This window comes from Oncorhynchus mykiss, chromosome 29, assembly GCF_057628025.1.
Source record: "Oncorhynchus mykiss isolate SJ-2025 chromosome 29, ASM5762802v1, whole genome shotgun sequence".
In the NCBI taxonomy this organism is placed as follows: Eukaryota; Metazoa; Chordata; class Actinopteri; order Salmoniformes; family Salmonidae; genus Oncorhynchus; species Oncorhynchus mykiss.
The window spans coordinates 15122303-15192555 of NC_143050.1; the positions used below are offsets into that span (position 1 = coordinate 15122303).

General features: G+C 43.9%; 4 protein-coding genes and 1 non-coding gene across 25 annotated transcripts; 3 read left to right on the forward strand and 2 right to left on the reverse strand.

Annotated features, from left to right (window-relative positions):
- Positions 1 to 799: 799 nt before the first annotated feature.
- LOC110510107 (dnaJ homolog subfamily C member 18) lies at positions 800 to 17441 on the forward strand. Of its 2 annotated transcripts, none has more exons than XM_021591444.3 (8): positions 800 to 1431; positions 7756 to 7930; positions 8045 to 8190; positions 12166 to 12360; positions 12507 to 12619; positions 13208 to 13317; positions 15640 to 15812; positions 15966 to 17441. In XM_021591444.3, exons 1-8 carry the CDS (start codon positions 1305 to 1307, stop codon positions 16097 to 16099), a joined length of 1173 nt encoding a protein of 390 aa, XP_021447119.1. In that variant the 5' UTR covers positions 800 to 1304; the 3' UTR covers positions 16100 to 17441. The 2 variants fall into 2 exon arrangements, with proteins under 2 accessions (XP_021447119.1, XP_021447118.1); XM_021591443.3 differs by having other exon boundaries at positions 849 to 1431; positions 13205 to 13317.
- A 3537-nt stretch (positions 17442 to 20978) lies between these two features.
- brd8a (bromodomain containing 8a) lies at positions 20979 to 38481 on the reverse strand. Of its 17 annotated transcripts, XM_090226580.1 has the most exons (21): positions 38428 to 38481; positions 38183 to 38250; positions 37432 to 37528; positions 37127 to 37196; positions 35539 to 35588; positions 35215 to 35337; positions 34793 to 34873; positions 34453 to 34517; positions 33910 to 34052; positions 33502 to 33693; positions 33276 to 33363; positions 32787 to 32930; positions 32261 to 32394; positions 28927 to 29386; positions 28741 to 28778; positions 28353 to 28609; positions 28170 to 28262; positions 27988 to 28056; positions 25594 to 25876; positions 22924 to 22968; positions 20979 to 21680 (listed from the first exon to the last, which is right to left on the reverse strand). In XM_090226580.1, exons 2-21 carry the CDS (start codon positions 38199 to 38201, stop codon positions 21621 to 21623), a joined length of 2511 nt encoding a protein of 836 aa, XP_090082706.1. In that variant the 5' UTR covers positions 38202 to 38250; positions 38428 to 38481; the 3' UTR covers positions 20979 to 21620. The 17 variants fall into 17 exon arrangements, 10 of the variants coding, with proteins under 10 accessions (XP_090082706.1, XP_036823733.1, XP_036823736.1 ...); XR_016493219.1 differs by having other exon boundaries at positions 27988 to 28034; positions 38183 to 38460; XM_036967838.2 differs by having other exon boundaries at positions 38183 to 38460.
- trnaa-agc (transfer RNA alanine (anticodon AGC)) lies at positions 38465 to 38537 on the forward strand. The gene has a single exon. It is a non-coding gene; the product is annotated as a tRNA-Ala (tRNA).
- Positions 38538 to 39359: 822 nt separating this feature from the next.
- kif20a (kinesin family member 20A) lies at positions 39360 to 47520 on the forward strand. 3 transcript variants are annotated; one of them, XM_021591440.3, is made up of 17 exons: positions 39360 to 39533; positions 40680 to 40889; positions 42901 to 43026; positions 43134 to 43253; positions 43355 to 43493; positions 43624 to 43799; positions 43888 to 43987; positions 44166 to 44378; positions 44480 to 44666; positions 44820 to 44963; positions 45087 to 45255; positions 45351 to 45497; positions 45580 to 45822; positions 45935 to 46166; positions 46264 to 46355; positions 46468 to 46605; positions 46807 to 47520. In XM_021591440.3, exons 2-17 carry the CDS (start codon positions 40707 to 40709, stop codon positions 47161 to 47163), a joined length of 2766 nt encoding a protein of 921 aa, XP_021447115.3. In that variant the 5' UTR covers positions 39360 to 39533; positions 40680 to 40706; the 3' UTR covers positions 47164 to 47520. The 3 variants fall into 3 exon arrangements, with proteins under 3 accessions (XP_021447115.3, XP_021447114.3, XP_021447116.3); XM_021591439.3 differs by having other exon boundaries at positions 39364 to 39533; positions 40665 to 40889; XM_021591441.3 differs by having other exon boundaries at positions 39364 to 39533; positions 40693 to 40889.
- Positions 47517 to 60161, reverse strand: LOC110509426 (cell division cycle protein 23 homolog). Of its 2 annotated transcripts, none has more exons than XM_036967541.2 (16): positions 59776 to 60161; positions 59450 to 59522; positions 59190 to 59327; positions 58974 to 59016; positions 58768 to 58873; positions 57672 to 57804; positions 57355 to 57532; positions 57163 to 57260; positions 56998 to 57079; positions 56680 to 56833; positions 55310 to 55429; positions 55107 to 55182; positions 54928 to 54989; positions 54764 to 54842; positions 48035 to 48154; positions 47517 to 47910 (listed from the first exon to the last, which is right to left on the reverse strand). In XM_036967541.2, exons 1-16 carry the CDS (start codon positions 59880 to 59882, stop codon positions 47788 to 47790), a joined length of 1692 nt encoding a protein of 563 aa, XP_036823436.2. In that variant the 5' UTR covers positions 59883 to 60161; the 3' UTR covers positions 47517 to 47787. The 2 variants fall into 2 exon arrangements, with proteins under 2 accessions (XP_036823436.2, XP_090082713.1); XM_090226587.1 differs by having other exon boundaries at positions 48035 to 48175; positions 59776 to 60156.
- Between the last annotated feature and the right edge of the window lie 10092 nt (positions 60162 to 70253).

Consider the following 70253-nt stretch of genomic DNA (forward strand, 5'->3'; position numbering starts at 1 on the left):
TCCAATGAGCAGTAATAGATGAAACAGGGAGCAGTTCGGTAGTTGATTACTACACTAGGCAAGTGGAAGACATGGCGTTCAGGAAGCTAGCGGGCCGGCGCCTAGCAGATGGATCATCACCAACATCCACAACCCAGAGGCTGGTTGAGAGCACATTGGCTGAATTATATCAGCAGACCAGTTGTGATGGATCGGCGGAGGGTCTAGGCCTATATATATATATATATACACACTTAAAAACATCCTTGTTCTTGAAAGAAAAGCTAATTGTTTTGTCCATTAAAATAACTGTTGTTCTGATTAAAGAAGCAATAAAACTGGCCTTCTTTAGGACTAGTTGAGTATCTGGAGCATCAGGCTCAAAATGGCTAGAAACAGAACTTTCTTCTGAAACTCGTCAGTCTATTCTTGTTCTGAGAAATGAAGGCTATTCCATGTTTCCGTCCACAATAATAATTTACAACATTAACAATGTCTACACTGTATTTCTGATCAATTTGATGTTATTTTAATGGACTTTTTTTGTTGTTGTTGCATTTCTTTAAAAAAAAGGGCATTTATAAGTGATCCCAAAATGTTGAACGGTAGTGTATATATATTTTTCTACTTTTGTAAATCATTTTTTTATTTGTGAATACAGCTGCCAATAAAACGAAATACAGAATATACTGTTCACAAGACAACATTGTATAACTCTCTCTGAAATTTATATTATAATGCTACAACAATGCAGCAATCAGAAGCTGCAACAATGTCCAAAATAATCTACAAGTAACACTGCTGGACTACAGATGAATCCATAGGTTAAGGGTGGAGGTGTTCCATTGGTCAATTTGGCTTTTAATTCTGCTAGTTTCCGCTTCCTGTTGGCCATGGAGGTTAATATCAAAGAAGCTGTTAATACGGGACTGGTTAATGTCGGTATTACATTTCTTCCCGTATTGCATGGATTTGAACTAGTTCAAGTTTTTCTGTTGGTATTTGGACGACTTGAATAGACGCTTACACCTGTGTTCATGTCTGGCTTCTAAAGTGGGAGGCGTCACCGCTATGATACCTGATAGCTAGGGTGAAATCTCATAGCTAACCTATTGCTAGCTAGCTTGTTATCTGTAAACAAAGCCGGCTAGCTACCGTTAATTTCAGTTGACAGACAACGCCCAGGTACACCTCAACATAAAACAGCTATTAGCTAAATTCTTAAGATTCTAGGCAGTCACCCGCATTTGTGTAGCGAGTGTAGTTTGAGGTTGCAGGCCTCTGTGGGAACAAGCTAACTAGCTAGCCATCGAATAGCTGTCATAATGGATAAACAGGAATCTGATCGATTGATAGAGAAAGCAAAGCTGTGCTTGCGGTCAGGGCGGAGAGAAAAAGCCCTTCAACTGTTGTATGAAGCCCAGAAAATATTCCCCAGCACCCGGGCCAGAGGTAAATGTGCCATAATGGCTGTCTTGTCAATGTTAGCCTTGCTTGCCAACTTGAATGTTAAAATAGAAAGTGCAACGTCTGTATCTTGTGAATTTGATAACGAATGCTCCCATCGAATCAGTGAACATGTTAAGCGTGTGTTATAGCTAAATGTCATCTGAATGATATTTACAATATAGTCGGTTTATAACGCAGGTAATATCTTTCGATAACTTGTGTGCCTGGAAACGAAAAGTGGATTTACTAGCCTGTAAACCACACTCCAATGTATGACGTTACGTTAGTAATGTTTCTTTCATTACCTTATCCGTGTTATTGCTCAACCTGGTGGTGCAGCTGCAACCAGCCAAACTGGTTAGTTAGTATTATTTTGGGGTAACTGTCTTAATAAGTAACTCATCTGAATATAACAAGTGACTAGGTTTGGGAATACATGTTTCAGGTACATAATACTACTTTAATACAGCTGTTCCCAACCTTTTCCCCCAGAGCCCCCATTTTCACATTTGAAAAATGTCATGCAAATTTATATGAAGCCTCAATTTAATTATACATATTCTTGTTTACGTAAAGTTTTGGTCAACAGATTCACACATTACATGAGATTACTTCCAAAGCAAAGTCCAATTTATTTTACACCACAACTTTAGAATTTTGTAGTTAGGCCCAAATGGAATCTGCTGGAATTTGTGTTACTTTCTACAGAGATTTCTGCAGAAAATCAGCAGAATTCTGGATAAAGCTTCTTTTTTTTTAAAACTCTGGTTTATGTTTATACATCATGCAGTTGAATGGGACACTTAAAATTATACAAATAAAGATAATCTGTTACATGTAAAACATTACACCCACTTTAACTTTTTATGTCAGTACAATCAGTGTAAACAGATAAGAATACATATGTACACAGTGTCATGAATCTAATGCTCTTTCTGCTAGAGTGAGTGAGAGAGAAATGTTCTGTGGGAAGTCAGCTCTTTTCTGCCTGGAGGATGTACGTATTTCAAATTAAAAACAATGAATGAATGTGGCTTATACAAACTTGAATTCAGTAACATATGTTTTTGTATGTAGGAACTAAGATTCAAGAATTTCATTGACAAAATAAGTATTACACTGTAATACGCTGAACACTTACATCTGAACTTGAATCACTTGTTTGAAGAATCAATCAGGCCGTCTGATAAACACAACCTAGAGAGGTGTAGATAGAAATGTAACAGGGCCAACATCGTTTCCTAAAGACTGTGACTTCAGAAAGTATTCACATCCCTTTAATTTTTCCACATTTTATGTTACAGCCTGAATAAGAAGAGAGTGAGATCCACTGCTCTCACCTCTCTGGCTTCAGTTTTGTCTATTGACATGCACCTGTGCCACTCCTCTTCAGACACCTCACTCAACGCAGCGATGATGTGCACAATATCCTTCCTCTCTTTCCTGTACCCTTCCACTTCTGCTGTGTGGAATGTATGAATAGAGTTAAGATAGCTAGGCTTGGGTGCCTCTGTCACAGCCTGCAGCTTAATGGCACATTCTCTCATGGCAACTTTGAAGAACTCTGCACACCCATCTCTCTCTTGCTCTGGAAGTTCCTCCAGCTGAGTGGTGGTGTGGTGGTGCCACTCATCTGCCGCTGCCATACTCAGAGGTCCTGTAGCTTGATGCTGATGTTGTGGGCTGATGGCTCTGTTTCTCTAATTTGTTAAGGACCACTAGCTCCAGACTGTGTCCAATGATGAACACAGCCTGGTCCTTCAGCGAGTATTATTGGTTCACCAGCAGCTCCTTCAGATCCTAGACACACTTGGCAGGTGTTTCAAAGGTGTCCAGTAACTCCGAGAGGACATCCATGTACTCTGCCAGCCACGCCACGCCATAGCACTGACCCACGAGCACCACCTGGTCTGTACTGCGTAGATTGGCATCACAGGAGTGAAGTCCTTTGCCAGTATGAATGCTCTGAGCTGCTTGGACACTGTTGTAATGTTAACTTTGTACAAAAACAAGGCCAGAAACTACACTTTTGGTCCACCAATCACTGTGGCAGGTAGATTTCAAAAATCTACCTGACACTCAGATTTTTATTTTTTTTACCAGCAAAAATATTTTTAGGGGCCAAAAAAAAAAAAAGGATGAGCATGCTTTTATAATGGTTCTAAAATAATATGTTACTAAGAAGGAAGGTGATATATTGCTTCATTTTATTTTATTTTTTTGTGACCACATAGCATATTGGGGGTGACAACAACGGAAAGCCCATTCATTTTCAATGAAGGAAAGCGAAGTGGGAGTGGGACCTTTGGGTGACGCGAGCATGGCAAGGGACGTGAACAGGGCGGGACCAAAATTGGGGGAGATGAACTTTAAGCAAATCATTTGTGACATCGTGTCATTATTGACCAGTTAAAGCTCCGTCCAGTTTAGTTTCCAGCCCCTACTCGATTGGACTATTGATACCTAGCCAGCTTGCTAGCACCAACGTGAGGGCGAAGCAAGCGTGGCTATCTGAATTTACGCGTTAAAAGTATCTCTGCTTTGAGATTGAGCGAGCCTGACTAGTATAGGCATAGTCTTCTCTTTAACAGTTGAAACTCAAACATTTAAACAACCTAACTTATGAACAAAACAATGTAAATATCCAAGAAACAAAAGGACAAAGTCTCACTTCAGTAGACTTTCAAGTCAGTTAGACCAACTTTTATGCCTGTGCCAGCTCTTCTAAAAATGAATCTTTCACTCAGCAGTGTTGCTGCGAGAGGTGGGATAGGTAATAGGATTTGAAGTTCTTTGACTTTATGCGATTAATTTACCAGCTATGAAACAAAACAGCTGAAATGCTTTGTAAACAGCTACTGCAGCATTTATTTAGCTAAAAATGTGATCCTACAGTGAGTATTCATACCTCTTGACTTATTCCAAATGTTTTTGTTACAGCCTGAATAAAAAAATTATTAAAAAAACAATTCCCACCCATTTACACACAATACTCCATAATGACAGTAAAAACATGTTTTTAGATTTTTTTTTTGAAAATGAAATACAGAAATATCTCATTTACAGTATTTTAAGTATTATCATTGTATGTATTCATTTAAGTATTCACACCTGAGTCAATGCATGTTAGAATCAGCTTTGGGTAGCAAGTACAGATGTGAATATTTCTGGTTATGTCCCTATAAGAGCTTTGCACACCTGGATTGTACAATATTTGCATGTTATTTTTGTTTTAATCTTCAAGCTCTTGTGAAATTGGTGGTTGATCTTTGCTAGGCAGCCATTTTCAAGACTTGCCAATGATTTTTCAAGCTTATTTAAGTCAACTGTAACTAGGCCACCCAGGAACATTCAATGTTGTGTCTTGGTAAGCAACTACAGTGTATATTTGGCCTTGTGTTTTAGGTTATTAACCTGCTGAAAGGTAAATTTGTCTGAACAGACTGAACCAGGTTTTCCTCTAGGATTATTTTTGCCTGTGCTTAGCTCTATTTCGTTTATCTGAAAGTCCTTGTTGATGACAAGCATACCCATAACATGATGCAGCCACCACCATGCTTGAAAATATGAAGAGTGGTACTCGTTGACGTGTTGGATTTGCCCCAAACATAATGCTTTGTATTCAGGACGTAACTTTATTTCTTTGCCACATTTTTTGCAGTTTTACTTTAGTACCGTATTGCAAACTGGATACATGTTTGGGAATATTATTTTATTTTGTACAGGCTTCCTTTTAACTCTGTAGGTTAGTGTTGTGGAATAACTACAATGTTGTTGATTTATCCTAAATTTTCTCCTGTCACAGCCATTAAACTCTCTAATTGATTTAAAATCACCTTTGGCCTCATGGTGAAATCCCTGAGTGGTTTCCTTCCTCTTCGGCAACTGAGTTAGGAAGGACGACTATCTTTGTAGTGACTGGGTGTATTGATATACCATCCAAAGTGTAATGAATCATTTCACCATGCTCAAAGGAACATTGTCTGGTTTTTGTTTTGTGTTTGTTTTTTTACCCATCTACCAATAGGTGCCCGTCTTTGCAAGTCATTGGAAAATCTCTGCTCTTTGGTTGAATCTGTGTTTGAAATTCACTGCTTGACTGAGGGACCTTACAATTAGCTGTATGTATGGGGTACAGAGAGAGATGAGGTAGTCATTCAAAAATCATGTTAAACACTATTGCACACTGAGTGCATGCAATATTTTTTTTTGAACTAATTTGTAAACATTTACAAAAACATAATCCTCTAATGGGGTTTTGTCTTACCTCCTGAATTTAAAATTTATTCAATTGATATTGTGTCACTGGCCTAAACACAACTAAATGTGGAAGAAGTCGATGTGTAAATCACTTCTAAAGGCACTTGGTACTTGACTATTTTTATTCACAAATGCTACCACTGTGAATCCTTGACCACCCGCCAACGTGGCTGGTGAAATAGACGTCTTACCCGACAATGCTAAAATCTACCCGCATTTGGCAAGTTCATTTTAAGGCATGTCCAGAAAGGTAAAGTCTGCCATTATGGGTCTCTCACCCACTGGCTGAAGTAGAATGTTTAGGGCACACCTCCCACAGGTGTTGGTGGTCTCTTCCAAGATCACGTAGCTATCCTTGCCCTTAACGCAATCGTTGATGTAGTGCAGGTAAAGCTCAGGTAGGTATACTGGATTTTGTTATGTTACAGCCTTATTCTAAAATGTATTAAATGTTTTTTCCCTCAATCTACACATAATGACAAAGCGAAAACAGGTTTTTAGACATTTCTGCAAATGTATGACAAAAATCAGATACCCTATTTACATAAGTTTTCAGAACCTTTGCTATGAGACTCGAAATTGAGCTCATTGCAAAATTGAGCTCTTTCCAAAAGCAATATACATTTAACACACACACACAAATGGCGAGATCCCAACAGCCCCACACACCACACAAAAGGACACTCCATCATTTATTTGCTTTTTTCCCATATTGTTCTGGTCATTATTTCCTCCATGCTAACCCTGAACCTATTTAGGTCAGTGATTTAAATACTGGCTAGGAAAGCTAGCAATATTCACCACTGTTGCCTTTGATCAATGTGCCACAAATCTGTACATCGCACACACTCTCCCTCACACACGCGGACAGAACCCAACACACTCACACACCACAGCTAGACATCTTTTACAAAGATCTATCTAACGTAGCTCGCTAGCCTGCAAAGTTTTCCTCAGTTTGCAACCGTTGAAGATAGCTTATGCAACATAATGAGTTGGCTACTCTGTTACCCTACCATCAAAATAAGTAAGTTAAGTTATTTACATCAAAATACTTGTTAGCTCGCCTTTCGAGTCTGGTGTTGATTGGATCTCAGGTGCGCCACCGTCGTTTTGCTTTTTTATGTGGTTGATAGTTTTGGCACGCTTTACAAAGTAAGCTTCCCTTGTCCTCGTAAACACAATTTGTGAACTCTCTTAATTAAGCCTTGTTCACATTGGCAGTTTTGAATTTATTGAAATCAATTTTTTTTGCATATCTGATTTAGAATTTGTTTTCCTGAAGTCTCAACAGCCAAAAAACACATAGAAGCAGATATTTCAAGTCACCTTCGAAGGTTGGTTTGAAAGCAGATACAAATCTGCAAGTCCCGCCTCTCCCACCTCATTGGTTTTTAGGAGCATATACTCACGTGTCATCTCATTGTTTTTTGGAGCATATACCCACGTGGGTGATTGAAAGATGAACTGAGGTCTACACTCCAGTCGGTAATGGTAATGCACCTTAAGTTTGGTTGCCAACCACCATATAAAGTCCAAAGAAGAAGCCTGAAGTAGGAGAGAAAATGTATAGTAGTCTGTGGATTAATTGTCGGAGTATAGGACCTTGTGCATTTCAGGTAAAATAACAACCCAATGTTTATATCCCAGGACAAATTAACTAGCAACAGCAAGCTAGCTAGCTAAATTGGCATAAATGTGTAATGCTTTTCTACCTGTCCCCAAATGAATATAGTTTGTTCAGAGTTCGTTTTGATATTTCAACCTGCGTGTCCTGATCATGTCTGGTGTAGTAGGATAAAAATCAACATTCGCGTGATGCGATCTGGTCAGCGTGTTAGTCACGTCTTACACTGGCATTTTACTGCTTGTTTCTAGCCTAAAGTATTGTGGATTTATGTGTCATCTTTAGATCGGTATAAACAATCGCAAATTGTTTTGTGTTTTTTACTCTTTAAATCAAGGAAGATTCCGCGCCACACCAAAAGTTAGTCTTAGCCAGCCTCAGCCTTGATTTCTCATCTATTGATATTTACCCACTTGCCTGATCTCTCGGTCTTCCGTCAGTGCTGATTGATGCCATAGTGAGGAATGGGAGCTCGGCTGCTCCAGAGGAGCCCCACATACCCCCACCACGTGGCTTCCGATCAAATGAAGAGGACGGGGATGGAGAGGAGGCACGCAGAGGAGCCAGTGAGGAGAAGCAGACCTACACAGAGGATCAGCGTCAGGGTGTTTTCAGGTACCTGCCCCTTAGTATTAAATCACACTCACACTGTCTTTACCTGAGTTTTTCTATATTTTATTTAGTGATGTCAGATTTCAAAAGATTCTTTGTTTTGTTTGATCCATGCAGGATAAAGAAATGCAAGGACTTCTATGAGATCCTGGGCGTTCCTAAAGACGCTAGTGATGAAGATCTGAAGAAGGCATACAGGAAGCTGGCACTGAAGTTCCACCCTGATAAGAATTGTGCCCCGGGAGCAACAGATGCATTTAAAGGTAAAGGGATGCCTCTTACTGCTGTGTTTCCCTCTCCTGATCCAGGACTTATCGGTATCAGATCTTCCTCCTCCTCTGGTCACATTAGATGATCATGTGAGCATTTCTCATGTGCTCCTAAAATTATAAATAAATAGGGCCACTGTAAGAAGATGGCGCTGCAGTGGATAGCTGCAATCTTACGGGCTCCTGACCAATTCTGCTATTTTGTGTTGTTTTTTTGGTACATAATGTCTCGCCATTTCCTATGACCAAAACGCAGCTTCTGGACATCAGAACAGCGATCACTAACATTGATTTGGATGATTGCGGTATCACAGATTACGAAGGGAAACCCAGCCCCGAGCTGCCCAGCGATGCAAGCTTTCCAGACGATCTAATTACCGTTTTATGCTAGCTTCAAGGCAAACAACACTGAACTATGCATGAGCGCACCAGTTGTTCCGGCGACTGTATGATCTCGCTTTTTGTAGCCGATGTGAGTAAGAACTTTAAACAGGTTAACATTTGCAAGGCCAGATAAAATACCAGGACACTTACTCGGAGTATGTGCTGACCACCTGGCAAGTGTCTTCACTGACATTTTACATTCTTTAAAAAAATGTTCATTTAGGAGACACTCTTATCCAGAGCAATTTACAGGAGCAATTAGGGTTAAGTGCCTCGCTCAAAGGCACATTGACAGATTTGTCACCAGACGGCTTGGATGTTCAAACCAGCAACCTTTCGGTTACTGGCCCATCGCTCTTAATTGCTAGGCTACCTCCTGTCCTTTATTCAACCAATCCTTGACCCGGTCTGTAATACCAACTTGTTTCAAGCAGACAACCATAGTCCCTGTGCCCAAGAATGCCAAAGTTATTTAGGCAGGTTACAATCGCCCTGTAGAACTCACATATAAAGCAATGAAATGCTTTGAAAGGCATCTCATGGCTCACATCAACACCATCATCCCAGACACCCTGGACCCACTCCAATTTGCATAAAGCCCAAACAGATCCACAGATGACTCAATCTCTATTGCACTCCACACTACCCTTTCCCACTTGGACAAAAGGAACACCTACGTGAGAATGCTGTTCACTGACTACAGCTCAGCATTCAACACCATAGTGCCCTCCAAGCTCAACACCAAGCTCAGGACCTTGGGACGGAACACCTCCCTCTGCAACTGGATCCTGGACTTCCTGACGGGCCTACCCCAGGCGGTGAGGGTAGGCAACAATACATCCGCCACGCTGACCATCAACAAGGGGCCCCTTGGGGGGTGTGCTCAATCCCCCTCTTCCTGTTCACCCATGACTGCGTAACCATGCACGACTCCCAACACCAAGTTTACTGACAACACAACGGTGGTAGGACTGATCACAGACAACAATTAGGCAGCCTATAGGGAAGAGGTCGGCGATCTAGCAGTGTGGTGCCAGGACAACAACCTCTCCCTCAACATCATCAAGACAAAGGCGCTGATCATGGACTACAGGAAACGGAGGGGCGAGCACACATCCATCCACATCGATGGGGCTGTAGTGGAGTGGATCGAGAGAGCTTCAAGTTTCTTTGTGTCCACATCACTAAGGAATTAACATGGTCCACACACACCTACACAGTTGTGAAGAGGGTACGACAGCACCTTTTCCCCCTCAGGAGGCTGTAGAGATTTGGCATGGGCCCATGGGTCAGAGGAAGGCCCAAATAAATTGTCAAAGACACCAGCCACCCAAGCCATAGACTGTTCTATCTGCTACCGCATGGAAAGCGGTACCGATGCAACAAGTTTGGAAACATGACCCTGAACAGCTTCTACCCCCAAGCCATAAGAGTGCTAAACAAGACTGAATTAATAGCTAATCAAATGGCTACCCGGACTAAATGCATTGACCCTTTTTAGCACCTACCCACACACACTTACACTGACACCCCAACACACACATACAGTTGAACTCGGGAGTTTACATACTGTACACCTTAGCCAAATACATTCAGTTGTTCACAATTCCTGACATTTAATTCTAGTAAAATTCCCTGTTTTAGGTCAGTTAGGATGACCACTTTATTTTAAGAATGTGAAATGTCAGAATAATAGTAGAATTATTTATTTCAGCTTTTATTTCTTTCATCACATTCCCAGTAGGTCAGAAGTTTACATACTCATTTAGTATTTGGTAGCATTGCCTTTAAATTGTTTAACTTGGGTCAAACGTTTCAGGTAATCTTCCACAAGCTTCCCACATTAAGTTGGGTGAATTTTGGCCCATTCCTCCTGACAGAGCTGGTGTAACTGAGTCAGGTTTGTAGGCCTCCTTGCTTGCACACACTTTTTCAGTTCTGCCCACACATTTTCTATAGGATGGAGGTCAGGGCTTTGATGGCCACTCCAATACCTTGACTTTGTTGTCCTTAAGCCATTTTAACACAACTTTGGAAATATGCTTGGGGTCATTGTTCATTTGGAAGACCCATTTGTGACCAAGCTTTAACTTCCTGATGTCCTGAAGACTGATGTCTTGAGATGTTGCTTCAATTTATCCACATAATTTTCCTGGCATATTTTGTGAAGTGCACCAGTCCCTCCTGCAGCAAATCACCCCCACACCATGATGCTGCCACCCCCATGCTTCACTGTTGGGATGGTGTTCTTCGGAATTGCATGCTTCCCCCTTTTTCCTCCAAACATAACGATGGTCATTATGGCCAAACAGCTCTATTTTTGTTTCATCAGACCAGAGGACATTTCTCCAAAAAGTACAATCTTTGTCCCCATGTGCAGTTGCAAACCGTATTCTGGCTTTTTTATGGTGGTTTTGGAGCAGTGGCTTCTTCCTTGCTGAGCGGCCTTTCAGATTATGTCAATATAGGACTCGTTTTACTGTGGATATAGATACTTTTGTACCTGTTTCCTCCAGCATCTTCACAAGGTCCTTTGTTGCTGTTCTGGGATTGATTTGCACTTTTCGAACCAAAGTTCGTTCTTCTCTAGGAAACAGAACACGTCTCCTTCCTGAGCAGTATGACGGCTGCCTGGTACCATGGTGTTATACTTGCATACTATTGTTTGTACAGATGAACGTGGTACCTTCAGGCATTTGGAAATTGCTCCCAAGGATGAACCAGACTTGTAGAGATCAACAATTTTTTTCTGGGGTTTTGGCTGATTTCTTTAGATTTTTCCCACGATGTCAAACAAAGATGCACTGAGTTTGAAGGTAGGCCTTGAAATACATCCACAGGTACACCTCGAATTAGGCTATCAGAAGCTTCTAAAGCCATGGCATAATTTTATGGAATTTTCCAAGCTGTTTAAAGGCACAGTCATCTTAGTGTATGTAAACTTCTGACCGACTGGACTTGTGATACAGTGAATTAATTATAAGTGAAATAATTTGTCTGTTAACAATTGTTGGAAAATTGACTTGTGTCATGCACAAAGTAGATGTCCTAACCGACTTGCCAAAACTATAGTTTGTTAACAAGAAATTTGTAGAGTGGTTGAAAAACGAGTTTTAATGACGCCAATCTAAGTGTATGTAAACTTCCGACTTCAACTGTATTTGCCGCACGCAAGCATACTGACGCTACACACACACACCTTTTTACACCATATATAGGCTGTTGCTACTGTCTATTTATCATGTTGCCTTGTCACTACCTCTATATGTAAATAGCTATCTCAACTACCTCGTACCTCTACACATCGAGTCGCTACGGGTACTCCCTGTATTTCGCCATGTTATTTTTACACTGTGTATGTGTTCCTCATGTCACTATTTACATTTTGTATTACATTTTTATCTTTAACTCTTCATTGTTGGAAAAGAACCCATAAGAAAGTCTTTCACTGTTAGTCTACACCTGTTGTTTACCAAGCATTCAACAAACAAAATTAGATTTGATTTGTATTTTTGTGGAACTGCCGGTGCAGATAATTAGACTTGCCCCTCCCTTCTCATGTTGTTGTGGCTTTTTTCTTTACAGCCATAGGCAATGCGTATGCGGTGCTCAGCAACGCTGAGAAGCGTCATCAGTATGACCAGTATGGAGAACAGGCTCCGTCTGAGAGCACCGCCCACGCTCGCCACGGACACTACCGCAACTTCAACAGCGACTTTGAGGCCGACATCTCCCCTGAGGAACTCTTCAACATCTTCTTTGGAGGAAGGTTTCCCACAGGTCAGTTTGTGTGTGTGTGTTTCTGAAAGAGAGAGTTGGTGTGTGCGTTTAATCTCTGTTACTTGAATTTTGGATTTGAGTGACTCATTGTCAGTTGTTGCTAAGTAGTTCAGAGCATGTAAATCATGTCTGTTCTGCTCCCGTAGGCAACATCCATGTGTACAGCAACCGAGGAGCCACCTACTCTGACTTCTATCAGCCTCGTCGGCGACGAGCATATGAGAGGCGCGAGGAGGAGGTGGTGGAGAACCGCAGTCAGGTCAGTCAGTGCCCACATGAGATCTCAGAGAAAATCCCACCAGTTCAACTCATAGATGTTCTGTGGCTGTGTGATTAACCAACAGAGCTACAGCTGATTTCCTATGGGTTTACAGTTTAACCAACAGAACTACAGCTGATTTCCTATGGGTGTACAGTTTAAACAACAGAACTATAGCTGATTGCCTATGGGTGTACAGTTTAACCAACAGAACTATAGCTGATGTGTTTATGGGTTTACAATTGATGCTGGACCTTGATTTGAAAGAACTCCACTCCCTGAGGTTGGGTGGGGGTTTTAGATTTGATCCTGTTTGTCATTGGATACCATCTCCCTCTGAGGTGCTGCAATAGGCAGTTAAATGGAGAACCTTATGCTGCTCCAAGAGGATCAGTTACAGTGGGGGTGGAAGGTTGACCAGTGAAACAGACCAGCTGTGAAAATAAGAGTAGAAGCTTTCACCATGCCTAGACCAGATTGTTGCAGTAAGAAAACGAGTCCTTGAAACATTTCTGTACATTGATTAAATGTTTTGCCAGTTATGTGTTTTGTTTAAGAACTGCTTCTGGTTCTGCCTTTCCTCAGCAGAACACCTTCACAGCCTTCCTGCAGCTTCTTCCTGTTCTGGTGCTGATCCTCATATCTGTTGTGACCCAACTGATGGCCACCAACCCTCCTTACGGTCTCTTTTACAAACCGTGAGTCCACTGCAACATCAACCAAGCTTCTTGATGATAAGTTTGTCTCTCAAATAGACTCCTTATGAACCTATTTCAGACTGGTAGCATGGTAACTGTCAAATGCTGGGTGCAGAGTGCATGAGGACCCTGAAGAGGGTGAGGTGTGATGTGTATTGGGTACCCTTTGTAAACATTTAGTGAGACTGACTATGTCAAGGTGGAGTTGCAATTCAACGGCTCAGACACGAGACGTATGTGGCAGGGCCTCATCATATCACCTGCACCTTACCGGCCACCATAGACCCACTTCAGTTTGCATACCACCCCAACAGGTCCACAGACGACGCAATCGCCATCACACTGGAAGTCTCAAGCTATTGCTCGCCTGAGGTACTGTGGTCTACAGCTTATCATGAGATACTCTATCTACCTAGAGAGTTTTCATATGTATTTTTCGTATTGGTTTACATACCACCACAGACTGAGGCTGGCACTAAGACAGCATTGAATGAGCTGTATTAAGCAAACAAGAAAACGCTCACCCAGTGGTGGTGCTCCTAGTAGCCGGGGACTTTAATGCAGGGAAACTTAAATCCGTTTGACCAAATTTCTATCAGCATGTTAAATGTGCAACCAGAGGGGGAAAAATCTCTAGACCACCTTTACTCCACACACAGAGATGCATACAAAGCTCTCCCTCACCCTCTATTTGGCAAATCTGACCATAATTCTATCCTCCTGATTCCTGCTTATGAGCAAAAATGAAAGCAGGAAGCACCAGTGACTAGACCAATAAAAAAGTGGTCAGATGAAGCAGATGCTAAGCTACAGGACTGTTTTTCTAGCACAGACTGGAATATGTTCCGGGATTCCTCCGATGGCAGTGAGGAGTACACCACATCAGTCATTGGCTTCATCAATAAGTGCATCGATGACGTCGTCCCCCACAGTGACCGTACGTACATACCCCAACCAGAAGCAATGGATTACAGGCAACATCTGCACTGAGCTAAAGGCTAGAGCTGCCGCTTTCAAGGAGTGGGACTCTAACCCGGAAGCTTATATGAAATCCCACTATGCCCTCTGATGAACCAAAGCGTCAATACAGGACTAAGATTTAATTGTACTACGCCGGCTCTGACGCTCGTCGGATGTCGCAGGGCTTGCAAACCAATAGACTACGAAGGGAAGCACAGCCGAAAGCTGCCCAGTGACACGAGTATACCAGACTTCTATGCTCGCTTCGAGGCAAACAGCCCCAACGGATCCACAGATGATGCAATCTCTATTGCACTCCACACTGCCCTATCCCATTTGGACAAAAGCAATACCTATGTAAGAATGCTTTTCATTGACTACAGCTGAGCATTCAACACCATAGTACCTACCCTCCAAGCTCATCATCAAGCTAGAGGCCCTGGGTCTGACGGGCCGCTCCCAGTTGGTGAAGGTAGGAAACAACATCTCCACTTCGCTGACCCTCAACACTGGGGCCCCACAAGGGTGCGTGCTCAGCCCCCTCCTGTACTGGTGTAAATGGTCCACCCACACAGATAGTGTGGTCAAGAAGGCTCAAATTTGGCTTGTCACCCAAAACCCTGACAAACATTTACAGATGCACAATCGAGAGCATCCTGTCAGGCTGTATTACAGCCCCGGTACGGCAACTGCACCCCCTTCAACCACAACGCTGTCCAGATGGTGGTGTGGTCTGCACAATGCATCACCGGGGGCAAGCTACCTGCCCTCCATGACACCTACAGCACCCGATGTCACAGGAAGGCCAAAAATATAATCAAAGACAACAACCACCTGAGCCACTGCCTGTTCACACCGCTACCATCCAGAAGGCGAGGTCAGTACAGGTGCATCAAAGCTGGGACTGAGAGACTGAAGAACAGCTTATATCTCAAGGCCATCAGACTGCTAAACAGCAATCATTAACTCAGAGAGGCTGCTGGCTACATTGAGACCCAATCACTGGCCACTTTAATAAATGGATCACTAGTCACTTTATACAATGTACTCTAAATAATGCCACTTTAATAATGTTTACATATCTTACATTACTCATCACGTCTGTGTGTACTGTATTTATACCATCTATTGCATCTTGCCTATGCCACTCTGCCATCGCTCATCCATATACTTTCATGTACATATTATTATTCACCCCTTTAGATTTGTGTGTATTAGGAAGTTGTTGGGGAATTGTTAGATAACTTGTTAGATATTACTGCACTGTTGGAGCTAGAAGCACAAGCATTTCGCTACATTCGCATTAATATCTGCTAAACATATGTATGTGACAAATAACATTTGATTTGATGTTTATTTCAGGGCCATGGGCCTGGTGGTATCCCGGGAGACCCAGAACATGGGTGTTCCCTACTACGTGGACAAGGGCTTCCAGAAGGAGTACCGTGGGGAGTCCCTGGAGGAGCTGGAGAAGACCATAGAGAGTGACTACATCGAACACCTGCAGAGCAGCTGCTGGAAGGAGAAACAACAGAGTAAGTCCAGGTGCATTCAGGTTCTGGCAGCTTGGCTCTGTCCCCATTGACAGCCACCTGAGATGTGTTGACTGAGAGAGCCACACATGGTTTATTCATGTTGTAGAGTATGAATGTATCCATATATGAGCTGATGTTTTTCTCATTCCTCAGAGTCGGACTTGGCGAACCTTGCACAACTGTACCGTGATGACAGACTGAAGGCGAAGGCTGAGTCTCTGAAGCTGGACAACTGTGACAAGCTGTACCGCTTTGTGGGCCGACAGAGAGGAGAAGGAGGGGCTTAGACAGGAGGGAGGCATCTCTTTCCAGCTGGGAATTCTACACTTTACTAATTTAATATGGTTTATTTATTTTATTTATTCAATCGGGTCACTTTTTTGAAGAACATCTCTTCTCTGGATAGAGCACAGTGGTAGCCAAAGCCCTTTGATCTGAAACATTGTGCCTTCTCTCCTCTCGGATGGAAGAAAGTGGAGGTGCATGTACTATGAGTTGCCCACCGTGGCTCTGTGGATAACAACATAAAGCCTAGTCTGGCTGGCTCTGGGATTGTTTTATTGATGTACAGGAGGAGCCTTGTTAATGCTTCCTTACATTAAGGAATATAGGCTTGCATACAACATTTGAGAAAATGGTTGTCTGTTCACACCTACACTTTGTTAGTCACCTGTTTGAAACATGTTTAGCATTGCTGCTGGGTTACTCATTTATTTCCATGTTTGTTTCTGTGGCGTGAGTTTAATTCAGTATATTGTGTAGGTCTTGGAAAGAACATAGCTAGAGCAATGAGTCACTTTTTAATTGTAAAGAACATTTTTAATTGTGAAGAAAGAATGCAAGGACTTGAGAACCACTAACTTCTAGAATAGGTTTTCAGAGACTGAGGCAAACTAGAGCTTCTATTTGAAAAGACAGATCTATATGGTCTTAAACTGTGAAGAAAATGTAGATTTATCATGCCTGTTAGAGAAAGTAAGGCCTGAGCTATATACTATATCTCTACAGCATTAGATTCACTTACACTCTAACTGCAGATTTCTGTTTTATGTGAAATGCATTGATATTTTATTTAACTGTGCTCTAAGACTTTGCCAAACGGCGTTGCCATAGTTGTACTTGTCCATTATTTGGTACTTCTGGTTCATTCTTAAGCACTTCTTGATGTCGTTTTATTTGGAACCTGCTGTCCTAGTCTCTATTCCCCAATGCATGCAGCCCCATGCTCTGCCATCTTTTAAAACTAAATGTATCCATGTCACACATCAGGTGCTCAGTCAATAGCTGCTACAGTACAACCCTTAAAGGACATAGAGAAATCCACTCATCCTGCCCATTCATTTAATCAACTGTTACTTTACTAAGAGCTTTCAAATATTTCTCCAAATGAACATTTGTTCAGTAATCTTTTAATGCTTGACCTTCCTTTAGTCCGATCATAAATCCAGCAGACGAAGGGTTAACAGCCACACCAGTGGCAGACAGACAGGATGCGGTTTGGGGCAGTAATGAATTACAGATTAGACCTGATGCTAACTAGAGACCCAGTTGTCTCTTGGCTGAACTCTGGTGTTGAGTTGTGCTGTCAGAGCAGGTTTTCAGGCTGGTTTATTAAAAAGTTAAACAATCCCTTGGTGTCTATGGGTTGCTTTTGTCTAGTATGTCTAAGGAGTATTGATCCAGATGGCTATACTCTCACCCTACTGGTGTTACACGTCAGCTCAGGCAGAGTTTCAGCCTGATTGCGCTGTCGACAATGCAAATTGTTCGATTGAGCTGACATATGCAGCGTTTACCGTGATTGCGGTCTCCGCGAACATTGTCGACAACGCACAATCATATTACATCCCAGCCTTAATCCTTGTTGGATTTCTTTTGAAGCTATAAACCTTAATTGAAACAATAACAAAGCGGACGCCCTGGCTCTGTTTTGGGTGAAAAACGGAGGGATGGGCCTGGCGAAATGTGACCACTCACATCCATAGACAGAGCTATGGATTAACTAACCAACCATGATACATTTGTTTGAACAGTGTTTTCAGCCTACACAGTTTTTTATTTAACCTTTATTTAACCAGGAAGGGCTCATTGAGATTTAAAATCTCTTTTTCAAGAGCGTCCTGGCCAAGACGGGCAGCACCACATCATTACAAAAATTACAAACAAGAAAAGCTACAAGTAATCTAGTAAAAACCATAGAATTCACAAGAGTATAACAAAATCAAAAACAGCTAATTAAAAACATTGACAGGTCAGAGAATCGGTCTCAAGATCATTCATCAGTGATTTAAAAATACCAATGGGACAAGGTCTTCCGGTTTTAAAGTATTTTGTAAGGTGTTCCAAGACGATGGCGCAGAGTACATAAAAGCCCTTTTACCAAATTCAGTTCGGGATAAAGTCCAGCGAACCGAAGAGAGTACCCACTACATTTCTGAACAATAAAAATGCCCAAATAAAAAGGTAGTAAAGCCCAAATGGCTTTGTAAATAAAAGTATACCAGTGCCCGAGCCTACAAGTGACTAGAGAAGGCCAGCCAACACTGGTATACAAAGTGCAGTGGTGCGTAAGGGTTTTACAGTTTAAATAAATCTCAAAGTGCCATGGTAAAGGGTGTCAATTGATCTCAAACAGTGAGTGGAAGCGTTCATATATAAAATATCCCCATAGTCTAGTAAAGGCAAAAATTTAGCTGATACTAGCCTCCTTCTGGCTTCAAATGAAAAACAGGCCTTATTCCTAAAATAAAATCCCAATTTCAGCTTCAATGGTTTTGTAAGTCGTTGAATAAGCAATTTAAAAGAGAGGCCGTCATCAATTAAAATTCCAAGATATTTATATGAGGTTACAACCTCAATCTCTTTGCCCTGACAGGTGGTAATAGGTGAAAGGTTCAGAGTTTTTTTTTCTTGCTTTAGAAAACACCATTAGTTTAGTTTTGTCAGTATTCAAGCTTCAATTGACACAAGGTATGTTGAACAGTATAAAAAGCAGTTTGCAAGTTCTGGAAAGCTTTTATAAGAGATGAGGCACAACAGTAAATAACAGTATCAGCATGAAAATGAAGGAAATGTTTGTCTAAATCATTTATCTAAATAGTGAATAAGAGAGGACCAAGTACAGAGCCTTGGGGCACACCATTAAAGACAGACAATTTAACATCAAATCCTATCAGACAGATAGTTAGCAAACCATGCAACTGCATGCTCTGAAAGACCTACACGACAATCTCTGCCTTAGTATAGCATGATCAACTGTATCAAAAGCCTTCCAGAGATCAATAGAAAGTGAGACACAGTGCTGTTTTTTGTCAAGGGCTTCAGTGATATCATCTAAAACCTTCATGGCTGCTGTAATTGTGCTATGCTTCCTCCTGAAGCCCGATTGGTACATTGATAAAATAGAGTTAGTAAATAAAAACTCTTTTAGCTGTTGACTCACAAGGGTTTCAAGTAATTTCACCAGGGGTGACAGCTTTGAGATTGGCCTATAATTATTTAAAAGAGTTGGATCTCCCCTTTTAAAAGTGGTAGGACAAATGCTGATTTCCAGATTTGGGGAATTTCTTTACATTCCAGGGTTAGATTGAACAGATATGTAAGTGGTTCAGCTATGAAATCAGCTGCCAGATTTAAAAAGCAGGGATCCAAAAGATCAGGACCTGCAGGCTTTCTCTGATCTAAGGATTTCAGGGCTTTATGTACCACCTGCACTGAGAATGGCAAAAAGCTAAAGGTTTGACCAGCTCTCACTGGTTCATCCACACAGGGTTGTACAGAGACAGAGGACACTGAATCAAGCAGCCTACAAGATGATACAGTGTTTGTTTTCATTTACATTGGAGAACAGCAGGCTTATATTTTGGGTTCTGATGGGGTACAACAGTTAAGCTTAGTTTCTGCAACTGGATCCTGGACTTCCGCCCCCAGGTGGTGAGGGTAGGTAGCAACACATCTGCCACTCTGATCCTCAACACTGGAGCTCCCCAGGGGTGCGTGCTCAGTCCCCTCCTGTACTCCCTGTTCACCCACGACTGCATGGCCAGGCACGACTCCAACACCATTAAGTTTGCTTAAAATTCCTTGGTGTCCACATCAACAACAAACTAGAATGGTCCAAACACACCAAGATAGTTGTGAAGAGTGCACGACAAAGCCTATTCCTCCTCAGGAAACTAAAAAGATTTGGCATGGGTCCTGAGATCTTCAAAAGGTTCTACAACATAGAGAGCATCCTGACCGGTTGCATCACTGCCTGGTACGGCCTGGTACGCAATTGCTCGGCCTCCAACCGCAAGGCACTTCAGAGGGTAGTGCGTACGGCCCAGTACATCACTGGGGCAAAGCTGCCTGCCATCCAGGACCTCTACACCAGGCGGTGCCAGAGGAAGGCCTTGAAAATTGTCAAAGACCCCAGCCACCCCAGTCATAGACTGTTCTCTCTACTACCGCATGGCAAGCGGTACCAGAGTGCCAAGTCTATGACAAAAAGGCTTCTCAACAGTTTTTACCCGCAAGCTATAAGACTCCTGAACAGGTAACCAAATGGCTACGGGACTATTTGCATTATGTGCTCCACCCCCCCCAACCCCAACCCCTCTTTTAAGCTGCTGCTACTGTCTGTTTATCTTATATGCATAGTCACTTTAACTATACATTCATGTACATACTACCTCAATTGGCCCGACCAACCAGTGCTCCCACACATTGGCTAACCGGGATATCTGCATTGTGTCCCACCACCTGCCAACCCCTCTTTATGCTACTGCTACACTCTGTTCATCATATATGCAGTCACTTGAACCATATCTACATGTACATACTACTTCAATAAGCCTGACTAACCGGTGTCTGTATATAGCCTCACTACTTTTATAGCTTCGCTACTCTTATTTTCAAATGTCTTTTTACTGTTGTTTTATTTCTTTACTTACCTACACACACACACACTTTTTTTCTCTCCGCACTATTGGTTAGAGCCTGTGAGTAAGCGTTTCACTGTTGTATTCGGCACACGTGACAAATAACCTTTGATTTGATTTTAGGCATTTAAGTTATTTTTCAAGAATCAATAGATATCATTAATTTAAGTCCAAAAATGGACATGTCAACTAAGGATTATAGCTTCTTTTTATTTATTTTTTAAATCACACACTTTGCTTTGAGTTGGAGAACCACAATCTTGCGACAAATATTTATTGGGTCACCATATGTACACAAGGGACATGCCTGTACAATACTATACAGAGGACTTCAAAACAATTGACATACACAATGCAAGGACTATATGTTTTCTGTTGACACATTCAGAAGTTGGGGAATAAGTGATTCTCAGTGCTGGGTTTGAGTTTAGAGCTGGGAAGATAAACCGGAAATGTTCGACACCGACTGAACCAAACACTTTTTGCTGATGTCTTTCAGTACGATAAGAAGCCTATACTGGAGAAATGTGAAGTTTGAAATTAAATGAGTCTGCTAATATGGGTGATAGTTAAATTGAACAATTGATAGCTACAACATTCAAAGTACTAGTAGTTAAGGTAATAAAGAACTGCTGCACATTAATGTTATAAACGTATTCTATTTATCATGATATGGATTTTTGTCTATCGCCCAGCTCTCGTTGCGTTCTCTAAACTGCAATTCAGGAATGGCTCTCAGCGAGACACGCCATGTCCAATTGAAGTGACAGGACATGGAACGACATTGACCCCGACTGTGGTGTCCTTCGTTAGCGTAATCAAGTGGGACATGACCACGGAGGACACCAATCAGACGTATTCCAGTCTTCAGCTGCTTCCCTGCGGCTTATTTCTTCATCTTCAGGTCGGCTTCTATGGCACAACGGCGCCCCCTGGTGCCCCCATCCTGTATAGATGGGCACAGAGAAGAGATGGGTTAACTCTGGTCCAAAGCAAACAGAAGCTTGAAAAACTAGCCATCACCCTGGAAAACACAGTCGTTCACACCTGTAACCTGGACACCGGATGGACTGGCCATCATACTTTTGTGTTTGTAAATTAAAGGAAACAGGGTTCCTGGGGCAGCAGGTAGCCTAGTGGTTAGAGCGTTGGACTTGTAACTGAAAGGTTGCAAGATCAAATCCCCGAGCTGATGAGATAAAATTCTGTTGTTCTGCCCCTGAAAAAAGGCAGTTAACCCACTGTTCCTAGGCTGACATTGAGAATAGGAATTTGTTCTATATTTAACTAGGCAAGTCAGTTAAGGTAAAATTTTAAAAAAACCATTTAGATTCAATGCAAATTACAAACCAAAATGCTTGTGTGCATGAAAGTGAGCCAATTTTTTTTTGTTTTTGCTATATGCCTGCATGTGTGTGTAGGAGCGAGTGAGAGAGAGAGAGAGAGGGGGGAAGTGTAAGAAATGAAAATACTACCCACTGGGCACAGACGTCTGTTCCACGTTGGCTCAACGTAACTTCATTGAAATGATGTTGAAAAAGTTGATTCAAGCAGTGTGCTTATACACCTGCATTGCTTGCCGTTTGGCGTTTTAGGCTGGGTTTCTGTACAGCACTTTGATATATCAGCTGATGTAAGAAGGGCTATATAAATAAATTTGATTTGAATTTGATTTGTGTGACCTAGGGCCAGGATGTGAATACCTCAGCTGTAGCCTGACAGGTCATAAGCTGCAGAATGTGAATACCCCAGCTGTAGTCTGACAGGTCATAAGCTGCAGAATGTGAATACCTCAGCTGTAGTCTGACAGGTCATAAGCTGCAGAATGTGAATACCTCAGCTGTAGTCTGACAGGTCATAAGCTGCAGAATGTGAATACCTCAGCTGTAGTCTGACAGGTCATAAGCTGCAGAATGTGAATACCTCAGCTGTAGTCTGACAGGTCATAAGCTGCAGAATGAGAATACCTCAGCTGTAGTCTGACAGGTCATAAGCTGCAGAATGTGAATACCCCAGCTGTAGTCTGACAGGTCATAAGCTGCAGAATGTGAATACCCCAGCTGTAGTCTGACAGGTCATAAGCTGCAGAATGTGAATACCTCAGCTGTAGTCTGACAGGTCATAAGCTGCAGAATGTGAATACCCCAGCTGTAGTCTGACAGGTCATAAACTGCAGACCGGGTACTTACAAAGAGAGAGAGAAGGAAGGCAGGAGAGGCCATGGGGACACTGTCCTGTGAGAGGACAAAGGATACAGTCAGAAAGAGGGATCAAAGACACACCCACACAGAAAACAAGGAAAGAAGAGGAGCAGTGGAGCACCCATCCCGACAACAGAGAACTACATACACCCACTTAAAAAGATACAGACCCATCCAAGAGAGGGTATAAAATAAATGCACACCACCACTCATGGACACTATAAATACTGTATACGATATAACCCTGTGGGCAAACATAGAGCAGCAGGTACAAAACAGGTGGGAAACCAATTCCTCACTTGGATTATGAAGAGATTGTTGGAGCAGTTTTTTGTGATTAACCAAATCTAAACATCCCAGTGACAATATGTACCATGTGACCAAATATGACATTTTGTAGCATAGCAAAATTCAAATACTACAATAAAAATTGGATCTGTCCCGCTAAATCGAAAATTGATTGTCTCCCTAAACCATGACCTTTCCTGCTATCTACCAGCCAGAGCTAGAGAAACTGGAGAGGAACACAAGGTTGGAGTGTTGCCATGGCTGTCTTCACATACATTATATAACAAGCTGGAGGTACACACACAAAATACACGCGCACACAAACCCACACAAATACACAAAAAGCCAACAGACACAAAGGATGTGAAAGGATGGACAAGAAAGTGTGTGTGTCAGGTATGCATCAGATTGAGAGTTGTGAGAAATTTAACTGCGTGAACTCACAGTGACCTTTGTCTCACGTTGTTCCTAAACTCAGCAAAAAAAGAAACATCCTCTCACTGTCAACTGTGTTTATTTTCAGCAAACATAACATGTAAATATTTGTATGAACATAAGATTCAACAACTGAGACATAAACTGAACAAGTTTCACAAACATGTGACTAACATAAATGGAATAATGTGTCCCTGAACAAAGGGGGGTTCAAAATCAAAGTAACAGTCAGTATCTGGTGTGGCCACCAGCTGCATTAAGTACTGCAGTGCACCTCCACCTCATGGACTGCACCAGATTTGCCAGTTCTTGCTGTGAGATGTTACCCCACTCTTCCACCAAGGCATCTGCAAGTTCCCGCACATTTCTGGGGGGAATGGCCCTAACCCTCACCCTCCGATCCAACAGGTCCCAGATGTGCTCAATGGGATTGAGATCTGGGCTCTTCGCTGGCCATGGCAGAAATCTGACATTCCTGTTTTGCAGGAAATCACACACAGAACGAGCAGTATGCCTGGTGGCATTGTCATGCTGGAGGGTAATGTCAGGATGAGCCTGCAGGAAGGGTACCACAAGAGGGAGGAGGATGTCTTCCCTGTAACGCAAAGCGTTGAGATTGCATGCAATGACAACAAGCTCAGTCCGATGATGCTGTGACACACCGCCCCAGACCATGACGGACCCTCCACCTCCAAATCGATCCCGCTCCAGAGTACAGGCCTCGGTGTAACGCTCATTCCTTCGATGATAAACGCGTATCAGACCATCACCCCTGGTGATACAAAACGGCAACTCGTCAGTGCCTTACAACAGGCCGACAAGCCCTCAGTCCAGCCTCTCTCAGCCTATTGCGGACAGTCTGAGCACCGATGGAGTGATTGTGCATTCCTGGTGTAACTCGAGCAGTTGTTGTTGCCATCCTGTACCTGTCCCGCAGGTGTGATGTTCGGATGTACCGATCCTGTGCCTGGTGTTGTTACACGTGGTCTGCCACTGCGAGGTCGATCTGCTGTCCGTCCTGTCTCCCTGCAGGGCTGTCTTAGGCGTCTCACAGTACAGACATTGCAATTTATTGCCCTGGCCACATTCCAGTCCTCATGCCTCCTTGCAGAATGCCTAATGCACGTTCACTCAGATGAGCAGGGACCCTGGGCATCTTTCTTTTGGTGTTTTTCAGAGTTAGTAGAAAGGCCTCTTTAGTGTCCTAAGTTTTTATAACTGTGAACTTAATTGCCTACAGCTTACACTGTTAGTGTCTTTAATGACCGTTCCACAGGTGCATGTTCATAAATTGTTTGGTTCATTGAACAAGCATGGGAAACGGGATCTAAACCCTTTACAATGAAGATCTGTGAAGTTATTTGGATTTTTACAAATCATCTTTGAAAGACAGGGTCCTGAAAAAGGGACGTTTCTTTTTTTGCTGAGTTTATATATGCACAGGTATGGGAGAGCAGTGCATGTGTTTCAACTATTTTGTGTCATTGTCTGTGATGCAATTCAACAGTATTACCAGACATACATCTGAGGGAGTCCTATCTACTATCATGAGTTTAACACCATCCAAGCCCATGAAGCCAACCAACCGTATGGTTTCCATCCATGACAACTCACAGTGGAGAATAGTGAAGGATATCAATGGGGAAATGGATAAAATGAACAGTGAAGCACAGATCATGTATTAAGAAAACACTATGGCTGACATACATGTGCCCCATATAAAATCTAGGACACTGTGTTTTGCTGCCTGCCAATGGTAAGAGACTTGTTCCCTTTCCTTTCCTCTGAGGTTAAACTGACCCCTAATCTGGCTCTATTTGCATCCCCAAATCCTCACCTTCCTTTCCTCTCCTGGACTCTCCATTCTCCCCCATTCTCTCCTCTCATTCTTATCTATAGACCCACTACCCCGTGCCGTCCCAATGAGCAGAACACCTTGTCCGAGGGGTCCTGCTTGCGGGTGCTCTCCCGGCCCCTCAGGCTCTTGGCGCTGACGCCAGACTCGGAGGTCTGCATGATGAGCTGTGTGGCCAGGAACTGCTGGATCTGCTCCAGAACGTCCCTCTGCATCTCCAGGGCCATGTGGAACACGTCGTGGTCACAGCTGTTGTACATCACCGCGTTCTGGAACATCAGCATGATGTCCCGCTGGAACTCTGCCGTGGTGCGGATCAGACCGGTCTCAATGCTCTTCTTAATGGTGGACAGGTCCATGGGCCTGGGGTGGAGGAGAGAGAGAGGCGGAGGAGAGAGAGGGTTGGAGGAGAGAGAGGGGTGGAGGAGAGAGAGGGGTGGAGGAGAGAGAGGGGCGGAGGAGAGAGAGGGGCGGAGGAGAGGGAGGGGCAGAGGAGAGGGAGGGGCGGAGGAGAGGGAGGGGCGGAGGAGAGGGGAGCGTGGTCAGGTTGTCCGACAGATAGACTGAATGGGAAGGCTGAGCCAGCAAAGAAAGCACCTGTTCCCTGTGTCAGTGGTCAGTGTTTACCTGTTCCCTGTGTCAGTGGTCAGTGTTTACCTGTTCCCTGTGTCAGTGGTCAGTGTTTACCTGTTCCCTGTGTCAGCGGTCAGTGTTTACCTGTTCCCTGTGTCAGTGGTCAGTGTTTACCTGTTCCCTGTGTCAGCGGTCAGTGTTTACCTGTTCCCTGTGTCAGCGGTCAGTGTTTACCTGTTCCCTGTGTCAGCGGTCAGTGTTTACCTGTTCCCTGTGTCAGCGGTCAGTGTTTACTTGTTCCCTGTGTCAGTGTTTACCTGTTCCCTGTGTCAGTGGTCAGTGTTTACCTGTTCCCTGTGTCAGTGGTCAGTGTTTACCTGTTTCCTGTGTCAGTGGTCAGTGTTTACCTGTTCCCTGTGTCAGTGGTCAGTGTTAACCTGTTTCCCCTGTGTCAGTGGTCAGTGTTGACCTGTTCCCTGTGTCAGTGGTCAGTGTTTACCTGTTCCCTGTGTCAGTGTTTACCTGTTTCCTGTGTCAGCGGTCAGTGTTTACCTGTTCCCTGTGTCAGTGGTCAGTGTTTACCTGTTTCCTGTGTCATCGGTCAGTGTTTACCTGTTTCCTGTGTCAGCGGTCAGTGTTTACTTGTTCCCTGTGTCAGTGGTCAGTGTTTACCTGTTTCCTGTGTCAGCGGTCAGTGTTTACCTGTTCCCTGTGTCAGTGTTTACCTGTTTCCTGTGTCAGTGGTCAGTGTTTACCTGTTCCCTGTGTCAGCGGTCAGTGTTTACCTGTTCCCTGTGTCAGTGGTCAGTGTTTACCTGTTCCCTGTGTCAGTGTTTACCTGTTTCCTGTGCCAGTGGTCAGTGTTTACCTGTTCCCTGTGCCAGTGGTCAGTGTTTACCTGTTCCCTGTGTCAGCGGTCAGTGTTTACCTGTTCCCTGTGTCAGTGGTCAGTGTTTACCTGTTCCCTGTGTCAGCGGTCAGTGTTTACCTGTTCCCTGTGTCAGCGGTCAGTGTTTACCTGTTCCCTGTGTCAGCGGTCAGTGTTTACCTGTTCCCTGTGTCAGCGGTCAGTGTTTACTTGTTCCCTGTGTCAGTGTTTACCTGTTCCCTGTGTCAGTGGTCAGTGTTTACCTGTTCCCTGTGTCAGTGGTCAGTGTTTACCTGTTTCCTGTGTCAGTGGTCAGTGTTTACCTGTTCCCTGTGTCAGTGGTCAGTGTTAACCTGTTTCCCCTGTGTCAGTGGTCAGTGTTGACCTGTTCCCTGTGTCAGTGGTCAGTGTTTACCTGTTCCCTGTGTCAGTGTTTACCTGTTTCCTGTGTCAGCGGTCAGTGTTTACCTGTTCCCTGTGTCAGTGGTCAGTGTTTACCTGTTTCCTGTGTCATCGGTCAGTGTTTACCTGTTTCCTGTGTCAGCGGTCAGTGTTTACTTGTTCCCTGTGTCAGTGGTCAGTGTTTACCTGTTTCCTGTGTCAGCGGTCAGTGTTTACCTGTTCCCTGTGTCAGTGTTTACCTGTTTCCTGTGTCAGTGGTCAGTGTTTACCTGTTCCCTGTGTCAGCGGTCAGTGTTTACCTGTTTCCTGTGTCAGTGGTCAGTGTTTACCTGTTCCCTGTGTCAGTGTTTACCTGTTTCCTGTGCCAGTGGTCAGTGTTTACCTGTTCCCTGTGCCAGTGGTCAGTGTTTACCTGTTCCCTGTGTCAGTGTTTACCTGTTTCCTGTGTCAGTGGTCAGTGTTTACCTGTTCCCTGTGTCAGTGTTTACCTGTTTCCTGTGCCAGTGGTCAGTGTTTACCTGTTCCCTGTGTCAGTGGTCAGTGTTTACCTGTTCCCTGTGTCAGTGGTCAGTGTTTACCTGTTCCCTGTGTCAGTGGTCAGTGTTTACCTGTTCCCTATGTCAGTGCTTACCTGTGAACAATACTGTGGTACCCCGGGGCAATGTCATCAGTCACAGGCTGCAGGAATACATTAGCATACCTGCATCAGGAACACAGCAAATATATGACTTTCAAAAGCTGAAATGAGAGGCCTGGAGCATGGTGCAGGCAGGATCCTGTTATAGCCCGGGGTTCCATGAGTGAGATTCTTACCTATGATTGGCAGCTGCACGCCATACCAGCATGATGGCTTTTTTCCAGATCTTCTGAGCCTGTCTGGCCTCCTGGTCCTCACTGCACATTGAACTGAATAGACAGAGAAAAAGAGAGAGGGAGTTTTGACCAGATATAGACATGCTTGGTGGTGTGTGTGTGTGTGGTGTGTGTGTGACTCACAACTGGGAGGAGGCAGGGCTGCTGGGGATAGAGTCTGCAGTGGTGTGGAGCTGCAGAGAGGAGGAGGCTGTGTGCAGACTGTACCCGTCCTCACTCTCACTGGCTGGGGGTTCCAGCTCGGTCTCCCCCTCTGCCTCCGACAGGTAGGCCTCTGCTCCGTCCCCCTCCTCATCCCCCCCATCCCCATCCAGGCCCTCTTTAGTCTCTGAGGCACTCCCCTCCTCTCCGTCGCTCACCCCCTCTTCCTCCTTCACGTCCTACACAAGTTCAGAGAGAGAGGGCGAGAGAGTGAGTTGGATATATCTACAGTGGATTTCAGGTTCTAACACAAGGACAACAGGTATCAGCAGCACAAGCCTGTTCTCTCCTCAGTGAGGGCGAGGTGTACCTTGGAATGTCTTCTTGTCATGGGGCCATCCTCGGAGTCTGAGGGAGAAAGAGAAAGTGAAAAGAGAAACAGGAAGTGATGATGAGAACAGATGGCAAACGTGTTTACTCAAGAGCTTGTGCCCAAGGCAGGTGTCTGGGCCTCTGTGTATGACTGTCAGTCTGATGTGCCAGGGCTATGAGTGACCTGCATATGGGGTGTCAGCTCCTTGCTGCGTCCACTCTTCACTCTCACACCTGATGGTGGCGTGGGGAGAGACTGGGCTTCCCTCCCCATCGGCCCCGCCCATGGCCCCAGGATGCAGACGAGCCCCAATAGCCTGGCTGTGCTCTAGCATCATAGAAGAGCAGGAGGAGGACGAGGAGGAGGGAGGAAGGCCACTGATGCCCAGGGGGTGTGGGTACCCTGATGGACAGTTGTCCTGGCTGTCACATGCAGAGGTCCCACCCCTTAACTGCATGACCTCCCTCTTCATCTCCAGACTGCCAGCGAGGGAGGAGAGGTGTGAGGCCCCAGAAGGGTCACACTCAGGGGACTTGAAGGGCCCTGGCTCCCAATGGCCAGACAGGGCATGGCCTGTCTCCTCACACAGGGACAGAGCAGCCTCCACTGCAGCCGCATCCAAAGCCTCAGTATTCTCATCACCCTGTAGGATGACAGGTCACAGCTTGTCACTGTAAAGACCTATTAAATGTACTGTCATTAAGCAGAGGAGGCTGATATCACTATGGCTTTATAGGCAGAACAGTTGAGTATCATTCCATAGCTGTGTTCCAATACTCATACTAACCGCACTAACCATACTATTTGTGACGTAAATTGAGTATGCTTATGCTTAGTATGCTTATTGGTCATAATATGGATATAGTTAGAATGCCAAAAGTTCCCGGATGTCATTCTACATTTGCCAAAATACGAAGTATACAAGCAGTGGACACTATTTCACTATTAATGCAATTCTTCCCAAAATGGGCGTGGCTTCACAACGTTTTCAGATTTGAAGACAATGGCAGAAAATATGCAGCCCAAGTCCGATGAGAGCGGATACAAATTCAATGCTTTAACTAATTATGACAAAGTTAACAAAATGTTGAGCAATGTAATAAAGTAATTACTTTTCGGCTAAGTTATGCTACATGTTGTGTTGGCTGACAGTTTGTTGGCTACGCTATCCTTTATGCACCACATAGCATATCATTTCAGGTACCGGTATGCTAGCTAGATACCTAAAGTTAGTTAGCTACTAATACATCGAACTTGCCAGTTTAATAACTATATGATATCTAACTAACTAACTACCCAACATTTATTGACATGATTATTTACGTCATTCCTAGCTAAGTGGTATAGTGCAGAATAATTGATGAATTTACGAACGCTCAACACCCATTGAATATGGCCGGTGTCAGTAAACGTTGGCAAAAAAGCTTAATTAAATTGTTTTCAGCAGCACAGTTACAGTCACCAACGCTCTGGATAACATGAAAACAAACTAACCAGCTCTGCCAGGGCGAGAAAAATGGTCAGAGTGAGGTGTTCTCTCATTTGTGTCTGGAAGTAGCTAGCCAATTAGCTTGTGTGCTTGACTGCCGTTGTGATGGTCAGAACGAATGCTCGGATCAACCCTACTCCTCGGCTAGAACGTCCAGTGTGCACTCTGAACACTCCGAGAGGGAAACGCTCTGAATTTACGAACGGACAAGCTGACAATGCTCGGAATTTACGAGTGCCCAGAATGCACTCTGACACTCCAAATTTAATTTACTAACACACCCGAAGTCGTAAAATGTCTAGCTAGTAATTTGTTATGCTAACAAGCTGTCAAAAGATTGCATAGCAACAGCATCAACTTCCGGTAGACAGACTTAGCGCTAATATGCTCAACTGAAAGGATACCGTTCGTTTACAGTATACTAAAATTAACTAATAGTATATAGTATGTTGTATATACCCATTAAGTATGTACAGTCGTGGTCAAAAGTTTTGAGAATGACACAAATATTAATTTCCAAAAAGTTTGCTGCTTCAGTGTCTTTAGATATTTTGCCAGATGTTACTATGGAATACTGAAGTATAATTACAAGCATTTCATAAGTGTCAAAGGCTTTTATTGACAATTACATGAATTTGATGCAAAGAGTCAATATTCGCAATCTGCCCTGGCATGCTGTCAATTAACTTCTGGGCCACATCCTGACTGATGGCAGCCATTCTTCCATAATCAATGCTTGGAGTTTGTCAGAATCTGTGGGTTTTTGTTTGTCCACCCGCCTCTTGAGGATTGACCACAAGTTCTCAATGGGATTAAGGTCTGGGGAGTTTCCTAGCCACGGACCCAAAATATCAATGTTTTGTTCCCCAAGCCACTTAGTTATCACTTTTGCCTTATGGCAAGGTGCTCCATCATGCTGGAAAAGGCATTGTTCATCACCAAACTGTTCCTGGAGGGTTGGGAGAAGTTGCTCTCGGAGGATGTGTTGGTACCATTCTTTATTCATGGCTGTGTTCTTAGGCAAAATTGTGAGTGAGCCAACTCCCTTGGCTGAGAAGCAACCCCACACATGAATGGTCTCAGGATGCTTTACTGTTGGCATGACACAGGACTGATGGTAGCGCTCACCTTGTCTTCTCCGGACAAGCTTTACCCCAGTCCTCAGCAGTCCAATCTCTGTACTTTTTGCAGAATATCAGTCTGTCCCTGATGTTTTTCCTGGAGAGAAATGGCTTCTTTGCTGCCCTTCTTGACACCAGGCCATCCTCCAAAAGTATTTGCCTCACTGTGTGTGCAGATGCACTCACACCTGCCTGTTGCCATTCCTGAGCAAGCTCTGTACTGGTGGTGCCCCGATCCCGCAGCTGAATCAACTTAAGGAGACGGTCCTGGCGCTTGCTGAACTTTCTTGGGCACCATGAAGCCTTCTTCACAACAATTGAACCGCTCTCCTTGAAGTTCTTGATGATCCGATAAATTGTTGATTTAGGTGCAATCTTACTGGCAGCAATATCCTTGGCTGTGAAGCCCTTTTTGTACAAAGCAATGAAGACGGCACGTGTTTCCTTGCAGGTAACCATGTTTGACAGAGGAAGAACAATGATTCCAAATACCACCCTCCTTTTGAAGCTTCCAGTCTGTTATTCTAACTCAATCAGCATGACAGAGTGATCTCCAGCCTTGTCCTCGTCAACACTCACACCTGTGTTAACGAGAGTATCACTGACATGATGTCAGCTGGTCCTTTTGTGGCAGGGCTGAAATGCAGTGGAAATGTTTTTGGGGGATTCAATTAATTTGCATGGCAAAGAGGTACTTTGCAATTAATTGCAATTCATCTGATCACTCTTCATAACATTATTGAGTATATGCAAATTGCCATGATACAAACTGAGGCAGCAGACTTTGCGAAAATTAATATTTGTGTCATTCTCAAAACTTTTGGCCACGACTTTAGTATATAGTATGTTAGAATGGGTATTCAAACACATCTCATGTTTTTAGGTGTGTGAGGCGTAGAAGGAGCACCTTGTCCTCGATGATGGCGATGATGTCCCCCACTGTCTCCAGGTCCAATTCTTCTGCCATGTAGGACACCGTCACTAGGTCTTCTTCTGTCCCATCCCCTGGGCCAGGCAGGGAGGCTCCCACCTCATTCCCTCCTGTACACACACACACACACACACACACACACACACACACACACATACATACACACACACACACACACACACATTACTAACAGCCTTATATGATTAAAATACAATCTCTGGGTAAAGACAACAGACTGAGGACATAATCATGGGGATGTGCTTCATGTTGGAGGAGATGAGATGGACTGACAAGTCATGTACAGGAGTCTGATGTTCAGGTGACAGACTGATCACACACTTATGGCCACAATCTGATGACAGACACAGAGGAGATGCTTGGTGTTGACGAAAGAATGAAGAGGATGGATGGGCAGTGATTGTATAGAAGTATAGTATAGTATAGTATAGTATAGTACAGTATAGAAGCAGAGAGAGGGAGGCAGGAAGGGAAAGGGAGAGACCTGTGTGTAGTGAGGCGGGGGAGTCCATAGTGGGGGGTGCAGCAGTGAGAAGGACACTGGAGGAGTCTGTGCTGCTGGCCAAGGAGTCCAGTGGAGTTGAGAACTGAGGCCCAGCCTCCAGCAGACGAGAAAGTGTAGGGGCACCTAACGCACACGTACACACACACACACACGGACACACACAGAGCATGCAGAGAGCAGGCAGAGCCTTGATCTAATCAAAATGCAACGCTAAGCAATACTACATTTTAACTATTAGATGGAGAAAACGTTTGTTGACTTGATTGAACTAATTTATGCGATAAAAATGCTGTGATTAGTTAAAATTGCGAGCTCTTTTTTTGTATTGTGGTGATCAGACAGTTTTAAGCAGAAATAGTGTGGTAATTGGTCAAATGTAATATGTGGGGAATTGTTGATATTGCTAAAAAAGTTGTGATCGCAAAATTGCAAAGTCCTGGAGGGACTGATAAGTGTGAGTGTGTGTACCTGTTGCTAGACTGCCAGCTAGAACAGAGCCTGTGAGCTGTAGGTCATGTGCTATTGTCATATTACCAGGCAGGTCACCATCTCCAACCTATAAGACAAACACAGCACTCTGTAGCTGCAAGAGGATTCATCTGACGGTGTGTCTGAGATGTTCAAATGGCTCTGGGTAGTTACATTTTATGAAAGTGAACAATCTCTATGAAATACTATTTCCTCTCAGACATACCAGTCTGGGGCTTGTGGGTAGGAGACTGCCTTTCTTCAGTAGCTCAGAGAGGAGAGGGGATGGTGGCGGCGTGGCTTTCTGGCCCAAGAGCTTCTTTTGTGGGGATTCATCCAGAAGAGTGCCCAGGCCTGACTCTGCACCACCCAGCCCACAGGCCTCAGTCAGGGGCATGAACCCTGCTACTCCTGGTGCCTACAGAGAGGAGGGGAGAAAATGAAGTTGGGAAAAGGGAACAGGGGGAGAATAACATGCAAAGGAGAGGCAGGCAGGCCGAGGAAAAGGCATTCTGTGTAGCACGTTCCACCACATCTAATTGATATCAAATCAAGAATGTTTCTACTGAACTCCAATCATCTCTCTACCTGCCCCTGCCCCTGCCCCGTTCCCCTGTAGCTGACAGGGACTCACAGTCACTGAGGTGCTGGGGTCCTCGGGTGTGCTCTGGGGTGTGTCCCCTTGGCAGAACTCGAGGCTTGGCGAGCCGCACCCCAGGGGAGAGCGCACGGTCACACTGGGCACTCTTTTAGGGGTGTTCTTCACCGCCTGTCTGGCTGGAAGGGGGGTGGGGCGGCGGGGTGAGACTGTTCTTAGTTTGACCAATCACACTACAATTGATCTACTATTCACTTTGACCACCTTTGTGGCTGTGTACACATCTATCTCAGCCTTCGATATACTTTCTGATAGAGCTCCTAATCCAAACCCCTTGGCATGATGTTTTTTATTTCAACATCCCCTGTGGGTTTATTGAATCATTGAAGAAACATAACTACATCTTCATCAACCTGTATACTATCTGGTATATTGTGTTTTACAACGTTTGGAGTGAGACATATACAAAGGGGTGCCCATGGAGCAATAGCAGAAAATACGGTTATATTTACTGAGTAGATTAAGAAAAGCTACAGGCAAAAGCAGCTGGTGGTGTGCATGAAGTGGGTTATCTGTTACCTAGATAGGCTGTGTCTGTGACCTTCCTTTTCACGTCTGCCTCGTCCTGTTCCTGTTTCTTCTTCCTGACAGGCACAGAAAGTCAAGTTTTTCAGAAAAATGCAAATATACATGTAAATCACAGGTGGCTAGTGGCACCTGAATTGAGGAGGACAGGCTCATAGTAATGGCTGGAACGGAACTCATGGAATGGTATCAAACACCTTGTTTCCACGTGGTTGATACCATTCCATCCACTCCATTCCAGACATTATTATGAGCCATCCTTCCCTCAGCAGCCTCATGTAATGTAAATAGATAAAGAAATAGTAACAGAGGCAGACAGATAAAAGGGTCATACTGCACAATCTCTCCCCATAGATCCTCTATCTGGGAGTCCAGGTGCCCGGCTTGGATCAGCTCTGCCTCGGTCTTCAGCTTCCTGTGAATGCAGCAGGTCAACAACTGACATCAGAGTTGGGTCAATCAAGTAGCAGAAAAAAATATACTGAAGGCCATTATGGTCTCTTGAATAGATTGTCCCTCTATCAGAGATTGCACACAGGGAAAGTGGGATACCTAGTCCGTTGTCGAACTGAATGTATTCAACTGACGTGTTTTCCGCTGCCTTAATTCGACATCCACGTCTTTGGTGCCCGGGGAACAGTGGATTAACTGCCTTGCTCAGGGGCAGAATGACAGTTTTTTACCTTGTCAGCTCGGGGATTCGATCCAGCCCAACGCTCTAACCACTAGGCTACCTACCTGCCACAATCTGTGTACCTGTGCTTCTCCTGTGTGTCTTTGATCAGTCTCTTCAGTTCATCAATCCTCTCTGCCGTGAGCCTGCGGACGATGACATCCTCCACCGTCTCCACCACCTCACCTTTCTCACCACGTTTCCGTCTGGGGAGAGATACCGTGCCATAAACATAAGCCATCCAGACAAGATCATGTTATCCATAATCCAATGCCTCCCCCTTCACACTAACATACTACCCATGTTCTCCAACCCCCCTCTGATCATAGGAAATGCAACAGCAGAACCATCACAAATCCAGCCACACACAGAAAAAGACAGAAAATAACAGTGACTGCTGTGCTCACTTTGGGGTCTCTGTTGTCTCCAGGAGCTCTGAGTACTGGGAGGCACAGTGCTAGAAGAAAAAGAGAGAGATAGGAAGAGAGAAGATATGCCAATTATTTCCTTTATTTCAACAGGCTGCATATACAGTGGGGCAAAAAAGTATTTAGTCAGCCACCAATTGTGCAAGTTCTCCTACTTAAAAATACGAGAGAGGCCTGTAATTTTCATCATAGGTACACTTCAACTATGACAGACAAAATGAGAAACAAAATTCCAGAAGATCACAATGTAGGATTTTTTATGAATTTATTTGCAAATTATGGTGGAAAATAAGTATTTGGTCACCTACAAACAAGCAAGATTTCTGTCTCTCACAGACCTGTAACTTCTTCTTTAAGAGGCTCCTCTGTCCTCCACTCGTTACCTGTATTAATGTTGAACTGTTGTTTGAACTTGTTTTCGGTATAAAAGACACCTGTCCACAACCTCAAACAGTCACACTCCAAACTCCACTATGGCCAAGACCAAAGAGCTGTCAAAGGACACCAGAAACAAAATTGTAGACCTGCACCAGGCTGGAAAGACTGAATCTGCAATAGGTAAGCAGCTTGGTTTGAAGAAATCAACTGTGGGAGCAATTATTAGGAAATGGAAGACATACAAGATCACTGATAATCTCCCTCGATCTGGGGCTCCACGCAAGATCTCACCCCGTGGGGTCAAAATGATCACAAGAACGGTGAGCAAAAATCCCAGAACAACACGGGGGGGGCCTAGTGAATGACCTGCAGAGAGCTGGGACCAAAGTAACAAAGCCTATCATCAGCAAGGGCATTGAAGTTGAAACGTGTCTGGGTCTTTCAGCATGACAATGATCCCAAACACACCACCCAGGCAACGAAGGAGTGGCTTCGTAAGAAGCATTTCAAGGTCCTGGAGTGGCCTAGCCAGTCTCCAGATCTCAACCCCATAGAAAATCTTTGGAGGGAGTTGAAAGTCTGTGTTGCCCAGCAACAGCCCCAAAACATCACTGCTCTAGAGGAAATCTGCATGGAGGAATGGGCCAAAATACCAGCAACAGTGTGTGAAAACCTTGTGAAGACTTACAGAAAACTTTTGACCTATGTCATTGCCAACAAAGGGTATATAACAAAGTATTGAGATAAACTTTTGTTATTGACCAAATACTTATTTTCCACCATAATTTACAAATAAATTCATTAGAAATCCTACAATGTGATTTTCTGGATTGTTTTTCTCATTTTGTCTGTCATAGTTGAAGTGTACCTATGATGAAAATTACAGGCATCTCATCTTTTTAAGTCGGAGAACTTGCACAAGTATTTAGGCTGACTAAATACTTTTTTGCCCCACTGTATGTACTCAGTTTATTGACCGGCCAGGGCAGTGGAAGAGAACACTGATGGCAAACAAACAGTGCTAGGGAAAGTAGAGTTAATGCAAAGGACCCATGCCACCTCTCTCACACAATCAACCCCTGTCCATAAGGTTACTGATTCATCATGGGCACCAAATGCAAATCTTTTTCAGATGCTATCATCAGGTTCTTGATTGTTCATGGTGTTCATTTATTGGAGCATATCCTACCTTTTGTGAGAACCAATCAGGGGGTCGTCCTGACTCTGCAAATGGTTTGATGGCTCGACTGACAGACACCCTGTGGGTATGGATAGATATCCTATTATTGCATAATCACAATTCCTATTCAACTGACCAATTCTATTCCAAAATATTTTCTCACATTATCAATTGTGTGACAGATGGACGAATGCATGTTTCCATTACTGGAAGTCTTTACTCAGTGAAAGTTGGTGGCTGGCTAAGATTCGACTGGTCTGTCCAAAAACATAGGAACAGTAACATGATGTAGGCCTAAACGTGTGCTGCTTTACCAGTTCTGGTCCCCGCTCTTCATGACAGAGGTAGCCAAGCACAGCTTCTCCCTCACCGACCATGGCTCCTTTGCACCCATGGAGAGCAACTTGTGTTCTGCAGATAAGGAGTGGAGGGGAAGTACGGGTATGGACAGAGTCAGTACAGGACATGTAATATTCAAAAAATACAATTTCTGGTAATCACATCGTATTTTACAGGTCAGGATGTCCCAGGATCCTGCAAAACAAAACCCATTGTTGTCAACTAGGTACAACTATTATGAAATAAACTTTCAGATAAATAGCTGAGGCGGTTAGGCCACACTGAATACCAAGCAAAGCCATGTATGGAGGAGGGGTGAAAATAAATGTTGCGCTTCCTAAAGCTAGCTACCATCTTGAGAGCTGTTACAAAATGCCCTACGAATGTTTCAAAAGTCACGAAGCACTCATCTCAACACCTTTCTAATCAGACATACGGAAGGATGAACTTCCGCACAAGCACCTACTAGCAATATTTTGCTAGTGACTTAGAATAGCTAGCTAGCGAGCTTCTGCTAACTGGTCAGCTAACGTTGTCTAGCAAAAAAGGAAGAGTGAGCCATTCATTCAAATCTCATGCCAGCATGGGTAGGCTATTAAGAATTCACCGATTTGCAATGCCGTGTAACGTTACATCATCCACAAGACTATAGTGCAAACGACTCATGAACAACTGGTTGCCATGCATTAAAAATCATATAATTTGACAACAGGCTCGTTTACTCACTTCCAACCCCGCTCGCCATCTTCTTGTTATACAGCAGATACTGTACTCACTCCACCCACCCACTATGTCTACAGTAAACCAAGTTAGATCATCCAGATTAAAAAAAGAGAAAATATTTATTTTGTGTAGACTCACTGTGGCTGCCGCTGTGTAGAACTATAATTATATGTACATTGTCTGAGCTATTTCATGTTTTCTTTGCATTATATGTACAGCACTGCAGAGCGACGAGTCAAATAACTTACACGGTTAAATTGTCCCGAGGTCTGACACTGCCATATCGGGGGATTAGCTCAAATGGTAGAGCGCTCGCTTAGCATGCGAGAGGTAGCGGGATCGATGCCCGCATCCTCCAACTGTTTTGTAAATGTACAAAAAATATATATATTGTATTGATGAAACACCATTTGGATTTATTTTAATTGCTCTCTGTATGTTGAAAACCAGTTTGCTGAGAAATGTGATTGTTTTTCATGAGTGTGCTTTATTTTTCTCTATTCATTTTGTATTATTATTGTCAGGTGTATTTCCTGTGTTATTTGTTGTGTAATTGTAAAATGCAGGGCTCCCTTGCAAAATAAACCTGGTCTCAATGGAACGCCCTATTACAAAAAACAAAACAAGTATTCTACCAAGAGGTCGGGAGTCAGGACATTTACGGCAGTGTGCTTATTCTTTGCCAACAGGGATGCTGCCTGCCTGGTTCAAGTTTTCTGCTCAAACCTGAATCGCTACTCTTGTGGCAGAAATGGGATAATCCCATCCCTGTACTCACAGTATGCTTGCTCTGTAATTACAGTCACTGGTTTGTCAGCAGTTCCCCCCATAGATGTATAGGGCTAGTTTCCCGGACCCCGAACAGACTAAACTACAGATAACAGATTAGTTCTATAATTTTTTACTAAACAAAATGTAAACCTCATCCTGGACTGGAACCGGATAATGTTTAATCCAGGGCTAGGGTCCATGCAATGGCATTTTGCTAGATAACAGTAGTAGAACATTTGTAGATATAAAATAACACACACGTAACTAGCTAAAACATTCAAATGATCAAATAAACACTTTCTAAATTCGCATTCATCTAGTAATGTGTCTGTAGCTACGATCTTCCTATTGGTCGATGTCTGTGCGGCGTCTGTGTAACCTTTATCCTGTGATTGGTTGTGCACGTGAAGCGCGATGTTTGAATTGGTTGATTCAGTGGACGCCTTGAGGGAAGTGTCTATGCACAAAACAAGGGGCATCGTCAGGTAGCATTTCATGGCTAGATAGAGCAAGTTGTTTCTGTTTAAAAGGGTCGTTTTTGGGGGGGTTGCATTTACGAAGATAACTCATCGCGACTGACGAGGTAATTTGATTTACTTTAGAATTAGAGCATTCACTTGATGAAACTAACGTTACCTGAAGCGAAATACCTTTGCTAGATAAATGGCGAACGTTAGCCAGTTAAATTATCTTGTTTTTGCTAACGTTAATCAGCGCTTGCTAGGTAACGCTAGTGCATTTGAGATTATTATTGTACAATGAAAAGCGCATTACAAATGTATTTTATTTTGCAAATTACATTCAACACATTTTAAATTCCAAAACTATTTGCTAGGTAACTGTTAGTTACCGGGGCAGTTTAGCGAAACAAAGCAGTCAGGTCTGTTTGCGTGTACCTGCCAATCACCAAGCCAGCCAATGGATTGCTTTATGTTGGTTCAAAAGTTTTGGCCACGTTTTCAACACTGCAGCAGCAGCCCTGTAGCTAATGTATTCAGATGTCTAAAAATATCAGTAATGGCATAATTTTAATTTGGGATTGAGGCATGGAAGTGTCTCAATCTAATACGTGAGGTGGGACTTTTGACTTTAAACCACTTTTAGATCTGAAAACCAAACTGGGCTAGTTAACCCTCTAGAATAAACACCAGTCTTTTGCAGACCAGCAAACTTGACTTTTAGCCCCTCGAGTCATCCAAGGTTCCCTTGCCTACATGTAACAAGATACACGGGACTATGTTTGTAACTCAGTTAGTAGAGCATAACGCGCCAGGGTTGTGGGTTAGATTCCCATGGGGGACTAGTACGAAAAAATGCTTACAATGTATGCAATCATTACTGTAAGTTTTTAAATGACTAAAATGTCAAATACATATGAAAGATGTCAAAAAGGAGGACCAAGGCACTCTTCATATAATGAATTCAAATGCCTTTATTTGTATGGCATGTTCAATGTTTCCATTGAACATGCTAGACCAGTTGAATATTTCCATTGAAAATGCCTTACAAATAAAGGCATTTTAATTACATTAAGTGCCTTGGTCCTCCTTTCTTTTTGATTACCAATTTACCCCTTTTACCAAAGAGCTCCTTCTGTCTACCAAAACCTACTGTGTACCTTAGCAGCGCTTCCCTTCCTCCCTTTTCTACATATGAAAGTTATTTTAGTAAACCTGGAAAACGTGTTGATGTAGATTTCACTCACTCTTGACAGCTCTGTGATCACCAGAATCTCAATTCAGTCACCCAAAAGGTTATGGCGTTGTCTATGGCATCTCCGTGTGGAGTCCTGTCTGACGAGGAGGAGGGGGGCATGGCTGTGTTTGAATCCACGGCAGCTGACATCGGTGGCCTAGTAGGACAACGACTGAACGAAGTGACTCTGCCTGAGATCTCCATAATCTCCCCTGGACTAGAACCTCGGCCATCCATCAGAGAGGTGAGGCCTTAGCTCTGACATAACTCGTAACACTCTGCACTCGAGACACATATTTAAGGTTCCTTTATTACAGGCCTACCAGTACTTGTTTATCAGTGAATGTAATATTAATAGGATAATTATAATTGTTTTTAGTTTACTGCAGAGCCCCTAGTACCACTGTACATGCCTTAGATACCTCCTTTGTCCCACCTCCCACACATGCAGTGACCTCGCCCAGTATAACCAGCGTGTCCAGAGATGCAACCTCTTATCACTCAGTGCCTGGGCTTACCTCCACTGTACCCGCACCCCACCATACCCCTGTCTGCACATTATTCCCTGAATCTATTCTACCACCCCCAGAAATCTGATCCTTTTATTCTCTGTCCCCAACGCACTAGACAACCAGTTTTGCTAGCCTTTAGCCGTACCCTCATCCTACTCCTCCTCTGTATGTCGTGTGATGTGGAGGTAAACCCAGGCCCTGCATGACCCCAGGCACTCTCATTTGTTGACTTCTGTAATCAAAAATGCCTTGGTTTCATGCATGTTATCAGAAGCCTCTTCCCTAAGTTTGTTTTACTCACTGCTTTAGCACACTCCGCCAACCCTGATGTCCTTGCCATGTCTGGATCCTGGCTTAGGAAGGCCACCAAAAATTCAGAGATTTCCATACCCAACTACAACATTTTCCGTCAAGATAAAACTGCCAAAGGGGGAGGAGTTGCAATCTACTGCAGAGGGAGCTTGCAAAGTTGTCATACTTTCCAGGTCTATGCCCAAACAGTTCGAGCTTCTAATTTGAAAAATGTATCTCTCCAGAAATAAATCTCTCACTGTTGCCGCCTGTTATAGACCCCCCCTCAGCTCCCAGCTGTGTCCTAGACACCATATGAATTGCTTGCCACCCATCTATTGTCAAGAGTTTGTTCTGTTAGGTGACTTAAACTGGGATATGCTTAACTCCCCAGCAGTCCTACAATCTAAACTAGATGCCCTCAATCACACACAAATTATCAAGGAACCCACCAGGTACAACCCTAAATCCGTAAACATGGGCACCCTCATAGATATTATCCTGACCAACTTGCCCTCCAAATATACCTCTGCTGTTTTCAATAAGGATCTCAGCGATCACTGCCTCATTGCCTGCATCCGTAATGGGTCCGCGGTCAAACGCTCCCTAAAACACTTCTGCGAGCAGGCCTTTCTAATCGACCTGGCCCGGGGATCCTGGAAGGATATTGACCTCATCCCGTCAGTCGAGGATGCCTGGTCGTTCTTTAAAAGTAATTTCCTCACCATCTTAAATAAGCATGCCCCTTTCTAAAAATGTAGAACTAAGAACAGATATAGCCCTTGGTTCACTCCAGACCTGACTGCCCTTGACCAGCACAAAAACATCCTGTTGCGGACTGCAATGGCATCGAATAGTCCCCACGATATGCAACTGTTCAGGGAAGTCAGGAAAGCAAAGGTTAGCTTTTTCAAACAGAAATGTGCATCCTGTAGCTCTAACTCCAAAAAGTTTTGGGACACTCAAGTCCATGGAGAACAAGAGCACCTCCTCCCAGCTGCCCACTGCACTGAGGCTAGTCACCACCAACAAATCCATGATGATCGAAAATGTCAATATGCATTTCTCTAGGCTGGCTATGCTTTCCTCGTGGCTACCCCAACCCCGGCCAACAGACCTATGTCCATCCTGCCCTGCCTTTCTAAAGTCACAAGTGTTTTTCACAAGTGCTTTATTTCACAAAAACGTGAATGCTTTATTCTGGTCAGATGTTACAAGCTGTTGGCTTAGGGACTACTCCCTCTAACTGACCTATCAATCCTGTATGACATTTTTTGCTTGTCATTTGTTCATTCATAAACATTTTGCGCCAAAACAGATTTCCATTGGAACTTTAAGTGTGTAGCGGATTTACACAGGGGGATCAGTGATAGGCCTATAGTACGAAAATGTTCAACACTGCTGTTCATCACAGAACTGTACTATCACCACTTTCTTTCCTCCAATATTCAGAAAGCATTGGCAAAGCCTGGGGTGATCAGACAAGGCAGCGGTGGTGAGGGGAACACTGACAAAGTGAAGGTGTTTCTGCGTATCCGCCCACTGACTGAGGGAGAGAAGGAAAGGGGAGAGGAACAGGTACAATCTGCACTCTAAATTCCATTATATTATCGTCCCATCCTATTCTCCATGTCAACTTTGAAGTACTTGTGAGACGGGTGTTATTTCCCCTCTTCTCATTTCAGGGCTGTGTGTGTGTGCAAAACAAAGAGAGCCTGATGCTCAAAGCCCCCAAAGACTCCCAGAACATGAAGAGTGCAGAGAGGGGAGTCGCCCAGAGCATGCACAAGTTCAGCTTCTCACAGGTAAACAGTTTCACCTTCACACAAGACCTGAGAGAAGACTACTATGACACGTACATTATAATATACACACATCACAGATGTCTTTTCATATGTACCTCTAGATCTTTGGTCCAGAGACCAAACAGCAGGACTTCTTTGAGAGCACCATGAAGGAGATGGTGAGAGACGTGCTTCGTGGAGAGAGTCGGCTCCTCTACACATATGGTGTCACCAACTCTGGCAAGACCTACACCATTCAGGGTGAGATAGTATTGGTTGTCACCAAGTAACTACAGAAAGCTAGACATTTCCACTATCTTGGTTTAGCTGTTTGTTAAATATACAGTGGAGATAGATACCACAAAGTACTGACGTGACCTTTCCCCTGTAGGAGTGGGTCGTGAGGCAGGCCTCCTGCCCCGGGCCTTGGTGTCTTTGTTCAGGAAGTTGCAGGGCCGCCTCTACGGGGCCATGGACCTCAAGCCTGTCCTCCACCAGGAGGTACGCCAGCTGGATGCCGGTGAGGTCCGGGCTGAGGAGATCCGCAGAGACGCTCTACTCAAAGAGGTGAGGGAAACAGGAGCACAAATCACTCTGGAATCATTTGTCAACTAAGTCACGATGCCACGTTCCTCTCCCCATGTCTCTATCACAGGAGGATGACATGACTTCTCGGATGAGAGGCGGCACTAGTACCTGGGACAGCGGCATCGGTGGACACTCCATAACCAGCCACATCGCCACCCAGCTAGAGGGTGAGGGCATTCAGACTGTAACATGACTCTGCTCTCTGACGCCTGGTGGACCCTGAAGCCAAGTCTAGAGTTATACAGCATTTACACAGCTCCTTTATTATATAGGCATTGGTAGTATGTAGAGTATAATCCTGGAAGTTGCATGGTCACTGCTCAACACGCCCTTGTCTCCCAGCAGACTCTGACAGTGTATGTCTGGAGCCAGACAGCCTGTCTCACAGCGGAGGGGAGGAGCTGGAGGAGGGGGTTCAGTTCTCTGTGTGGGTGTCCTTCTATGAGATCTACAATGAGTTCCTGTACGACCTGCTTGAGGCTCCGCCCTGCCTGCAGCCTAAGAAGAGGGCCATCCTGCGGCTGAGTGATGACAAGCAGGGGAACCCTTACGTCAAGGGTAACAAGCATTCACTAAGAAAACATCTAATATGTAGATAGTCTTAATGTTTTTCATTGTAGTTTATTCACATTACTGACCTTTGTTTTTGTGTTGTGCAGATCTCACCTGGGTGCAGGTCCGCAGTGCAGAGGAGGCTTGGAGAGTGCTCAGGGCTGGCCGGAGGAACCAGAGCTTTGCCAGCACTCACCTCAACCAAAACTCCAGCCGCAGCCACAGCATCTTCTCCACCCGGATCCTGCACGTCCACCCAGAGGCTAACCAGGGCCAGGCCACACGCATCAGCGAGTACGTCCCATCCAGGCTTCTCATTCTCCAACCCACTGTCTTATCCTGAGTGTTCTGATCTGACCTTGTTGTTGGTGGTGGTAGTAGTGATTCTGTCCCACTAGGCTGTCTGTCTGTGACCTGGCATTAGGATAAGTGATTCTGTCCCACTAGGCTGTCTGTCTGTGACCTGGCTGGCTCAGAGCGTTGTAAGGACCAGCGCAACGAGGAGAGGATGAAGGAGGCCAACAATATCAACACCTCCCTCCACACCCTGGGCCGCTGTATCGCTGCTCTGAGGCACAACCAGAACAACAAGTAGGCCACACACACACACACACACACACACACATCTAAACAAGAGGAATTCATCACATGCTGGTAAATGAAATGCATCCCAGCATTGTACTGTCCAGATGACACGTTCTCCTGTCCCTACAGGTCGCGACCCCCTCAGGTGGTGCCGTTCAGAGACAGTAAACTGACACGGGTTCTTCAGGGCTTCTTCTGCGGCCGCGGGCGCTCCAGCATGGTGGTCAACATCAACCCCTGTGCCTCCACCTACGACGAGACACTACAGGCCCTCAAGTTCTCTGCCATCGCCACACAGGTACAAACAGCTCTCACCTTGCAGTTAATAATACAGCCTTGGTTTCAGAGAAATATTCAGTGGTTGTGACCTCTGTTGTCCGTCTCCTCTCTCAGCTGGTCCATGGGCCGTCCACTAAAACCCGAGTGGCCTACATCCTGTCCCTGCTGCGGGAGCCCCGGTCTCACTCCAATGACAGCACTCTGATTGAGGAAGACGAGGACAGCGATGAAGATGGGGACATCACCATGTTTGATTCAGATGTATGTCCTACGTCCCACTGAATGAAATGTCAACTTGTGTGTGTTGGACCTCGGTGACTGACTGGGTCTGTGCTGTGTTCAGGCTCTGCTGCGGGCCATCGAGGTACTGAAGAGGGAGGTGCAGAGGCAGCGGGAAGAGAAGGAGGTGCTGGAGGCCACCGTCAGAGAGCAGGTGTTCTCTGAGATGATGGAGGTCATCTCTGGCATGGAGAAGGACTTCACCCAGACCCTGGAGACAGAGAAGGCTCTGATGGAGGAGAGGTTTGAGGACAAGATCAACAACCTGCAGAAAAGCCTCAAGAGATACTACAACCAGGAAATAGAGGTGAGGGATAGGGCAGTCTGTAGATTAAGTTAGTGTCTTTTTCAGTGGGTTTAGAATAGAGTTTTATATGCTACAGATGGTTGATTCCTTTCCACCTTCCCTCTCATCCTAGGAGCGTGATGAACAGATTGAGGCACTGACTGCAGCCCTGGAGAAAAAGGGAGGTGTGTCCCTAGCAGAGCCAGCCCCACTCCCCCTCTTCCCACCCCTAGCCCTGGGAGGAGAGGCTGAGGGCCCCACGCCCCGTCGCTCCCAGCGCCTGGCCTCCACAACCACAGGAGAGCTGAGCAGAGTGAGGGCTGAGCTGGACCAGTGTCGTGCCGAGCTGCTGGAGAAAACACAAGGTAAGAGGAGAGGGAGGACCAGGACAATCGGGAGTGTGGGAACAAGGTGATTGATTGGTAAATGACATGGGTCTTTATAACTGTAACTCTCTTCCAGAACTGAGGCGTGTCCAGGGGCAGCTCACACCACCGGAGCACTCCGACGCCCTGACCAATGCTGCCGACCGCAAGCTGGAGGAGGGCCAGAGGGTCGGTACTCCAGCTAGTGGGCGTAGTCTCCTCTCACATTACCCCCATACCTTTTTGTATTAAACACTATAACCATTGCTGGGATTTTAACATGTTTGTGCCTCTGCTGCAGAACCTGCGTCAGTTGCGTCTGGACCTGCAGAGGCTGGGTCTGAACCTGCAGTCTGGAGAGAGGGCATGCTGCCGTAACACTGGTGGGGAGAGGCTGCGCCATGCGCTCACCACTGCAGACCACACACTGGCCAAACAGGTACACCTCTATAGAATTCAATAGGACTTCATTCCTAGGCAAGGGAGGGGAACACTTTGTTCTTGGTGATCCTAGGCAGGGCTGCTACTAGTTGGTGTTTCTGTCACGTTGAAAAAGCATGTAGACTTTGTAGGCCCCCTGTCCACCCCTCACCCTGTCCACTTCTCTCCACCCCTCACCCTGTCCACTACTCTCCCTCAGGACCAGACCCTGGTAGAGCTACAGAACGGCCTGCTGCTGGTCAAGGCTGACCTGAGGAGGAAGGCGGAGACCCTGGCCCAGATGGGTCAGATGCCCCCCTGTGGCTCGGCCTCTGCTACTCCTGGCTCCTGTCAGAAGAGGGGCTGTGGGGCAGCAGGCAACGCTGAGAACCAGCCCCCAGAGAAACGACACTTCTTCCGCTCCCTTTTCCCACAACACACCCCGTCACGAAACGGACAACAGGGACGCCCCCGTGAACCTCAAACCACACCCTACTCACGGATCCTTCGCTCCCGCCAACAGTCCCCTCCCCCAAGTCCCGGCCCCTCTGGCAGGTACAGGGTTACCAAGTGCTGACTTTATCCTCTACTGCTATGCAAACCAATTGTAAATCTGTACTATTTTGCAATTGTTTTTTAATTTCAAGTGTTACTACAGTATCTGCACTGCTAAGCTGTCTTCCTTAGGAATGCAAAAGTTGTTTTTGTAGTGGACTCTGGTATACCTGAGTATTAAACACAATGCTACAAGATTCTGGTTGAATGAGGACTGATGCACATATTACCTCCTGCTAAAGTGCTTTAAGAGTTGTTACTATTAGACATTATTTACATTGCATTCTCTAATGTAAAGGTTTTGCTTTCAATGTTTGTCCAGTCTTTCAATATACTTTGGTGCAACAGTAAAATTTATAATAAAATCTTGTACACTTTATTTTTAATGAATTTATTCTAAGTGACATTAGCATGCAGTTTCCATTGATTTAATGACTCAGTGGTTCAGAATTCTTTCATATTCAAAAGCAGGGTGGCAACTGCTGCACCGACATGTAAACATACACAGAAAATATTTACATTATGTATAAGGGTAGACAATCTCCCTCAATATGGCATTAAGTACTAATTCACCATAACTGTATATGGAACCAACAGGATAAGGCAGATTGTCCCAGAGCTTTCAGCTAGCCAGTAGGGTGGTGTGTCAGGGAGAGAAGGAGGACAGATCGAGGGGAGACACCCTCCTAACAGGGGTGGTGTTAGAGGCCTCCATATGGTCTCTGACCTGGGAGATCTGTCTGAGTAGAGCCTTGCCTTCCTCACGAGCCTGTAGAGGGACACCAGAAATACATCTGGTCGGACAACAGTACCGGACAAGCAGTGTATGTAGATATTTTGATAAGATGGACACTTTTTCCCATGAACAACATTCAACTGGAGGACGTGCTTACGTCATTGTAGTCACAGCAGCGTTGGGCACACAGTGAAGCCTCCTCATAAAGTTTGTTCTTGAAGTAGTACTGGCCAAGGTAACGCAGGGCCGTGCTCACCTCTGCATGCTCCAGCTGCTCCTGTAAGCACATATGCACTAACTCCAGGTGCATATTCATTATGGAAACCGTTTACAGTTGAAGAACCAAAATGGAAGCAAACTGAGCAAAACGAGTTTCCATTGAACAAAGTCAGGTAGGTCTCTCAGTTTGAATAAACGTTATGCAACAGAATCAGCGTAATGAATATGCCCCCAGCTGTGCCGGGACTGGTCCTAGAGACTGACTGAATGGTAAAAACATACCTATGCCTATACAATAACCTACATAACAATTTGGCTCAATAATCCAGCATTTTGGATTTGAGATAAAATGACAGTACACAATGTTACCTTTTATTTGAGGGTATTTTCATACAAAGTACTTTAATTTCTAAACAGTAAAATATGTATCTAGTTGCCCTATTTGAAGGCATAAATATTTGGACAAATTCACCTATTGTGAATAAAATTGTCAGAAGTTCAGATTTGGTCCCATATAACTAGCACACAATGACTACATTAAGCTTGTGACGACAAACTTGGATGCATTGTTTTTGATTATGTGCCCAAAAGAAATGAATGGTAAATAATGTGTCATTTTGGAGTAACTTTTATTCTAAATAAGAATAAAATATGTTTCTCAACACTTCAAATAAAATGTTATTTGTTACAACGTGGATGCTACCATGATTACGGATAATCATGATGAGTGAGAAAGTTACTGACCAGGTTTCCATCCAACCTTTATGAGCGTGAACTCTGTCTGATAAAAATAAAGGGTCATGACAGGCCTGATGGAAACAGCAAAATGTCGGGAAAATTAAAAGACACTAGACAAGGAGGGATCTTTGTGTGTCTGTCACGTAATATGGAGTGTGATCCTCCCACTATGACCCCGGAAAGCACAACGTTTATTAGATTCCAGATGAAATTACTAATAAAACTTCACAGGATGGTGAAAGTGCACCGTGAGGAGCTTAATGCTCCTTTTCGGCAAATAGAGGGTCTTATTCTGGTGACATGATGATCATGTCTGCTGCTGTCTGACAAATAATCTTACTCTTTTTTTTCCCATTAAAATCTCATGTCGGTAGCCTACCCTACTTTGTGAGTTGTTGGCTAGAGCGCAACATGCCAAGACCAGAGTGGGCACAGAGTGGGCTATATAAACGCAACATTTTGTGTGACAAAACCATCAGAGTTGTAAATTATTCGGTACATTAAAATTTAACCGCAAAAGTCATTTTTATGTACACTACGTCATCACGCACAAACCTGGCTACAGCTGCAAAGATAATGCCCCCGAAACATGCCAACCTATCACCGTAACCAATAACGGGATGTTTTTCTTGGGGGTATGATATTTATGTCTCTAACTTTCTCACAATTCATTCATGATTATCCACAATCCTGGTAGTAACCACATTAAAATGTAGAAGTGTTCAAAAACATTCTATTCTTATTTACAATAAAAGTTACTCCGAAATGACAATACATTTTTGCCATTAATTTCTAGTGGGCACAAAATAATCCAAAACAAAGTGCAAATGCATCCAACAAGCTTGTAGAGCCTCTAGTTTAATATAATGTAGCCATTGCATTCTAGGAATGTGACCAAATACCATTCTGAACACACTATAAGTGAATTTGTCCAAATACTTATACAACTTCAAACGGGGTGACTAAATACATAAAGTCCTTTAATTTTTGAACTGTAAAACAGATAATGCATTCGGAAAGTACTTAGACCCCTTGACTTTTTCCACTTTGTTACGTTACAGCCTTATTCTAAAATTGATTCAATCGTTTTTTCATCAATCTACACACAATACCCTCCTAATAACACAATACAAACAAAATGAAATGTCACAGTACCAGTCGGAAGTTTGGACACACCTACTCATTCAAGGGTTTATTTGTACTATTTTCTGCATTGTAGAAAAATAGTGAAGACATCAAAATTTAAAAAAATTACACATATGGAATCATGTAGTAACCCAAAAAGTGTTTGGTAAAAGACCAAGTCCAAATTATGGCAAGAACAGCTCAAATAAGCAAAGAGAGACTACAGTCCATCATTAAGACATGAAGGTCATTCAATCCAGAAAAGTTCAAGAACTTTGAAAGTTTCTTCAAGTGCAGTCACAAAAACCATCAAGCGCTATGATGAATCTGTCTTTCATGAGGACCGCCACAGGAAAGGAAGACACAGAGTTACCTCTGCTGCAGAGGATAAGTTCATTAGTTACTAGACTCAGAAATTGCAGCCCAAATAAATGCTTCACAGAGTTCAAGTAACAGACACATCTCAATATCAATTGTTCATAGGAGAGTGCAGAATCAGGCCTTCATGGTCAATTTGCTGCAAAGAAACCACTACTAAAGGACACCAATAATAAGAAGAGACTTGCTTGGGCCAAGAAACACGAGCAGTGGACATTAGACTGGTGTAAATCTGTCCTTTGGTCTGATGAGTCCAAATTTGCGATTTTTGGTGAAAAAACTTTTTTGTGAGAAGCAGAGTAGGTGAACGGATGATCTCCGCATGGGTGGTTCCCACCATGAAGCATGAAGGAGGAGGTGTGATGGTGCTTTGCTGGTGATACTGTCTGTGATTTATTTAGAATTCAAGGCACACTTAACCAGCATGGCTACCACAGTATTCTGCAGCAATACACCATCCCATCTGGTTTGCGCTTAGTAGGACTATAATTAGTTTTTCAACAGGACAATGACCCAAAACACACCTACAGGCTGTGTAAGGACTATTTGACCGATAAGAAGAGTGATGGAGTGCTGCATCAGATGACCTGGTGTCCAATCACCCGACCACAACACAATTGAGATGGTTAGGGATGAGTTGGACCGCAGAGTTACGGAAAAGCAGTCAACAAGTGCTCAGCATATGTGGGAACTCCTTCAAGACTATTGGAAAAGCATTCCTCATGAAGCTGGTTGAGAGAATGCCAAGAGTGTGCAAAGCTGTCATCAAGGCCACTTTGAAGAATATTAAATATTTTGATTTGTTTAATACTTTTTTGGTTACTACTTGATTCCTTCTGTGTTATTTCTTAGTTTATGTCTTCACTATTATTCTACAATGTAGAAAATAATAAAAATAAAGAAAAACCCTTGAATGAGTAGCTGTGTCCAAACTTTTGACTGGTAATGCGTGTTTGATTAAAAAAATATATAATATAGTATATATACACAGTGGGGCAAAAAAGTATTTAGTCAGCCACCAATTGTGCAAGTTCTCCCACTTAAAAAGATGAGAGGCCTGTAATTTTCATCATAGGTACACTTCAACTATGACAGACAAAATGTGTTTTTTTTTTTTTTTAAACGATTTTTAAATGAATTTATTTGCAAGTTATGGTGGAAAATGAGTATTTGGTCACCTACAAACAAGCAAGATTTCTGGCTCTCACAGACCTGTAACTTCTTCTATAAGAGGCTCCTCTGTCCTCCACTCATTACCTGTATTAATGGCACCTGTTTGAACTTGTTATCGGTATAAAAGACCTGTCCACAACCTCAAACAGTCACACTCCAAACTCCACTATGGCCAAGACCAAAGAGCTGTCAAAGGACACCAGAAACAAAATTGTAGACCTGCACCAGGCTGGAAAGACTGAATCTGCAATAGGTAAGCAGCTTGGTTTGAAGAAATCAACTGTGGGAGCAATCATTAGGAAATGGAAGACATACAAGACCACTGATAATCTCCCTCGATCTGGGGCTCCACGCAAGATCTCACGCCGTGGGGTCAAAATGATCACAAGAACGGTGAGCAAAAATCCAAGAACCACACTGGGAGACCTAGTGAATGACCTGCAGAGAGCTGGGACCAAAGTAACAAAGCCTACCATCAGTAACACACTACTCCACCAGGGACTCAAATCCTGCAGTGCCAGACGTGTCCCCCTGCTTAAGCCAGTACATGTCCAGGCCCGTCTGAAGTTGGCTAGAGATCATTTGGATGATCCAGAAGATTGGGAGAATGTCATATGGTCAGATGAAACCAAAATATAACTTTTTGGTAAAAACTCAACCTGTCGTGTTTGGAGGACAAAGAATGCTGAGTTGCATCCAAAGAACACTATGAAGCATGGGGGTGGAAACATCATGCTTTGGGGCTGTTTTTCTGCAAAGGGACCAGGACGACTGATCCGTGTAAAGGAAAGAATGAATGGGGCCATGTATCGTGAGATTTTGAGTGAAAACCTCCTTCCATCAGCAAGGGCATTGAAGATGAAACGTGTCTGGGTCTTTCAGCATGACAATGATCCCAAACACACCGCCCGGGCAACGAAGGAGTGACTTCGTAAGAAGCATTTCAAGGTCCTAGAGTGGCCTAGCCAGTCTCCAGATCTCAACCCCATAGAAAATCTTTGGAGGGAGTTGAAAGTCCGCGTTGCCCAGCAACAGCCACAAAACATCACTGCTCTAGAGGAGATTTGCATGGAGGAATAGGCCAAAATACCAGCAACAGTGTGTGAAAACCTTGTGAAGACCTCTGTTATATACCCTTTGTTGGCAATGACAAAGTATTGGGATAAACTTTTGTTATTGACCAAATACTTATTTTCCACCATAATTTGCAAATAAATTCATTAAAAATCCTACAATGTGATTTTCTGGATTTTTTTTTCTTTCTCATTTTGTCTGTCATAGTTGATCTGTACCTATGATGAAAATTATAGGCCTCTCATCTTTTTAAGTGGGAGAGCTTGCACAATTGGTGGCTGACTAAATACTTTTTTGCCCCACTGTATGTATGTATGTATGTATGTATGTATGTATGTATGTATGTATATATACACATACATATACAGTGCCTTGCGAAAGTATTCGGCCCCCTTGAACTTTTTGACCTTTTGCCACATTTCAGGCTTCAAACATAAAGATATAAAACTGTATTTTTTTGTGAAGAATCAACAACAAGTGGGACACAATCATGAAGTGGAACGACATTTATTGGATATTTCAAACTTTAACAAATCAAAAACTGAAAAATTGGGCGTGCAAAATTATTCAGCCCCCTTAAGTTAATACTTTGTAGCGCCACCTTTTGCTGCGATTACAGCTGTAAGTCGCTTGGGGTATGTCTCTATCAGTTTTGCACATCGAGAGACTGAATTTTTTTCCCATTCCTCCTTGCAAAACAGCTCGAGCTCAGTGAGGTTGGATGGAGAGCATTTGTGAACAGCAGTTTTCAGTTCTTTCCACAGATTCTCGATTGGATTCAGGTCTGGACTTTGACTTGGCCATTCTAACACCTGGATATGTTTATTTTTGAACCATTCCATTGTAGATTTTGCTTTATGTTTTGGATCATTGTCTTGTTGGAAGACAAATCTCCGTCCCAGTCTCAGGTCTTTTGCAGACTCCATCAGGTTCTTCCAGAATGGTCCTGTATTTGGCTCCATCCATCTTCCCATCAATTTTAACCATCTTCCCTGTCCCTGCTGAAGAAAAGCAGGCCCAAACCATGATGCTGCCACCACCATGTTTGACAGTGGGGATGGTGTGTTCAGCTGTGTTGCTTTTACGCCAAACATAACGTTTTGCATTGTTGCCAAAAAGTTAAATTTTGGTTTCATCTGACCAGAGCACCTTCTTCCACATGTTTGGTGTGTCTCCCAGGTGGCTTGTGGCAAACTTTAAACGACACTTTTTATGGATATCTTTAAGAAATGGCTTTCTTCTTGCCACTCTTCCATAAAGACCAGATTTGTGCAATATACAACTGATTGTTGTCCTATGGACAGAGTCTCCCACCTCAGCTGTAGATCTCTGCAGTTCATCCAGAGTGATCATGGGCCTCTTGGCTGCATCTCTGATCAGTCTTCTCCTTGTATGAGCTGAAAGTTTAGAGGGACGGCCAGGTCTTGGTAGATTTGCAGTGGTTTGATACTCCTTCCATTTCAATATTATCGCTTGCACAGTGCTCCTTGGGATGTTTAAAGCTTGGGAAATCTTTTTTTATCCAAATCCGGCTTTAAACTTCTTCACAACAGTATCTCGGACCTGCCTGGTGTGTTCCTTGTTCTTCATGATGCTCTCTGCGCTTTTAACGGACCTCTGAGACTATCACAGTGCAGGTGCATTTATACGGAGACTTGATTACACACAGTTGGATTGTATTTATCATCATTAGTCATTTAGGTCAACATTGGATCATTCAGAGATCCTCACTGAACTTCTGGAGAGAGTTTGCTGCACTGAAAGTAAAGGGGCTGAATAATTTTGCACGCCCAATTTTTCAGTTTTTGATTTGTTAAAAAAGTTTGAAATATCCAATAAATGTCGTTCCACTTCATGATTGTGTCCCACTTGTTGTTGATTCTTCACAAAAAAATACAGTTTTATATCTTTATGTTTGAAGCCTGAAATGTGGCAAAAGGTCACAAAGTTCAAGGGGGCCGAATACTTTCGCAAGGCACTGTGTGTGTGTGTGTGAGATATATATATATATATATATATATATATATATATATATATATATATATATATATATATATATATATATATATATATATATATATATATATATATATATATATATATATATATATATATATACACATACATACATATATACATACATATACATACACACACACACAGAGGTTGGGTTGCTCACCCCACAGAAGAAGATGTCTTGGATGTAGATGATGTAACACTGGGCCGCATCGTCAGACTCATTAAGCTGCTCGTGAAGTCTGTCAACATACATATGTATTAGAGAATATAAAAGTCAACACAGTATTAAGTGAACCACACATATACATGCTCTGATGTCCATACTTTGCCAGTTTCAGTAGAGCCATTCTCTCCACGTCCCCCACAGAGTACGCCCTCCAGTAACACTGGAGAAAAAGGAAGAATAGAACTTAATGACAGATCACAGCAGTGGTTCAAATATTACATTCAAATCTACAGGAAAATTAAAAAATAATGGCAGAGAGAATGCTGCTGTTGCTAACCTTCTTTGCCTCGACGTGCTGTGAGAGTTTCTCGTAGCTCTCTCCCAAAGCAACCAGCATACGAGAGTCATTGGGCCTGAGGGCCACAGTGACACGTCATTCACACTACAGTATGTAAGGATTTGGTAATAGACTTTACTACACGATACCAAGCACCCACTGACAACAGAACCCTCTACCTTGGTTTTTACTCAAACACACACCTGAGCTGGTGGGCCTTTCGATAGTAGTAAAGACAATAGAATGGCATCTTGAGGATCTCATAGGTCTGTCCCAGGCCATACCAGGCACGGTAGTCTCGTTTGTTCACCTCTATAGCGTGCCTGATCAACAAAGAAAACATACACAGAAATAGAAAACCATGGAGCACAACGCTCTGACCCATAGAATCAGGAATACCAGTGTGGTGTGCACCAGTTATTTATTTATATTTCCCTTAAAACATCTACTATTTTGAATGTTGTAGCTATAAATTGTTTGAAATAGCCCTAGCAAACTTCACATTTCAAGTAAAAACAACTTATCGTTACTATCGATATCAGTAAAATGTCCACGATAAATCACTGGGTCGGTCAGTATCCATAATTTTTGGGTTTATTGTCCCAGCTCTAAGCCATGCCATAATGGAGTGTCAGTCTGACCTGTAGGCCTGGGGCAGCGGGCCATAGTGGAGTGTCAGTCTAACCTGTAGGCCTGGGGCAGCGGGCCATAGTGGAGTGTCAGTCTAACCTGTAGGCCTGGATGGCAGCGGGCCATAGTGGAGTGTCAGTCTGACCTGTAGGCCTGGGGCAGCGGGCCATAGTGGAGTGTCAGTCTGACCTGTAGGCCTGGGGCAGCGGGCCATAGTGGAGTGTCAGTCTGACCTGTAGGCCTGGGGCAGCGGGCCATAGTGGAGTGTCAGTCTGACCTGTAGGCCTGGGGCAGCGGGCCATAGTGGAGTGTCAGTCTGACCTGTAGGCCTGGGGCAGCGGGCCATAGTGGAGTGTCAGTCTGACCTGTAGGCCTGGGGCAGCGGGCCATAGTGGAGTGTCAGTCTGACCTGTAGGCCTGGATGGCAGCGGGCCATAGTGGAGTGTCAGTCTGACCTGTAGGCCTGGATGGCAGCGGGCCATAGTGGAGTGTCAGTCTGACCTGTAGGCCTGGGGCAGCGGGCCATAGTGGAGTGTCAGTCTGACCTGTAGGCCTGGGGCAGCGGGCCATAGTGGAGTGTCAGTCTGACCTGTAGGCCTGGGGCAGCGGGCCATAGTGGAGTGTCAGTCTGACCTGTAGGCCTGGGGCAGCGGGCCATAGTGGAGTGTCAGTCTGACCTGTAGGCCTGGGGCAGCGGGCCATAGTGGAGTGTCAGTCTGACCTGTAGGCCTGGGGCAGCGGGCCATAGTGGAGTGTCAGTCTGACCTGTAGGCCTGGATGGCAGCGGGCCATAGTGGAGTGTCAGTCTGACCTGTAGGCCTGGGGCAGCGGGCCATAGTGGAGTGTCAGTCTGACCTGTAGGCCTGGGGCAGCGGGCCATAGTGGAGTGTCAGTCTGACCTGTAGGCCTGGGGCAGCGGGCCATAGTGGAGTGTCAGTCTGACCTGTAGGCCTGGATGGCAGCGGAAGTGTTCTTCATCTCCATGTACTCGTGGCCCATCAGAGTCCAGGCCCCCAGGCAGCGAGGGTTCAGCTTCAGAGCCCTCTGGAAGTACAGGGCTGCCTTTTCATGCTGCGACCGCAGGCTGTAGTAGTTCCCTACACACAGGACAGACAGAATGCACTCATTAGAAACATAACATATCACTTGTAGGTAGAGTTGGTTGTACTTCTTAAGTTTTGAAAGGTCTGTCTGTGATTACTGAACATAGTAAAGAGTTCTGGGGGTTTATGTCCGGCTTTGACTTGAGAAGAGTCCTTACCGATGACACAGCAGGTTTCTACCCTGTACTTGTCTATCTCCACCAGGTTGTGGGCCAGGTAGCTGAGCTCTGGCTTCATGCTCTGTGGAAACACAACAGACAGTCAGACATGTTCATAAAGACAGAGCCCGACAGATGGAGACAGTCAATTAAGTGGGGTCTCACACGGACGTATAGCAGGTTGGAGAACGTGTCCATGTTCTCAATGCGAAAGGGATCCTGCTCCCGCAACTCATTGAACAGAGCCAGAGCCTGGTCAATATCTATGACAAAGAAAAGCGTAGGTGTGAAACTGAATAGAGGAAAGAAAATACCTAGCAGAATGTTTCTTCATATTACTTTATCGACTTGACAGACCTCGGATGTTGTGGTAGGCCACAGCAATCTGTGAGACGATATACGTGCTCTTGGAGAAGCCGGACTCAATCAGACTCTGGTATTTCTGCAGGGCCTCTTTGATCATCTGCAGCTCTGTGTACATGTGGGCTATGAAGAAGTCTCTGATCCAGCAGTCTGGCAGAGACAGGGACTTCAGCTGACAAGAGGAGCCACAAGTATATCATTGTAATATTCTATAAGTTCATTGACATGTAATGTAGTCCAGTAGATCTGGGAACCACTGTAGTGGGTACAGAGGAGAAATTATCTGTATGAGTTGTGTGTGTGAGTATTACCATGTCAATGTTGGTGATGAGGTTACAGAGCTCCAGCCACGCTCCCCAGTGTAGAGGTAGGGCATGGGTCGCCTCCACAAACACATCTACCGCCTCCTTCAGTAGATCCAGCTTCCGCAGAACCACCCCATACCTGCACACACGCGCAGGTTTGTGAGGTTAAAGACTCACTGTACACGTATATGGGGGAGGTCGTCAGAGACCTGGTCGTGTGGTGCCAGGACAACAACCTCTCCCTCAATGTGATCAAGACAAAGGAGATGATTGTGGACTACAGGAAAAAGAGGACCGAGCACATAGTAGTGGAGCAGGTTGAGAGTTTCAAGTTCCTTGGTGTTCACATCACCAACAAACTATCATGGTCCAAACACACTAAGACAGTTGTGAAGAGGGCACGACAAGGCCTATTCCCCCTCAGGGGACTGAAAAGGTTGTATATGGGTCCTCAGATCCTCAGCTGCACCATCGAGAGCATCCTGACGGGTTGCATCACTGCCTGGTATGGAAACTACTCGGCCTCCGACTGCAAGCCACTACAGAGGGTTGTGTCTACAGCCCAGTACATCACTGGGGCCAAGCTTCCTGCCATCCAGGACCTTAATATCATGCAGTGTCAGAGGAAGGAAGGCCCTAAAGACTCCAGCCACCCTAGACAGGCTGTTCTCTCTCCTACCGCACGGCAAGCGGTACCACTCCAAAAGGCTTCTTAACAGCTTCTACACCTCAAGCCATAAGACCCCTGAACAGCTAATCAAAGGTCTAACCAGACCCCTCTTTTACTCTGCTGCTACTCTCTGTTTATAATCTATGCATAGTCACTTTAACTCTACCTACATGTGCATATTACCTCAACTAACCGGTGCCCCTGCACATTGACTCTGTACTGGTACCCCCTGTATATAGCCTCCCTTGTTATTTTACTGCTGCTCTTTAATTATTGGTTACTTTCATTTTAATTTTACTTAACACTTATTTTAATTTTTAAAGCATTGTTGGTTAAGGGCTTGTAAAGTAAGCATTTCACTGTAAGGTCAGCACATGTGACAAATAACATTTTATTTTGATTTGAGTGTGTGTGATAGTGCGAGGTGCTTACAGGTACAGAGTGAATCCGTCCAGCTCTCCAGCACTGTGCTTCTTACTCAGCTCCACCCTCAGCTCCCGCAGAGCCTCGTTACGCACCTGACCTTTCTCCAGAGGCCCTGCAGCCAATCACAGCAGGCAAAAACAACCAATCAAGACATTGAACTCTGTCTTGAGACACCATTTGATTTTGGTGTCAAAGAAAGCTTAGCTCCTCACCCAAGCTGTCCACAGTCTCATCATCTTTCTTCTTTTCTCCAGACTGGAAACAGATGAGTGTCAGAATTTGACAACATCCCTTAAATGACAGGCTACATTGGATGGCCCCCATTGAGGAGTTGCAAGTATTCAGGACAATTGTATTGTCTCTATTCCCATTGTGACAACTAGATTTCTAGAGGTGATGTTGCTGTGAATGCTGAAACACCATCTCACCAGATAGCGAGAGTACATGTACAGGAAGTATGCTTTCTGGCTGCGGCAGCCGCGAAGGAAGTAGGCAGCACGGTCATACTCTTTCAGGTCAAAGTAGGACTTGGCCAGGCCAAGAGCATCCAGGTCCTGAGCATCCTCCTACAACCAGGATGACAGAGAGGTAACAGCGATTGTACATATCACTCAAATGGCCTCCAATTCAAAAACATAAGCAACATGTTCATGCATTAACAAGGAAAACATTATCTTTAGCCACAAACCTCAGTAAAAGTTGCCGATGGAGGTAATTCATTATTGGGAAGGGGGTCCAAAGCAAATGCCAACTCTGAAGCCCTAAAATAAAAATGTCACACAACCATCGGTGATATCACTGACGTAGTTAACGCAATGTTTTATCAACTTCAATATGAACCCGTATTAAGAAAATAAAAGCCTGAACCGGTCTGAAAAAAAATAGGCAAGATTTGACAAAACTTGCAAGTTAATCGTTAGCATTAGCAAGCTAACAACTATGAGTTCACCAACTGAAGCTATTCTTCACTGAAATAAATACAATGATCATAACATCAAGAATAGAGCTTCTTACCATTTCACGCTATGTACAAGTCCTCTTTCTTTACAAAGCGATATCACAGAGATCAGCTGTTTTTTTATTTTAACTAAATCGCCAAACTCACTACACAAGGCCGCCATTTTTCATACCTTGATTGTACGTCATAAAAACACAAGTCGCGATTGGACAGCATTAGGGCTAATCGATTTATAGCAATAGCTTTTCAGCTGTTTACCTGAAATTATTATTTACAATGTAACAAAGTTTTAGAAATGACTTGAAGTCTTCTAAGAATAGGCTACCTAAATATTTTTAAGTGAGATGGAAACCAACTACAATGCAGTTCAGAATTTATCCAGAGGGTGGTAGCCTGTACCACAGAACACGATGCATTTTGCTACAGTACTGTCAAGACAGCTAATTAGGTTTCCAGTATGTGGAATAAAACAAATTATGACAGGCCTGATGGAAACAGCACATTTGTCTGTAAACTTTCCAAATGTTGACAAATCAAACGATTTTATGGACAAATATTGATAAAATCAAAGTACGTTTTGAGTCACGGGATGACATGTATGGTTCTCCCACTAGGATTTGGGAAAGCATGCCCTTCATTAGGCTACAGATTAAATACATTATGATGAACTTCACAGGGTGGTGAACGTGCAGTGATGAGCTTGATGCACCTTTCCAATAAATATCGAGGTTCTTATGATGATCGATGCTTGGCTGCCATTTGACAAATAAAACGAATCTTTGTCCATAATAATCTCAACATGTTGGCTACACATGCACTGCATCTGCAAACTGTTGTCTAGAGCCCACATGTCAATACCAGAATAGAAACATTAGCTATATAATGCTAAATGTTTTATGACAAAACCATCAATGTAGCTGAAAACGCGATGGAAACCCAGTTAACTTATATGTTTAATTCAGTACATTTGAATTGAACCGCAAAAGTCATTTTTATGTGGACCATGTCATCAAGCACATACTTTTATAGACAACAGGTCAATTTAATGGAAACACATCTCTGGTGGGAAAATGCGCATATTTTATTTATGCAGATTTGAGAATATTTGCATTAAAATGTGTCACCAATTGGATGTCACCTAGCTACTGACAAACAGCAAGCAATTGAGGTATCACTCACAAAATACCAGTTTACCCTCTACACTAACCATTATGTCCCAGCCATGTTGAAATGGCAGGTTGTGAAGGGCCAATTCATATGTAAAATTCACAGCACAGTGGCAAGCATCTGACAGGCACAACTGTCCTCAAATCAAGGGGATATCAATGTGCCAGTACATGTGCCTTGGCACATTGATTGGACCTTGCATTGAGGACAGAGAGCTTAAATGGCAAGGTACACATACTCCTGTTGTGCCTGTTCATGCTGTGCCTTCAGCATTGTACATATGAATTGTCCCTTCACAACTTGCCATCTCAACATTGCTGACTGAACGAGATCATAATGCATTTAGGCGCAAACATGACGCAAAACATCCTTGCCGTTGTCACTTTCTGAACAGACTGTTGCTATGATAACAGCTTGTATGAGTGTGTTTTGCCCATTGTGTCTCATGCTGCTAATCTGTAGTTTGCAATGTGGAGCACAGATCCTGGGGTTGGGGCATGTGGCAGCGGCATGGTTCTACCTGGGAGCCTCCTCTGGGAGAGCTGGGGAGGACAGACAACAGCTGGGACCATACTACTCTACCCTTGTACAGACAGAAAGAAAGAAAGAAAGAGAGAGAAAAAAGTGACTGACATGTTTGATAGAGCTACTAATTATTAAATATGCTGTGCTGCATGTGCATGCAACCCTTTTTATTGGCTATTAGTTATCTCTACAGACACATTTGTATTGGCTATTGGCTATCTCTGTAGACACATTTTTATTGGTTATTGGCTAACTTTTTGTGGGAATTTTTATTGCCTATCTCTCCACAGACCAGTGGTGGCCTTTTCATACAGGGCAGGTGGGGCTTTTTGAAAAATATATGTTTATGTATTTTTTGGAGCGGGCTTGCCTGTTTGGCATGTTATTTTGGCATTAATATGTGTCATATATCAGTTTGCAAACAATGTCAAAAAAGGAATATATAATTGAGTTAATAAAGCCGCATACAAACAATCAGCTCCAAAATACAGGTGTTCCAGCCTAGCTCAGTGCTTTCTGTGGTGGTGGGGCAGGCCAGCAGAAAATAGGAGCATTGCACAGTGATTGGCTCAGCATTGCACCGTGATTGAATCAGTATTCTGTCACTCATGGGGACACTACGTCACCCGCCTTTAGTAAGGGTAGACATCAAGAATGTGAGCCCTTTGGGTGCTGCCACATTAGAAGTGCCCTTCCAAGAAGGCTCAAGGTCATTGGCCACAGAAATGACATCAAATCACTTATATGTTCTGTAGCTTTGATTGGACTGATCATGTCGACTTACTTTCACAATCTTAGCTAGCAGTCATCATCATGAATTAAGTCTACTGGCAAATCATTTTTAATCGGGGCGGCAGGTAGCCTAGTGGTTACAGTGTTGGACTAGAAACCGAAAGGTTGCAAAATCGAATCCCTGAGCTGACATGGTAAAAATCTTTCATTCTGCCCCTGAACAAGGCAGTTAACCCACTGTTCCTAGGCTGTCATTGAAAATAAGATTTGTTCTTAACTGACTTGCCAAGTTAAATAAAGGTAAACATTTTAAAAATCCTTGTCATATGAAGATAAATAATGAAGAGAAAATATAGATAAAACATATCGGTGCTCATCGGCCGTTGGACATAAACATTACACAACCATTTGGAGATCGCAATTTCAACAATGAGTGGTTTGTAAGGAATTGGTGACAGTGGCTAACTGCAAGCATTGCAGCTGGGAAGTCGGGAATAAACAGCTCAAACTGGGGAAATCCGTTTTGAACGGCCATTCAACTCAGAATTGTAGGTCCGGCATCTTTCTCTTTGATGACAAAATTTGCCCCCGAAGGACCGCCGCACCACTTTCCTGTTCAAGCACATCACAACAAAGTGAGTCCAAAAATGTCTTATGCTGTCTCATAAATGATGTAATACGTCAGGGAGATATGTATACTGTAGCTCAGAAAGTAATACTAAGTGAATGTTGTGTAGTAAGATATTAGTAGCTCATGTGCCTCACCCTAATCATATGGACTATTTTCACCAACGCGGTTTTGTAAACACATCGTTCGTGGCCAGTGTGTGCTTGTTTGCAAACTTTTTTGTACAGCTTTGACAGTGCTACTGATAGCAGTGCACCAAAAGAACAACCCATATTCTGAATTCTGTCGCTCTACATTTCAAAAGTACTGAACAAATAGTTATATTGACTACGTCCGTCATCACATTAATGTCTTAATTGAAATTACAGATCGCCTCTTATCTGCTTGTCGTCCCCTTATGCCATAGTTTGTACATCTCACTTGTCAGTAGAAACCACATTTGTTTAAGCAAGTCAGCCATATCAGCTATGTTTTTTTAAAAGGCAGTAAATGAGGCTGAATTACCTGTTTCGCTGCCAGACAAGGCTCCGCTGATAGCCAGGTGTAGCAGTGGTAAGGTGTTGGGACTGCTGTTGGGACGGCATTATGTAGAACAGTTTGTGGGCACATTTTGTCACCGTTATAGTGCAATTAATGTATTGTTTAGTGTTATGTTGTGGCTTTGCTGCCATGTGTCCCACTTTTTTGCCCCACCAAGATTTACATACTAAAATTGCCACTGCTATAGACACATTTTTATTGACAATTGGCTATCTCTCTATAGACACATTTGTATTGTCTACTGGCTATCTCTCTATAGACACATTTGTATTGGCTACTGGCTATCTCTCTATAGACACATTTGTATTGGCTACTGGCTATCTCTCTATAGACACATTTGTATTGGCTACTGGCTATCTCTCTATAGACACATTTGTATTGGCTACTGGCTATCTCTCTATAGACACATTTGTATTGGCTACTGGCTATCTCTCTATAGACACATTTGTATTGGCTACTGGCTATCTCTCTATAGACACATTTGTATTGGCTACTGGCTATCTCTCTATAGACACATTTGTATTGGCTACTGGCTATCTCTCTATAGACACATTTGTATTGGCTACTGGCTATCGCTCTATAGACACATTTGTATTGGCTACTGGCTATCTCTCTATAGACACATTTGTATTGGCTACTGGCTATCTCTCGATAGACACATAAAAAAAGCAGAGAGCAGAGCACACCCTTTTTCTCTGTTTAGAGTTTTTTCTCAGTACACGTCTCTCTCTCTCTCTCTCTCTCTCTCTCCCTACCCCTCTCCCTCCCTCCCCCCTCCAGTTCAAAAGCCATTTTAAGAGACTGACAAGGTAATCAAGTATTGCCAGAGTTTACAAGTGCAACCACATGGCTCATTGAGCAGGTTGAAAGAGGCACAATAAGACAGGTTATATGCCCCATCTCTTCCTTCCTTCCTATCCTCCTTCCGCTTCCTTCTTCCCTTCCTCCCCTCTCTTTCTCTCTCTATTTATCCTTCTATCTCACACAAACACACACACACACACTTGTGCCCTGCAGGTAGAGCAGTGAACTGCGTGAAGGAGTTGCTGAGACAGATTGCTGCGTAATTAAAAGGGACAGTGTGCCACTGATGTGCCCTGCTCTCTGATGTGCTCCACAGAGCCCTGCACCATGGGTCCTAAAGCTGTGTACACAGAGGTAACCTCCCCTTCCACCTCCACCTTTCTCACAGTATCTACCAGTTGTACTCGCCTTTATTTCAGATCCAATTTCTCATCCTGTCCTCATCTAATGCAGCTCTGTATCCTCAGCTCTTCTCTTCTGGCAGTGTGGGGGTAGAGGGTACAAAGTATACCGTATATTCTATGCCACCACGTCTCTGAGCATTGTCTTTGTGTTTGTGTATGAGTGTGTGAGATCCTACTGTATCAGCACAGTCCGTCTCAGCCAGACCTGAGAGGCCGGGTTGCAGGACCCTGTAATGATGCTGTGATGATGTCGTCACGTTGGACTGAGGATAGCAGCCAAAAGCTTGGCCTCATTAGGGCAGCCACCACCTGAGCCCCTGGCTGCCCCACAGAGACAGAGCCCGAGCCTGGCCTGCACACTGACTGACCGACCAAACTATTGTTTCCAAACACAACACTTGTCTCTGTTCCATTGTGTGGTTGTAGACATTTTATTTTGAAGAGTATACACGCAAATGTAAATAATGACACACCCACTTGGTGAGAGGTAGTTGACATTCCAGAGAGGTGTCAGGCTGGGGATAACGACTGAGACAGATGTTTAATGTCTAGGCATGGAGGCATCCAGAAAGGGCGGCATGGAGGGAAGGGGGCCGTATTTAGGGCATGTGATTAATGTGCCCCCTGGGACAAGTGGGGGGTTGGTTGGATGGGGTGTAGTTGCAGGAAAAGTGTGATTGAGTTTTAACAGGGAAAAACATCCGATGATAAACCTACAATTAAAAATATGATGGAGGTTAGGTATCAATGGAGTATACCACTGATATAATACATGAACTTTTCCAGTAAATGCATCTCACATATGGAATAGCTCAGTCAACACCCTGTTTTACCCCAAGGTTATTATTTCCTGTAATGTGATACAATCCCTTGTTTTGGTCCCTTGTTGAGGACTGTGGGTTTTGATAGGTTGCTCACAGATGGCCATGTAGCTTAGAGGTTGTCTGGTGGTTAAAATAAGGAATCAAGGAATAAATCCTGGTTATACATTACATTAAATCAGTCAGCTCATCACAATTTTTATGTGAAAGAACCAACCTTTCCCCTCAGATTTAATTAAATCAAGTCTTTGATAATTTCATATTGTATGTAACTCACTGGGTCTTGTGTGTATGACAGTGTGAGTCTAGCAGCATAACAGTCCACTTGAACTTAATTCCCAAACAGATGTAACCAATCAGGTGCACTGAGGAGCCCCAAGGCCAGGGAGCAGCCGGACAGAGAGAGAGAGAGAGAATGAGAGAGAGATAATAGAGAATGAGAAAGAGAGAGATATAATAGAGTAGAGATAGAGAATGAGAGAGAGCAGAGCAGGGTGAGGAGAAGGGTGGGAGAGTAGTCATCCTTCTGTCCCCTGCCCAGCCGCTCTTTGGCTCTATCCACTCCTCCATAATCCCTATGTCAGCATGAACAAATATCGAGAGGTAAACAGACACAGAGATATATATATATATATATATATATATATATATATGTACTGACTGACAATATATATACAGTATGTAACAGTATAGCTTCCGTCCCTCTCCTCGCCCCAACCTGGGCTCGAACCAGGGACCCTCTGCACACATCAACCACAGTCATTCATGAAGCATCGTTACCCATCGCGCCACAAAAGCCACGGCCCTTCAGAACCACTACTTCAGAGCGAGTGAAGTCACCGATCGAAACGCTATTACAACAGCATCAATGTAACTAGCTAGCCATTTCACATCGGCCACATATACATATACATATATATATATATATATACAGTGCCGTGCGAAAGTATTCGGCCCCCTTGAACTTTGCGACCTTTTGCCACATTTCAGGCTTCAAACATAAAGATATAAAACTGTATTTTTTTTGTGAAGAATCAACAACAAGTGGGACACAATCATGAAGTGGAACGACATTTATTGGATATTTCAAACTTTTTTAACAAATCAAAAACTGAAAAATTGGGCGTGCAAAATTATTCAGCCCCCTTAAGTTAATACTTTGTAGCGCCACCTTTTGCTGCGATTACAGCTGTAAGTTGCTTGGGGTATGTCTCTATCAGTTTTGCACATCGAGAGACTGAATTTTTTTCCCATTCCTCCTTGCAAAACAGCTCGAGCTCAGTGAGGTTGGATGGAGAGCATTTGTGAACAGCAGTTTTCAGTTCTTTCCACAGATTCTCGATTGGATTCAGGTCTGGACTTTGACTTGGCCATTCTAACACCTGGATATGTTTATTTTTGAACCATTCCATTGTAGATTTTGCTTTATGTTTTGGATCATTGTCTTGTTGGAAGACAAATCTCCGTCCCAGTCTCAGGTCTTTTGCAGACTCCATCAGGTTTTCTTCCAGAATGGTCCTGTATTTGGCTCCATCCATCTTCCCATCAATTTTAACCATCTTCCCTGTCCCTGCTGAAGAAAAGCAGGCCCAAACCATGATGCTGCCACCACCATGTTTGACAGTGGGGATGGTGTGTTCAGCTGTGTTGCTTTTACGCCAAACATAACGTTTTGCATTGTTGCCAAAAAGTTCAATTTTGGTTTCATCTGACCAGAGCACCTTCTTCCACATGTTTGGTGTGTCTCCCAGGTGGCTTGTGGCAAACTTTAAACGACACTTTTTATGGATATTTTTAAGAAATGGCTTTCTTCTTGCCACTCTTCCATAAAGGCCAGATTTGTGCAATATACGACGGATTGTTGTCCTATGGACAGAGTCTCCCACCTCAGCTGTAGATCTCTGCAGTTCATCCAGAGTGATCATGGGCCTCTTGGCTGCATCTCTGATCAGTCTTCTCCTTGTATGAGCTGAAAGTTTAGAGGGACGGCCAGGTCTTGGTAGATTTGCAGTGGTCTGATACTCCTTCCATTTCAATATTAGCGCTTGCACAGTGCTCCTTGGGATGTTTAAAGCTTGGGAAATCTTTTTGTATCCAAATCCGGCTTTAAACTTCTTCACAACAGTATCTCGGACCTGCCTGGTGTGTTCCTTGTTCTTCATGATGCTCTCTGCGCTTTTAACGGACCTCTGAGACTATCACAGTGCAGGTGCATTTATACGGAGACTTGATTACACACAGGTGGATTGTATTTATCATCATTAGTCATTTAGGTCAACAATTGATCATTCAGATATCCTCACTGAACTTCTGGAGAGAGTTTGCTGCACTGAAAGTAAAGGGGCTGAATAATTTTGCACGCCCAATTTTTCAGTTTTTGATTTGTTAAAACAGTTTCAAATATCCAATAAATGTCGTTCCACTTCATGATTGTGTCCCACTTGTTGTTGATTCTTCACAAAAAAATACAGTTTTATATCTTTATGTTTGAAGCCAGAATTGTGGCAAAAGGTCACAAAGTTCAAGGGGGCCGAATACTTTCGCAAGGCACTGTGTATATATATATATATATATATACATATATATATATATATATATATACATACTTCTTCCGCCGAAGTCGGCTCCTCTCCTTGTTCAGGCGACGTTCTGCGATCGACGTCACCGGCTTTCTAGCCATCGCCTCTCCATTTTTCATATGTCCATTGGTTTGTCTTGTTCCATACAAACCTGGTTTTCATTCCCTAATCACACTGAATGTATTTAGTCCTCTGTACCCCTCCATGTCTTTGTGTGAAATTGTTTTATGTTATGTGGGTATTGTCACGCGCCAGACTTTTATGTTCCGTGTTTTGGGCACATTTATGTACTTATGTGCTTTTGTTTGGACTGGAATAAAAAGTGCACCTGTTAACTACACTCTGCTCTCCTGCACCTGACTTCGCCTACAGTACACACCCGTAACAATATATATATATATATATATATATAGAGAGAGAGAGAGAGAGAGATCAAGACAGAGATACGACGATAGAGACAGAGAGAAAGAGAGAGATTACTGTTTATTTAACTTTTGTATATTATCTACTTCACTTGCTTTGGCAATGTTAACATATGTTTCCCATGCCAATAAAGCCCCTTGAATTGAATTGAATTGAGAGAGATACAGGATGGTACCCTCTACAACATAACCTTCACTCCAAATCAAAACTCAAAACCTACAACCTGATTTTGTACGGAATTACAGAATCACCTGGAAGGTTTACAACTACCAAATATTATTATTCCAAAGCTATACAGCAAATGCTCTGGAAAAAAACAGAAATCTGAAAACACCATCCAACCTGGAACTGAGTGAGTAATGTTTAGTCTTGAGCTATATTTTATTTCCAAAATCCAAGAAGAAAAATACATTACATGACTTTATAAGGACTGAATGCTAAATTAAGTCCGCCAAGCTTGATACAGCTTCAATTAGCACTGACGTGTCAAGTGAGAGGTGTCAAAGCCCTTTAGCCCAACAATGGCAGGTGAGTCTACTCCAACAAAATGGAGAGGCCTTAGAATCTGCCTCCCGCTGTTCAGAGGTAATTAAAATACAGTACCCTGTGTATGTAAAGAATGATAAGGCAAGAAAAGATCACAAAATGAAGCTCCTTATGGAAAATCAAGAGACACTTTTTGCTGACTATTGTAAAAATGGGAACATCAGCAACCTCATCTTTCACACAGACGATCCCCTGGCATGGCACAGTGCTATATTAGCACACTACCCCTCTGTTAAGTGGGGGTAGGGTGTTACCGAGAGGTGGAAACTCAGGATACTAGACAACGAGGACTCTGAGTCAGCTAATATAAGTCTGGAACAGTATTGGTACAGGGCAACCTCAAACAGTTTCAGCTAGACTTCACCTAATTCACCTAATCAAAGAATTAGCTCAGCAGGAGAAGCTCTCCCTTGAGAAAGATACCCCCACCCCGAGCAGGTCAGACCAGACCTCTTCATTATGTAACCCCACAGATGAGCAACCCCAAGTGAAAAGTGAACCTCCCAGCACAGAGTACTACTCCCTCATTGAAATGAAGGATACAGTTACCCAGCTGGAGGTAAAGTAGGTCGAGCTGGATCAGCAGGTGATCACACTCCAGTCAGTACAAACCCAGAGCTGGAGGTGGATAGAGACATATCTGAACTCTGGACTGGTGAGACAACTTCAACAGGGGAAGAAGCAGAAGCAGGAGAAGTACAGAGCACTAGAGGAGAGGATCAGACTGCTGGAGGAGAGAGTGAGGGGGATGGCGTGTGACAGAGAACAACCAACTAGAGAGGTCACCGCCCCTACAGAGAAGCCAGCAGAACAGCCCACCTCAGCTCCCGACAAAAGTGTCGACACCACAGCAGAACAGTCCAACCCAGACCCTGACAACGTCAACATCACAGTGGGACAGACAAATGAAGAACCCAAAACCCAGGGGATCTCACCCCCTCTGAGCACCCCCCTGTCAGCCACCCTGATAGCCCTCCTGACAATCCTCTCACACCCACTGAGGACATACACGAGACACAGATTGTACTCCTTATGGACTCAAATGGGAAATATATGCACAGTGTGTCTAAACGTTGGTGTCCAAACACCCAGCATTCTGTCTGAGGACCAACTAGGTTCTCCTAGCCACATAATAATACACACAGGCACAATCGACCTGAGAGCACAGCAGGAAAGGGTGGCCACAGTACTCAAGGGAGTGATTGAAAAAGCTTCCTCTACTTTCCCCAATGCACAAGTGGTTATATCCACCCTGCTACCAAGAAAATACTTCCACCCTCCTACCATACAGCAAGTAAACGCAAGTATTTCCCTTGACTGTGCCTCAAAACCAAATGTTTACCTGGCCCACCACTCCACCCTGGA

Bases quoted from the DNA above. Each gene is read 5' to 3' on its own strand.
- LOC110510107 (XM_021591443.3), top strand. From the start codon at position 1,305: ATGGATAAACAGGAATCTGATCGATTGATAGAGAAAGCAAAGCTGTGC. The intron at 1,432-7,755 runs GTAAATGTGCCA...GTCTTCCGTCAG, and splicing joins CCCCAGCACCCGGGCCAGAG to TGCTGATTGATGCCATAGTG. The intron at 7,931-8,044 runs GTACCTGCCCCT...TGATCCATGCAG, and splicing joins CAGCGTCAGGGTGTTTTCAG to GATAAAGAAATGCAAGGACT.
- LOC110509426 (XM_090226587.1), bottom strand. From the start codon at position 59,882: ATGGCGGCCTTGTGTAGTGAGTTTGGCGATTTAGTTAAAATAAAAAAA. The intron at 57,805-58,767 runs GTAAGCACCTCG...GCGTGTGTGCAG, and splicing joins GACGGATTCACTCTGTACCT to GTATGGGGTGGTTCTGCGGA. The intron at 56,834-56,997 runs GTAAGGACTCTT...TCCTGTGTGTAG, and splicing joins AGAAACCTGCTGTGTCATCG to GGAACTACTACAGCCTGCGG.
- kif20a (XM_021591440.3), top strand. From the start codon at position 40,707: ATGGCGTTGTCTATGGCATCTCCGTGTGGAGTCCTGTCTGACGAGGAG. The intron at 45,256-45,350 runs GTACAAACAGCT...CTCCTCTCTCAG, and splicing joins TCTCTGCCATCGCCACACAG to CTGGTCCATGGGCCGTCCAC. The intron at 45,823-45,934 runs GTGAGGGATAGG...CTCTCATCCTAG, and splicing joins ACTACAACCAGGAAATAGAG to GAGCGTGATGAACAGATTGA.
- brd8a (XM_090226580.1), bottom strand. The intron at 32,395-32,786 runs GTCTCTCCCTTT...GTGTGTGTACAG, and splicing joins CCCCGCCTCACTACACACAG to GAGGGAATGAGGTGGGAGCC. The intron at 22,969-25,593 runs GTGTTCTGCTCA...GTCCTCTCACAG, and splicing joins AGCAGGACCCCTCGGACAAG to GACAGTGTCCCCATGGCCTC.